Source organism: Vombatus ursinus, unplaced genomic scaffold (assembly GCF_900497805.2).
Source record: "Vombatus ursinus unplaced genomic scaffold, bare-nosed wombat genome assembly UNPS02014791.1, whole genome shotgun sequence".
Lineage (NCBI taxonomy): Eukaryota > Metazoa > Chordata > Mammalia > Diprotodontia > Vombatidae > Vombatus > Vombatus ursinus.
This window is the reverse complement of record NW_020954569.1, coordinates 1-68,313: the sequence shown is the minus strand read 5'-3', so window position 1 is coordinate 68,313 and position 68,313 is coordinate 1. Positions and strand designations below refer to the sequence as shown.

The following is a 68,313-nucleotide window of genomic DNA, read 5'->3' as shown; positions in this document are numbered from 1 at the left end:
AAAGAAAGAAAGAAAGAAAGAAAGAAAGAAAGAAAGAAAGAAAGAAAAAGAAATATATATTATTTATATATTAATATTATTAATAATATTAAAAATAAATATAATATATTAATAATATTAATAAATATAATAAATATATTCCTACCCTCAAGTTTTCTACAGAGAACTGGTAGAAAGGGCCCTCGCCTCCCATAGACTGTGACAGGGGCATCCATCCTCTTTATTTATAGAGACCTCAAGCTGAGAACTGTAATTTATAGGCAGCTCTTTGGTATTCTATAAGGTAGATCCTCCTGTGTTTGCCATATTCCTTAGCTGGAACTGGATCATATCAGAAGAGGCAAGAGCTTGCTCAGGCTATTTAGCAGTTCAACAGGGTATATCTTCAGGGTCCTTAGAGGCTCCCAAGGGATATAAAATAATTTATGTGGTTTTGAAAGAGTCCTAATTTTTATTTTCATGGGTGTCATCTGCCCTTGTTGCATCTGACTCAACCTTTATCCTATATTATACAGTAAGGTCCCAAACCATAACTTCAGAGAGCGTATTTTCAGATTTTATTTCATTGTTTTATATTTTTGGCAAAATATATTAAGGAAAGATATCTCTGAAAAAATTGTTAAGCATGAACTTTTCTGTTCAACTGAAGAAAAGTCATGGAATAGATTAAAAAGAACTTCTTTTCTTTCTTTCTTTTTCTTTCTTTCTTTCTTTCCTTCCTTTTTCTTTCTTTCTTTTCTTTCTTCTTCCTTCTTTTTTATTTTTAAAGGCACAAGCTAGAAACAATACCCACTCCTCCTTCAAGACTCTCAGCGCTGCTATCAACCAACCTTCAGATGATTATCTTCTTGAAAGTGCCAATAAGCTGTTCGGAGAGAAGTCCTCAAGATTCAAAGAAGTAAGTGAAATCTATCCAACAGAGATTCCTGGTACCCTGGGAGTAGGAAAGGGAAGGAAAAAAAGGAGCCATGCGAGACATGTTTTAGGGAATATTGATAATTGTGGCCTCCAAAAATGTTCTAGTCATGAATTTGCCTAAGAAACTTTCAACCTATTTGACTCGGTATTTTCTATAGAGTCTTTTCATTCAACTGTAGGGTTAGACTAATGCAAATATATCAGATAATTTTCCAACTTTTTATACTTGAGTATTTCTAGATTATCCTAGACGGTGTAATATAATGGGTAAAGAAGCCCAGAAGCCTTGAAGCCCAGCAGACCTGGGTTCAATTTCTGCTTCTGATACATATGGGCTGTGGAATCTTGGACAAGTCACTTAACTTTAAAATACTACTTTCTAAGTCTATGACTCGTGGGGAAGGCCCTAACTTGCCTTGATAGAGGGGATTTCCTCACCCGGGAGTTGCCTATAAGAATGAAATCATGGGTTCAGTCCCCATCCTTTTCATATAATAATGGGTAAATTCAGCAGAGTTTCCTTTTATATTTAGCATATCATATTGATATTTTCATTATTTCTGTATTTTGGTATAGAAAACATCAAAATCATCAAATTACAAAAAAAAAAAACTAAAAGACCTTTTGGATTAATAAATTCATTTCGTACAACTAATAGTTTTTGTAACCATGCTGTCTAGAGACTAATGTCCTGACAGACATACTTAGATATAATTTATTTGGAATGACTTTATTTTGCCTTTGTTTTTGTAAGCCACGTAGAGCCTTTTACTGATATCAGTTATAGGAAATAAACTCTGACATTCTCGTGTATTTAATTGTAATAAATATGAGTAGAGAAAGCATAGCTTTTTCAGCCTGTATAGTAGGCGACTAGAGCTCCACAAGATTCTGTAAGGATGTCTTCTCCCCGTGCCCCCACAGTCCCCCTGCCAATGGCAGCTGGTAATTGGATACCTGTGCCCACGTTGCTGCTTCTTCTAATTGTAGTCATTACACATGACAAATAGTAAGGGATCCAGAAGGGCATTGTTCTCACCTTGCTCTAGCTATCCTTTCTCCCACCATACACACAAAGTCTCCCTTCCCCTCTAGAACACTAAGTGTCCAAGGCAATCAATCAAGAGAAGCAGCTAGTACAGTGGAGAGACCACTGGGCCTGGAGTTAGGAAGAACTGAGTTCAAATACAGCTTTGGATACCTACTAGCTATGTGACCATGGACAAGTCACTTACCCCCTTCTTTGCCTCAGTTTCCTCAATTATAAAAGGTAGATAATAACAGCAACTACCTTCTAAGTTTGTTGTGACAATCAAATTAGATAATATATGTAAAAGTGCTTAGCACAGTACCTGGAATATAGTAGAAATTATGTGGATGCTGTTGTTGATGAGGATGATGAGAATGGTGATGATGAGGATGATGTTAGAGCCAAAAACAATGAATGGCGAGTAGATGAGAAGGGGGCAAAAGGAAGAAGATATTTAGATTTCTAGGGAAAAGATCTCTGTAGCCAGCTTCCCAGCATACTACCTGGTTTAATGCAGTCTTTGCCATCCTCACTTCCGACCAAGCTCAGCAAACATTTGTTATACAATCCTCATAGCTCCTAACCTTGAAGACAGGTCTAAGATTTGCAGTTATATCTTTGGCCTGACCAGGTAAAAATTGTATGAACCTTGAGATGTTCTTGCTTTTAAGGAATACCTAAGGCAATGTAAAGAATATTACTCTGCAGAACCACAACCTGTTAACTTTAGAGAAGATGCGAATGAAGCTAGAAAAGAGATCAACTCCTGGGTTGAAACTCAGACAAAAGGTAAGAAAATTCTCATAGTGATGTCTTTCCAATTAAAAAGCTATGACTCATCAACATTTTTATACATCCCTGAAGTTGGCTCTCACAGATTTCCCCAAGTAAAATGTAAACTTCTTTAGAGCAAGGGGAGTTTGTTTTTTGCATCTATTCAAGCATGGTGTCCTGTTCTTAACAGGGGCTTAACAGAAAGGAAGGAAGCAAAGAAGGAAACAAGCATTTATTAAGCACTTACTGTTGTGTCAGGCACTGTGCTAAGTGCTACTATACCACTTTGACAATTGAAAAAAGTGCATTTATAATTTAGATGTTGTTGAATTTAGAAAGTAAACTTCTTGCAAGCAAGGATTGTTTTGTTATTTATATTTGTTTTTCTGGCCCCTAGCATAGTATCTGGCATATATTAGGAGTTTAATGAATGCTCAGTTGATTGGTTGAATTGAAAAACAAAAAGACCAACTCAGTATTTATTTCTTTTGGTGAATATAACAGTATAAATTTTTTACTCAAAGTAATAGTCCTCAAACATTTTCGTTTCAAGATCCCTTTATACTTTCATGTATTTTTGAGAACCCCAAAGAGCTTTTGTTTATGTGACTTATAGCTATCAATACTTACTGTATTAGAAATTAAAACTGATACATTTAAAGTATTCATTTATTTGTTCATTTAAAATAATAACAAACCTATTGTGTGTTAACATAAATAACATGTTTATTTTTTAAAATTCCAAAACAAAAAAAGTGAGAAAAGTGAAGTTTTGCATATTTTTGAAAATCTAACGTTTGGCTTAAAAAACACTTATATTTGTTTAGTTATATCCAACTCTTTGTGACTCCATTTGGGGTTTTCTTGGCAAAGATGCTGGAGTGGTTTCCCATGTCCTTCTCCAGTTTATTTTACAGATGAGGAGACTGAGATGAACAGGGTTAAGTGACTTGCCTAGGGTCACACAGCTAGTAAATGTCTAAGCACACACTTGAATTCAGGTCTTCCTGACTCCAAACCCAGCACTCTATCCACTGCACCACTTAGCTGCCCAAAAAGAAATACAGTTGCGTTTTAAAATTTACTTCTGCATTTAAACTGCTATAACATGTTGTTTTGGTTAAAGTATAAGAGAAAATGTGGCCCACACAGATGGGTAGATAGAAAAGGGAGGAGTATCTTAATATAAAAACAACATCTTAATATTATTATGAAAATAGTGTTGATCCTGTGGAACAAATTTTAAAATGAGTACTTCTGTGCTTTTGGAATTCATAAAGGACTGAGATTATTTAGCTTGGAAAAGGGAATGTTAAAAGGTGACTTGAAGGTTTTCAAACATGTCATGATGATGATGATTTTCCATTTCCACTGAGGCTAGAACAAGGGGGCAAAAGGCTTAAATCACACCTTGAGTGACTTAGGAAGGGAAATTACAAAAATAAGTTTAGCGACATTTTTTTAAAATTTCCTCCCTTACTAGGTGTTTAGCTTCCTGATTAGATGATTGCTAATTAGTCATCTAATCATTTATACTGGTGAGCTGTATCTTATTCATCCCATTATAATCCCACTTCTACTGCCCTAATCCAGAATTTTATCAGTTTATGGCTAATATTCTATCTCTGACATTGCTGACAAAAGATGAGTTTTGGGAGGTAAAGGCTGTGCTCTTGAATGAATTCTCGCTCCCTCCTTTCTAGGTACCCTGTTCCAACCACAAAAATCTGGGGACATAACCTTCATTGTAGTTAAAGTTGAGTTTCCAAATTGGATGGAGAAATAAAACCTTAAAATATCTTTTTCTCATTTTATCTGGGATTTAACAAACTTAAAAACAAAACAAAGCAAAGCCTAGAGAGCGTGTTTGGTTTCCGGAGTTGGGAGAAAAGTAATATCAAAAGCTTTGCCAAATTTAAACAGTCTCTTTGAATTTGATGGGAATACTCAAGCGAGCACAGCTACTTTATCTTCCATCCGCAGGCTGCAAAAATTTAGCATCTTCCAGTTACCTAGAAAGACAAGGTGAGGTGGCTAGAATTACACACCAGAAGCTCACTATCCTTTACAAACTAACTGACAACAAATCCCTGCACTACAAACACAAGCCCTTAGATTTCTTTGGGAGTTCAACAAATAAATTATACCCGAACAAGGGCATCATTACATACAAAGATATTGCCCATAATTGTTCAGGGCTAATGCCGATCCATAAATTTATTTATTTTTTTTTTGGTGAGGTAATTGGCGTTAAGTGACTTGCCCAGAGTCACACAGCTAGTGAGTGTTATGTCTGAGGTCGGATTTGAATTCAGGTCCTCCTGACTTCAGGGTCAGTGCTCCATCCACTGAGCCACCTAGCTGTCCCCTCCATAAAAATTTAAGAACAGTTTGCCAGAATTTCCAAAGTGCATGGAGTAAAACTTTTTCAAACCATAAAGATCTAGCAAGAGAAAACAAAACCATGTGGAAAGAGGATGCAGCACATGTCGCCCTCCTAATCCTGCCAATGGAATTGTCCTTTGTTTTCAGTGAGTCTAAATAAGATGAAGGTGTGTTCCAATACTCTTATTTTATTACAAAAGACAGTCATTTTAATAACTTTCATGATAGTTCCCAAAGTACTAAATGCAAAATAATAATGGCAAAAGAGTGATTTGTCCTAGAACCATTTCTATCTGAACTCTAGAAAAAAATAAGAATGAGATGATGATGATTATAATAATTTATTAAATGTATATCCTTCTCTACAGGTAAAATTCCAGATCTGTTACCTGAAGGATCGGTGAATGATGAGACCAGGTTGGTCCTGGTAAATGCTGTTTACTTCAAAGGAAAATGGAAAACTCCATTCCAAAATAAAGCAAAGAGACCACAGCCTTTCCGAGTGACCTTGGTATGGAAAAATATGATAAGATTTCACATCACATTATTATAACCTACAGATTGGAAAGTGGACCAAGGCAAATTGGCTTCTCTGTTGATTTTCCTTGACTTTACTCATGCCTCCCCACACCCCTATCCCTGAAATGGATCCTCATCTCCTCACCTCTGACTGTTGAAATCCCCCAATCCCCTTCCTTCAAGGACCAGTTAGGTGCCATATTTTCCTTGAAGCTATTCATGATCCTTCCAACTTGAAGCAATCTCTGACTTGGAGATTTTGCTTGATCTCTCTTTTGCACTCTTCACAGGAGTTGGAAATAGAAGTAGCCTCTGATATCATTCTACAAATTTGACACCTTCTGATATGTGTTGTAGCTATTTGTATATATTTCACTGTTCCTATTAGAAAGACTATAACTGCCTTGAAGGCAAGGTGGTATCCATTAAAAACAAAAGAAAACAAAACAAAATGTTGTACTTCTAGTACTTGTTATATAGTACTTTTAATATAGGCAATTAATTATGCATATTAAATTGATTTTAATTTCAATCTTTCAAGTATTGTGCAGTAAGGGTCTACCAACATACTAAGTAATGGTAATAAATAAGACATTCTGTTTATTCTATGAAAAGCAGAAATTTGTCCCTTCTTAAATCTGAGTCTTGATAAAACTTCCCAATTTACCATCTCTAACTGACTACCTCTAGTTAGACCATAGTTTTCTTGACTTCTGTAATAACATGCTTCATTTACATGTTAGTCCAATTTCACATTCCTTTTTATCAGTTTTTTAAATGGATACATTTTGGTTTGACACAACAGATACTGCTCAACAAACACCCAGAAAAATTCCCCCACAAAGAACTCATTTCATCATTATGACTAATAGTACATTTCACTTTTCAATTTTCTAGTTCTCTATTAACAGAAAGGACCTTTGATCTCAATCATTTGGTATCCACATTGTCACTTGTGTTTGACTGGAGTTTTGTGGTATCAATATGTTATCTTTGTTTACATAGTTGTAGTATTTGTTCATATATTCTTTTAACTCTGTTTTGTTCACTTTTTTGGGGGGGGGTTAGGCAATGGGGTTAAGTGACTTGTCCACACAGCTAGTAAGTGTTATATGTCTGAGGCCGCATTTGAACTCAGGTCCTCCTGAATCCAGGGCTGGTGCTCTGTTCACTACACCACCTAGCTGCCCCATTTTGTTCACATTTTACAATTCTTCCCATCTTCTTCAGAGCTTCTAGCAAAATAATATTTTATTATAAGTTAAAATTTGTTTAATCATTCCACAATTTTTTTCTCAGCTTTTTGTCATTGCCAATAATGATGCTGTGAATATTTTGATATTCCCATGGGTCTTTTCTTAGTGCCATTAGCTTTTCTCAAGATACAAACCCAGTTTTGAGATTGTTAGGTCAGATTAAATGAACAATTAAATAACTTTTGTTGCATAATTCCAATTTTTTTCCCAGAATGGTTAGATTCACAGCTTCACCAATAATGAATTAGAAAAAGTGTCTTCTTATAGCCCCTCCAATATTGAATTTTTCTGTGTTTGCCAACTTGATGGGTACAAAGTGATGCTTCAAAATTGCATTAATTTGCATTTCTTCATATGACCATTGATAATTAGTATTTTTTCTTTCAAAACCTATTCAATAGTTGGCATGTATATAGCACTTTAAGGTTTACAGATCATTTTACAAATATCTCATTTTATCTTCACAGTAACCCGGAGAGGTAGAGACTATTATTATTCTCATGTTGACGGTAGCCATCTTTAGGGTGGTGGGGGGGAAGAAAATTTTTTTTTAATTACATGAGATCTTTATCACATATTTAAAAGAAACAGCAAGTTGTATATAATAGATTTGCAGTTACATGTACAATCATCTTTTTTATGGAAATGCTTATTTTATTCCATAAATTAAAAATAAAATAAATAAAACATTTTTTTAAAAGATACTGAGGTAGACAGAAGTTAAATGACTTACATAGAGTCACACAACCAGCAAGTATGTGGCCTGAGGCCAGATTTGAACTTTGACTGTCCTGACTCCAGGTCCAGCACTCTATCCACTATGACACCTGGCCACATTTCTTAACTCTATAAGCTTGTATCAGGTCCCTACAGATTCTGGACATCAATCAGACTTTCATCAGAGGTGTATAATGAAAAGATGTTTAATGTTAGAAAGTGTTTAATTTATGTGCCAGTTCTCAAACATCCTATTTCTCTTTGCTGTACATTAGACTGAACGTAAACCTGTACAGATGATGTACCTACAAGATAAGTTGCACATTGGCTACATAAACGAACTGAAGGCTCAGATTCTAGAACTCCCGTATGCTGGTGATGTCAGCATGTTTGTCCTGCTTCCTGATGAAATTAATGACTCTTCCACTGGGTTGGAATTGGTAAGGAAATGAAGACTTTAATCATTAGTGGCTGATGCTAAAAGTACTTTTCATGATATTGGTCACATCTATTTTTAGAAAATGTGTGCATGGAGATGTGTAAACGGTGCTACATGAAAAAAAATTTTACCTGAAATTCTTATCCAAAACATTAAATAAAATGCCTTGAAAAATGCTGTAAATTCCATTTTACTGCAAATGTTTTTACAAGGCTATTAAATCTCATTTTCATTCTCATGATGACTAGGCTAAAATCATTTCAAGTAGAAGAGAAACACATTTTTTAACACTGGAACTAAATGACTTTAAAAAAAAAAACATTGATATGCCTTGTGTTTATTTTTATTCCTGCAGCTAGAAAGAGAAATAACCTACAAAAAACTTAATGAGTGGATCAAAAAAGCCACAATGGAGAGTAATGATGTTCATGTTTTCCTGCCCAAGTTCAAGTTGGAAAAGAATTATGAACTCAAGTCCATTCTGCAGAGCATGGGAATGAAAGATGCCTTTAGCATAAGCGAAGCCAATTTTTCAGGAATGTCAGAGAGAAATGATCTCTTTCTGTCCCAAGTGTTCCACCAAGCTGCCGTAGATGTCAATGAAGAGGGCACGGAGGCAGCTGCTGGCACCGGGGGTGTCATGACAGGGCGATCTGGCCGTGTGGGACTGCAGTTTGTGGCTGATCATCCTTTCCTTTTCTTTATCAGGCATAACAAAACCAATACTATCCTTTTCTTTGGCAGATTCTGCTGCCCCTAAAATGGAAACATTCTGTCTTTGCACAGGAACTCATAACACGAGCAGCAAACCTCAAAACTGTTATCTTGCAGTGCAAAAGCCCAGAGGCTTTTCATCATGTTCCTGTTTCTCTGGGCAAGTATTATAGATTAGAAATGATTACCTGCTCTAGTTGCTTTAATAGAAATGGAAAGAATGATTTGCACACTTGAAGTGATTGAGCATTGGCTTGACTGTTCACTCTTATTTTAATTGTAGAATATAGTTTTTATTGCATTATTTATTATTTTATAATATGGTATTTTATAAATGTTAACTGCCATTTATATGAGTATAAAACTAATGAAGCCACAGTGTGCCAACAGGAAAACTGGCTGCTAATAATGCATTCAGTCATTGTTTCCTGCAATTAATGATTGGAAAATATCCTTCCTCACCAGCTCAATTAGTGTAACTAAAATGTACAAAGGAAAAACTTCTGACGGAAAATTAAACTATATGTTAATATATGTCATATAGATTTCTAATATCAGCACAGAGATGTAACTGAAATGGCAAAGCAAATATAAATAAACAATGTCAATAAAGCTATTTGCTTGTTATATTTCCATTAGACCCATGGGCATTAAGAATGTAACTTTTTTTTTCAAGTAAATAAGGCAACAAGCATTTATTAAATCCTTACTATATACCAGGTATAAGCAGCTGTTGGCTCAGTGGATAGAACACTGGGCCTGGAGCCAGGAAGACCTAAGTTCAAATTCAACCTCAGACACTTCCTAGCTGTGTGACCCTGGGCAAGTCACTTAACCTCAGATTGTCTGAAAAAATGGATCCAAGGGCTTCATTGGAGAAAAAAATGACAAACTATTCTAGGGTCTCTGCCTAGAAATCCCCAGATGGGGTCACGAAGGGTCAGACATGACTGAGACTGAACAACAACAACAAAATATGCTGATCACTGTGCTAAGTAGTAAGTTTATATAAACAAGCAAAAAAGAAAGGAAGTCCCCGCCCTCAGGGAGCAAACATTCTAATAGGGGAAGGGAATAAACATTTATGTTAGCACTTATTATGTGCCAGGCACTCTGCTAAGTGTTTTTACAAATATTGTCATATTTGATTCTCACCATAACCTTTAAGAAAGGTGATATTTTTATCTCTATTTTAAAGTTAAGGAAAATGAGACAAACAGATTAAGTGACTTGCCCAGGGTCACACAGCTACTAAGTATCTGAGTCTATATTTGAACTCAGGTCTTCCTGACTCCAGGCCTAATGCTCTGTCCACTGCTCCGCTGTTTGCCTAAGGGAGACAACATGCAAAAGACTATTTGCATACAAGACGTGCACAGCACAAATGGCAAATGATCTCAGAGGTAAGGCATGAGAATTTGGGAAAGACCAGGAAAGTACTCTTACAGAAGGTGGGGATTTCATCTGAGTCTTGAAGCAAGTCAAACAAACTAGAAGGCTGAAGTGAGGAGGGTGATCATTAAGACATAGAGTTGGGAGATAGGGTGTCATGTGTGAGGGACAGCACTTGGTGGCAGTGCCCTTGACAAGGATGGGGAAGGCAGGAAGGTAATAGGGCTTGGGAAGAAAGATAAGAGTCCTGTTTTGGACAAGTTGAGTTTGTGATACCTAGCTGCAAATGTCCAACAGGCTGCTGATAATAGAATAAGATATTGGAGAATCATCTGAATAGTGATAATAATTGAATCTATGTGAGTTCATGAGATCACCAAATAAGATAGTAGAGAGGGAGAAGAGAAGGGGGCTCAGGACAAAGCCTTGGGTGGTGGGTGCCCACAGTTAGGAGGCATTCCTGGGAGAAAAATCAAGCAAAGGAGACTGAAAAGGAGTAGTTAGCCAGGTTGGAATAGTATTAGCAGAAAAGCAATGTCACGAAAACCTAGTGAGGAGAAGGTATTCAGGAGAAGAGGATGATTGACATTGTCAAAGGTTTTGGAGAGGTCCAGGCAAAGTACTAGGAGGAATCTGAAAAGAAAAAGATCACATTCACCTAAGGGGAGGCATGGAGGTCAGAAAAGGCTACCATATTTTTTCCACTTTAATTGTCTTATGGCTATGAGATCTGGAACTGGACAGTCTCTGAAGAATTGAAAATTGCTTCATATCACAAAGAAGCTTATGATGATTGTGACCTAACTGCAAATTGATCGATCAATCAATCAATATTTATTAAGTACCTACTAAGTGTCAGGCACTGTGCCAAGCCCTGGGGATACAAGAAGAGACATAAGACACATTACAATGTAAGGAGATAATTACACAATAGTTGTGGTGGTGGAGCAACCTCAGAAATGACTTGATGGAAGGAATGACAAATGAGAAGGGGAGGGGAGAAGAGAAGAGGATGTGAGATACAATCCTGGCTCCTTCTGTCCTATTATGTGGGTTATTTGCCTGATCTCCAATAACCAGTGGGAAAAGGAGAGGCACCTTTCACTTATGATTAATAAACTCCCACCTAATCATACTCTCCTATATCAGTGATTTTGAACCCTCGTAGTTCATCATACAAACCTCATTCCCCATCCCACACTACCCAATTCCTCATTCCTATTCCTCCACTCACCCACTCCAAAGTCCCAACCAAATGCTACCCACCCCTTCCACTGTGCCCTCTGGAATCCCTGCTCCATGGGCAAAGAATTTGCTTTTGTCTTAAATCTTTTCCTTTCACATTCATTCCATCTTCTATCACAAAGACCAGCCTCCTCCTTGATGGCACAACCTCCTTAGTCACCCTTTCCAGAGTTGTTTGTACTTTAATTCATTCCCCTTGATTCACTGGTCAAGGTGGGAGAATTGGAATACTCCTCACTTCCCGCTGTTACTTCTCAGGCTCTCTCCCCCATATCAGTTGGTAACCTCTCATCCTTTGAGGTCCATATAATCCATGTCTATCTCACCAATCAAAATCTTGGTAGTTAATGTCTATAGTGAATAGGACACTCTCCTTCCTTCCTTAATGAGTTCAATATCTGGCTTAAATTTCTCTCTCCTCCCCAACTTCTGCCCTCATACTAAGAGACTTCAACACATATTGATACTCCCTCCAACATCATAAACTCTCGGTTTCTAACCACTCATTTCCCGTGACCTATTCAGGCACACACAAAGATGGTCATACTCTTGATATTGCCATCTCTCACAAATGCATCATTTCCATGTTCGTGAACTCTGAAATTCCCTTATTTGATCATAGTCTTTCAGCTTTTTATCTTTCCCTTTGCCTTCCCATACCATCCCTTGCTATTTGCTACCACTATGACCTCCAATCCCTCAGCCCTTCACTTTTCTCCCCGGGCATCACTCTTGTACTAGCCACACTCTTCTATTTCAATTATACACTGTCTTCTTCTTGAGTTCCTTGCCCCCTTATCATTTCAGCAATTGTGCCTTGCCAAGCCTCAGCCTTGGATCTCTCCCATCATCCATTGCTTTCACTGCTATACATGCACTGCTGAATGAAGTGGAGAAAATCATGTAACCATTACAACTGGGTCCACCACAAATTTCTTTTACCTCAACTGGGCCCTCAGTACTGCTAGCCAATCTACACCTTCATAATCAACTCACTATCCCCTTTTCCATAGCAACTCTTCCAAACTTATTCATCCCACCTCAGACCTCCTGTGCTCTTTTCCCCTCATCCTTTCAGCTTAGAACCTTTTCTCATAGTTTACTGAAAATAATTGAGGCCATTTGCTGGGACTCCCCTTCTTTTCTCCTGGATGGAATGATCTCATTCCATCCCATCTTCTCCAGCAGATTGCCCCTTTGATCAGCACCATTCTTTCATTTATCTTCAATCTCTCCCTGTCTGCTGGATGTTTCCTTAATGCCAACAAACATGGCTGGGTCTACCTTATCCTGAAAAAGCCCTCCCTTGATCCATCCTAATGAATATTAATGCAAAAATTTTAACTGAAATACTAGCAAGGATATTGCAAACATAAATCACAAAGATCATACACTATCACCAGGCTAGATTATACCAGGAAAGTAGGGCTGGTTCAATATTAGGAAAGCAATGAGCATAATTTGACTATATCATTTATAAAAACAAAGAAATCAGCAGAAAAAAATTGACAAAATACAATACCTATTGCTATTAAAACACTAGAAAGCATAGGAACAGAGTGCATTTTTCTTAAAATGATAAGTAGCATTTATCTAAAACCTAAAGCAAGCATTATCTGTAATGGGGATAAACTAGAAGCCTTTTCAATAAGATCAGGGATAAAGTAAGGCTGTCCATGATCAACATTATTATACATTATTATACAAGAAAGTCTACTTATAGCCATAAGACAAGAAAAAGCAATTAAAAGAATAAGTTTAGGCAATGAGGAAATAAAATCATCACTTTTTACAGATAATATGATGGTATACTTACAGAACCCTAGACAGTCAACTAAAAAGCTAGTTGAAACAATAAACAACTTAGCAAATTTACAGGATATAAAATAAACCCACACAAATCATCAGCATTTCTATTTATTACCAACAAAACCCAGCAGGAAGAGATAGAAAGAAATTCCATTTAAACTGCTGTATAAAATGCTTGAGAGTCTACTTGCCAGGATACACACAGGAACTATATGAACATAATTAAAAAAACATTCTCCACATAAATAAAAACTGATCCAAACTATTAGAGAAATATTCATAGCTTGGGGAGGCTGAGCCAATACAATAAAAATGACAAAACTATCTAAATTAATTTATTAATTCAGTACCATAGCCATCAAACTACCAAAATGTTACTCTGTTGTACTAGTACAACAACTCCACATGAAGAAAAAAAGGCAAGACTATCAAGGGAATCAATGGGGGGAAAAAGTACAGGAAGGGGGCCTAGCAGTACCTGATCTCAAACTACATTGCAAAGTAGTAATCAAAATATTTGGGTACTGGAAAAGAAATAAAATGGCTGATCAATGGAACTAATTAGGTTCACACTTTGTTGTTGTTGTTCAGTAGTGTCTGACTCTTCATGATCCCTTTTGGGATTTTCTTGGCAAAGATACTAGACTGGTTTGCCATGTCCATCTTCAGTTCATTTTATAGATGAGGAACTGAGGCAAACAGTGTTAAGTGACTTGCCCAGGGTCACACAGCTAGTAAGTGCCTAAGACTGGATTTGAAGTCAGGAAGATGAGTCTTCCTGACTGCAGGCCTGGCACTCTATCCACTGTGCCACCTAGTTGCTCATCTCATATAAAACATAGAATATTATGAAAAGTTTTGACCTCCAAATATACCATCATATCATCTACAAAGAGTGATAGTTTTATTTCCTCACTGCTTATTCTAATCCCTTCAATTTCTTTTTTTTTCTCTTGCTGCTACTGCTAGCATTTCTAGTACATTATTGAATAATAATGATGATATTAAGCGTTCTTGTTTCACCTTTGATCTCATTGGGAAGGCTTTTAGTTTATCCCCATTATAGATAATGTCTGCTGATGGTTTTAGACAGATACTAGTTATCATTTCAGGAAAGTTCCATCTATTCTTAACCTCTCTAGTATTTTTAATAGGAATGGGTGCTGTATTTTGTCAGAAGATTCATCTGTATCTACTGAGATAATCATGTAATTTCTGTTGTTTTTTTTTTATTGACAATTTTCCTAATATTGAACCAGCCCTGCATTCCTGTTATAAATCCCACCTGGTGATAGTATATTATCCTGGTGATATTGCTGTAATCTCCCTGCTAGTATTTTATTTAAAATTTTTGCATCAATATTCATTAGGGAAATTGGTCTATAATTTTCTTTCTCTGTTTTGGCCCTTCCTGGTTGAGCTATCAGCACTATATTTCTGTCATAAAGGGAATTTGGTAGGACTCCTCCACCTATTTTCCTATGTAGTCTATATAGTATTATAATTATTCTTTTGGTAGAATTTTGGTAGAACATTTAGTAGAATTCACTTGTAAATCCATTTGGCCCTGGGGATTTTTTCTTAGACAGTTCATTGATGGCTTGTTCAATTTTTTTTTTTCTAAAATGGGGTTAAGTATTTTATTTCCTCTTCTGTTAATCTGGGCAGTTTATATTTTTGTAAATATTCATCTATTTCACTTAGATTGTTAGATTTATTGGCATACAATTAAGCAAAATAACTCCTATTTATTGCTTTATTTCCTCTTCACTGGTAGTGAATTCACTCTTTTCATTTTTAATACTGGTAATTTGGTTTTCTTTTTTCTTTTTTCTTTTTTCTTAATCAAATTAACCAAAGATTTATCTATTTTATTGCTTTTTTTTCATAAAAGCAGCTCTTTGTTTTATTTATTAGTTCAATAATTTTCTTACTTTCAATTTTATTAATCTCTCCTTTGATTTTCAGGATTTCCAATTTGTTATTTAATTAAGGATTTTTAATTTTTTGTTTTTCTAGCTTCTTTAGTTGCATGCCCAATTCATTGATCTGCTCTTTCTCTATTTTATTGATGTAAACATTTAGAGATATAAATTTCCCCCTAAGTACCCCTTTGGCTACATCTCATAAATTTTAGTATGTTGTCTCATTATTGTCATTTTCTTTGATGCAATTATTGATTGTTTCTATGATTTGTTCTTTGACCCACTCATTCTTTAGGATTAGATTATTTAGCTACCAAATAATTTTTAATATATGCTTCCACAGCCCTTTTTTGGATATGATTTTTATTATATTATTGTCTGAAAAAGATGCATTTAAAATTTCTATTCCTCTGCATTTGGTTGTGAGTTTTTTTAATGCCCTAATACATAGTCAATTTTTGTGTAGGTGCCATGTACCATTGAGAAGAAGGTTGGGGGCAGCTAGGTGGTGCAGTAGATAGAGCACCGGCCCTGGATTCAGGAGGACATAAGTTCAAATCTGGCCTCAGACATATAACACTTACTAGCTGTGTGACCTTGGGCAAGTCATTTAACGCCATTGCCTAGCCAAAAAAAAAAAGTATATTCCTTCCCATTCCCATTCAAATTTCTCCAGAAGTCTGCCATATTTAACTTTACTAAAATTCTATTCATCTCCTTAACTCCTTTCTTGTTTATTTATTTTTATTAGATTTGTCTAGTTCTGAGAGGGGAAAGTTGAATTCCTCCACCACTATAGCTTTACTATTTCCTCTGGTAACTCATTTAACTTCTCCTTTCAAAATTCAGATACTATGCCATTTGGTGCATATATGTTTGGTATTGATATTACTTCATTATCTATGGTACCTTTAGGAAGATGTAGTTTCCTTCCCTGTCTCTTAATTAGATCTATTTTTGCTTTTGTTTTGTCTGAGATCACAATTGCTACTCCTGCTTTTTTACTTCAGCTGAAGCATAATATATTCTGCTCCAGCCTTTTACCTTTATTACATGCGTGTCTCAGTGTTTCAGATGTGTTTCTTGTAAACAACTTATTCTAGAATTCTGGTTTTTAATCCACTTTGCTATATGCTTCTGTTTTATGGAAGAGCTCATCTGATTAACATTCACAGTTATGATTACTAACTATATATTTCCCTCCATCTTATTTTCCCCTTGTTTATACTTTTTTTTCCTCTCTCTCTCTGTTCCCCCTCACCAGTGTTTTGCATCTGACCACCACCTCCCCAATCTGCCCTTCTATCAGCCCCTCCCCTTTTGTTTTCCCCTTCCACTCCTACTTCCCTATAGGATAAGATAGTTTTCTATACACAACTGAATGCATGTGTTATTCCCTTTTTGAGCCAAATCCAATGAGAGTAAGGTTCAAACAATGTTCAACCCTTCCCTTCTTTCTCTCTACTGTAATAGGTCTTTTGCACCTCTTCATGTGTTATAATTTACCCCATTTTGCCTCCCCCTTTCCTCTCCTACCAATACAATCCTATTTTTTACCCTTTAACTTTTTTATATTGTCACATCAAAGTCAACTTATATCTATACCCTCTGTCTATGTATACTCCTTCTAATTGTCCTAATAGAGATACAGTTCTTAAGAGTTACAAGTATCATCTTCCTATGTAGGGATGTAAACAGTTTAACCTTCTTGGATAACTCATTTTTTTTTCTTTCCTGTTCATGTTTTTATGCTTCTCTTGAGTCTTGTATTTGAAAATCAAATTTTCCATTCAGCTCTGGTCTTTTCATCAGAAAAGTTTGAAAATCTCCTGTTTCATTGAATGTACATTATTTCTCCTGAAAGATTACACTCAATTTTGCTGGTTAGTTGATTCTTGGTTGTAATCCAAGCTTCTTTGCCCTCCAGAATATCATATTCCAAGTCCTCCAATCCTTTAATGTAGAAACTGCTAAGCTCTGTGCAATACTGACTGTGGCTCCTTGATATTTGAATCTGCTTGCAGTATTTTCTCCCTGACCTGATAATTCTGGAATTTGGCTACCACAGGCCTGCACAACCTTTGTCCCACAAAAAGATTTTGGGTGGCTAGCAAATAATGTAGAGGATGTAAAACGAGCCTGCACAACATATCGCCTGTGGGGCACTTTGGCAGGCCACAAGCAGCCTTTAGGTCATACGTTGGGTAGGCCTGGGCTACAATATTCTTTGGAGTTTTCATTTTGGGATATCTTTCAGGAGGTGATTGTTAGATTCTTTTCATTACTATTTTCACCTCTGATCCTAGGATATCAGGGCAATTTTCCTTGATAAATTCTTGAAAGATGTTGTCCAGGCTTTTTTTTTTTTTAAATCATAGCTTTCAGGTAGTCCAATAATTCTTAATTTATCTTTCCTGGATCTATTTCCAGGTAAGTTGTTTTTCCAGAGAATATTTTACATTTTCTTCTATTTTTTCATTCTTTTAATTTTGTTTAATTGATTCTTGATGTCTCATAGAGTCATTAGCTTCCACATGCCCAATTCTAGTTTTTAAGGAAGTATTTTCTTCAGTTAGCTTTTGTACCTCCTTTTCCATTTGGCCATTTCTATTTTTTAAGGAGTTGTTTTCTTTTTCTAAGCTGTTGACTCTTTTTCCATGATTCTCTTGCATCACTTTCATTTCTTTTCCCAATTTTTCTTCTACCTTTCTTATTTGATTTTTAAAAATCTTTTTTGAGCTCTTCCAAGAGGACTTTTGAGCTTGAGACCAATTCAAATTCCTCTTTGAGATTTCACATGTAGGTATTTTGATGTCGCTGTCCTCTTCTGAGTTTGTGTTTTGATCTTCCCTGTTGCCATGGTAGCTTCTGTAGTCAGGGCTGTCATTGTTGTTGCTTTCCAGCCTATTTCATCACTTTTAAATTAGAGCTCTGCTCCTGGGGTACAGTGGGCACTGTCCCATGCTTCTTAGGCAGAGGGCTGGAGGCCTGGTTACTGGTTTCTGTGCCAGAGCCTCTGGGGCTGGAGGCTTGCTCGTGGCACTAGGGTGGCCCAGCCTACCCCAGTCTTTTGTGCGAGAGGTTCTAGGGCTGGCACATTGCCTGATGTGCTGGGCCTAGAGGCCTCATAGATGACCTACTGTGCCAATGGCCTGCTGGGCCAGGACTGTAGGGTCACAGTTGCTGACCTGTACTGTGGCTAAGAGCCTCCTGATGGCTTGCCCAAACACTACCAGCACTGCACTGTGCTCACCTTTTACCCAAGTGAGACAGACCTTTCCTGCAGTCCTTCTAAGTTAACTTGGGCTGGAAAATTGTTTAACCCAATCTTTTTGTGGGTTCTATTGCCCCAGGATTCATTTAGAGGCTTGATTTGAGGGGAACTGTTTAAAGTTGTTTGAAGGGGCAGCTCAGGCAACTTTCAGTCTTTTCTCTGCCATCCTGGCTCTCCCTCATTATTTTTTTTTTCTTAAACATAGCTAATGTGAAAGTATGTTTTGTATGACTTCATATGTATAACAGCTATCATATTTCCTATCTTATCAATGGGTGGGGAAAGATCTGAAGGGATGGAGGGAATTTGGAACTAAAAATAAAAATAAAATAGAAAAACCCAAATCATACAATATAGACAGAATGGAGTAAAAATGAATCTCAGATGGATTAATTATTTTTAAAATTATATAAATGCTAGCTGTTACTGTTACCATCATCATCATCATTATTGTTAGGGACCCAGGGCAAACCATTTAATTTTTTGATGCCCCAGGCACCTGACTAAAACCATAGGTTACTGATAAATTACTGATCTTTCCAAAGTAAAGAGAGTTTATATACCATGAAACTCTCTGTGCTGATAAAACCACCAATTTAGGGGAAAAATCTACTTTTTCCTACTTCTTCTTTGGGGAGTCATTAAAAATATTTGGAACTGAAAAATGAAAAACATAGATAAACCTATCGATTTATCTGTATAGTAGAAAAGAGAAATATCTACTCACATAATTCTGTTAGCATGTATTTTTTTAGTAGTCAGCTCAATAATTTATAACCTGTAAAAAGTAGAAGTTATTTTTATCTAAGACAGAGCTGTGACCAGGGCATGGTTACAGGGACTTTGCTAAAGGTTGCTAAATTTAGTTGGCCATCAATTTTAGAAGGTGTGACCAAAAGCACTTGTAATCTTTCAGCGGTGTAGAAACATAACTTATCATTTAGTTAAGACAGTTAATTTGTTAAAATAGAAAGTCACCACACCATGGTTTTCTGTGAACTATTCCTCCTTTCCCCTTTCCCACTATCCTTGGGTGAATAGCAGCCTTAAACTGATGTCCCAGGGCCTGTCTTCCCCTCATTTTCCACCAACTTATCCTAGACATCATTTGTGGCATTTGCCTTAGGTTCAAAAAAGCCTAGTTTAAGTTTTGATCCATGAACTCTAAACAAAGAAAGCCTGAGAGTTGTATCCTAGGATTCCGCCCAAAAGGTCTAGGGACAGAAAAGAGCAGGAGTTTACAAAATGGAGGGGAAGACAGCAAAGAACATGTGAATATGAATATGAGACAAAAAGAAAAATATGGAAGTGTAGGCAATTGCTTATATAATTCAGCAACCCTTCCTCCCCCTGCCCCCCACCAAGTCTATAAATGACAACTAACTCATTTTATCAGATAACTGCCTCAACTATCCACTATACTTTCTGATTTTAGAAACAGAGAGCCCACATGAGTTACCTTCTTATGTACTACTCTTAGTGGGAATGAATTATCTTTCTCTCTACTGCCTCTATATAATTCTTATGGATGATAATAGATTCAGAAGAAGCTATGGGTTAAAAATATTTGCTAACAGAAATCAGAAGCCACCTTCCGGAGTGATTTCCCAGAAGGAATAACAGGTATCTGTCAAGAGGAAAATCAGAGATGATGAATGAGTGAATGAATGAATGAATGAATGAAGCATTTATTAAGCTCTCACTATGTGAAAAACACTGTGCTGAAAAATAAGACAGTCCCTGTTTTCAAGAAGCTTATATTCTAGAATTTTGGGGAAATCTATAGAAGATTTTTATACCTGAGCAGATTGCTTTCTCCTTGTACCCCTATTTTCTTTTCATTTTCTTTCTTATCTTTTTATATAGAACAAAAAGTTTAAGATTTCTTATCTTGGATGGAACAGACTAGGAAGGTTGCATTTAGCAATAGCTGTGTCTATGAATTCTGTTGTAAATCCTCTAGTCCAATTTTATGAATGAGGGCATGGAGAAGAATTGGCTCTCTGCTTCCTGTGGTCTGGACTTCTGTTGTCAGAATGTGTTTTGTTCACAGCATCCATTTGTATGAAATACAAATGAGATAACACAAAGTACTTTGAACACCTGAGAACACAATCTAAGTATCAGCTATTAGTTCTCAGTATCCTACAGCAGCCATCCAGGTTTGAGGCGAGTGAAAACACAGATTTGTGGCTGCAATTTGAAACAGACCTGACCGATTTTATTTTTGCATGCCTGAAAGCTGTGAAAAAAAAAAAGGCCATCGCTATGCAGTCTTGGCTTACAGGGATCAGTTTCCACTGCCACTCCCGTGTGTTGCAATCAGAGATGCCTAAATCGAGCAACAACTTGAAGACCCATAATAGTACTTCTACAAGTCTGTTCAGAAATAAAGGATGACAAATACTCTCCCCTGGCAAATGAGGAACCCGATTAAGCCAGAAAACCAGGGGCTACAATCAGCCAGAGCTCAGGTCTGCACAAGCACTGCGAAATGGAAAATCTTGATCATTTCCAAGTCAAGCAAAACCCTCAGGTCTCCACCTCGCTGTTATCTTTTCATCTCCCCTTCTCACCAGGATGACTCTGAAAAGAGGAGTGGAAGTGTGCAGGAATGAATGAAGGGGGCGTAGCCATGGAGGAAGAGGAGGTCCAAGCTGGTGCTTTTTGGCAGTTGTAGGTTACCTAACACTGCAGCCACAGGCTCTTACTAAAGCACGGAATTGCCAATTCTGCTCCTTCAAAGAAAAATAAGGTAATGTTACTATTTCTTAAATGTTTTAAAGTTTAAATTTTTCTTTGTTATTAGACCATCCAATTCTAGAAAATTAGCAATGGAAAGACTTCTTGCTGGAAGTGGTTTCTTTGAAGCCAGGATCTTTAAACATCATAGAAATAACAACCTTAGTTAATGTAACTTTTTTGAATTCTCCTCAGGTTAAATGGATTAGAAGGCAGAAAGAAAGAATGGTTGCTTTGGAGAAGGGCTAAGAGAGAGAGTTTTTCCTTTCTGATGACTTACTATCGGGACAGGAGGAAAGTCCTGTTGGGGTATGGGCGTTGGGTCTGCTTCTGTTTTTGCTTCCCCTGGCTCAATAAGCACAGGCAGAGTAAAAGAGAGAGCTGGGACAATTGTCAGGATTATTATTGTTCGTTTTTGACTGAAATGGAGTGGATCGGGTCTGTAATTGTATTGGAATAGTGAACTGCTGGTAAGGAAAGAAAAAAATAATCATAGCCAGCATTTTTACTGCACTTTTAGGTTTACAACATGCTTTAAATATATTCTTATGTGATCCTCACAATCCTAGAAATAGATGCTATTATTATCCCCGTTTTACATATGAGGAAATTGAGGCAGGTAGAGGTTAAGTGATTTGTCAGGGGTTGCACATTAAGTATCTGAAGCTGGTTTAAAACACAGGCTTTCCTCTAACAATGTATACCAGCACCTTCCTTGTACATTATGGTCCTGACTTGTCCAGGGTCATTCAGTGACCCTGTGGGGTCAGTTAACTCAGGTCTTTCTATCTTAAGGCCAATCTTCTACCCACCATTCCAAAATGCTACCTCTCAGGCTAATTCATGCAAAAAGAAAATCTCTCCAAACTCATCAGTGAAGCAAAGGTTATATGTGCAGTTTGAATTCTTTGGTTAATTGATAAGAATGTGGCCTTAATAAGTCATGGTTGATCCCCATGTGGGGCCTGAGGCTTCATTCTGTTAACCCCAGTCATTCGATGTGAAGTCATATGTTATGAATCACAGAACAGGCAGGAGAGTGTGGGAGTATCAGCCTTAATCCATTATCACTCTTTCTGCTACCCCAGGAATATAGTTATTGAATTAACACCTCCCCTCCCAGCAATCCCAGGAGCTTTAATGGGGTTCCAGGAATATCAATTCCAATCCATGTCCATGAATCAACAGAATGAAAAAGTAGGTCCAGTTTCTGCTGTTGTTCTTTCAATCTATATCTGCAAAAGAAACCACTTGAACTGTTTTAATTGGACTCCAGCTTAATCAAACAATTAGCTATTTCATTAATTAAGCATCTAAGGTTGTGTTAGTAAAGAACTGGTTTCCATTTATAGACTGAACCTTAGGTGTCCTATGATGGTTTCCACTACATCTAATTTCCTTTTCTCCAAAGACCTAATTTAGTTCCATAGCCAAATAATATTTTATTCCTTTTTTTAAATCTTACTTTTGATTTGGACTTAGTACACAACAGGAACTTTGGTGGAATTATCCTAAGCAATGAAAAGTCCTAAGAAGATATTTTTTCTTTTCTCCATTTCTATGTGATCTCTTATGGAATAAGGAGCATACAATAACATCACTCAACCTACTGGTTTCCAACATTCTTCTACGGCATTTAAATGAGAGGTTTGATACTAAAATCATAATCTCTCTTCTAGTATATTTTTGTAATAGGTACAAAAGAAAATGGAGCTGAAAAAATGCTCTTTTGTATCATTTGTCCTGGAATCAGAGAAGAGGATACTCATCTCTCCTCCTCCCCCCACCCCATCCCCATTTGTATTTTTTCTTCACTGACCCGCATATCATTGACAGTAAAGCTTCCTGCTCTGACTTGGACTTATTTATCAGCTTCTATGTTTAGCCAGCCTGCAGTTTCTACAAGTTGTTATTATATTTTAGCACATACAGGCATTACAATGGGCCTTGAAAAAAAAAAAAACCAAACCAAGCCAGGCCTTGCGTCCAGAGATCCTTGTCTGAAAAGGTCTAGAATGCTTTGCTGAAGAACCTTTGCACATTAAAGTTCCCTTCCCTCTGGAGAGTCCTTTTGCTCAAATGGTTTAATTATGTTAGACTGTTATCCTATCAATTTAAAATTTGGGAATGCAAACTCCTAGAAATCAGGAACTGTGTCTTTTGCATGTCTGTTTTGTGTAGTATTAGGTACTAAATTAAAAAAAATGACTTTTTAAAAATTGAGTGGGTATTGAGAAGTTTTCCACATCTTGCAGGGAGGTCCTAGTGGCAGTTAGACAGTTGGTGGCACAGTGGATAAAACGCTGAGCCTGAAGTCAGAAGACATGAGTTCAGATTCAGACACTTACTGTGTGTCCTTAGGACAGTCACTTAACTTCTGTCTGCCCTCATTTTCCTCAAATGTAAAAAAATGGGGACAATAATTGCATTTATCCTTCCTCTCACTGCCCTGGGTTGTTGTGAAGATCAAATGAGATAATATTTGTAAAACACTGAGCACAGCGCCTGATATGTCAGTAGGTGCTAAATAAATGCTTACTCCCCTCCCCCCCATCAATCTCCCTAGGAACGTCCTTTCACTGATTTATATTGGCAAATCACCTAATTTATAGTGTTGAAGAGTTGCTTGGGACACGGAGAGGGGATGTGAATTGCAAATGATTATACAGCTGCTATGTGTTAGAGGCTCCAAGGTCTGAAACCCAATCTACTTGCACATTGCCAATAATTAGTGATTAAGATTATATTTATGGTAACAAAGATGAAGATAAGCTCATACTGATTTTCATTAAAAAATCAACTGTTGCACTGCAGACAATACTTTCTTTGAATAATTTAAGAACAAATCTAGAACTCTACAGCAACCAAGAAGATAGAATTCTAGTAGATCCAGATACTGAGATACTGCTAAGGCCGCTTCTGTGCTCTTTGTAAGTGGTGTGGCCACAAAATCAGCATCAATTTCAAACAAGCTTATAGTCTAATGCAAGAGACTAGAATTTATGCCTCATAGGCAAGTTAACTTGTTAAATAAACCATAAAAGCTGGTAGTGAAAAACCACAAAAAGTATAAATTATAATAAATAGAAATTAATAGCAATGTTGATAAGTATAAATAAATAATTAAAAATAAACCATAAAAGCTGGTAGTAAAAACCATAAAAGAATAAATAATGATAAATATAAATAAACTACAACAAATATAAATTAATAACAATGGTGACAAATGTGAATAAATAGTTAAAAAATAAATAATAAAAGCTAGTAGTAAGAAACCATAAAAGCTGACCAGAGGTGATCTCCAAGCAAGGCAAAGAAGAGTATGTTACTTTTGTGATGATAAAGAAGCCAACCCCATATAGAGACTGAATTTTTTTTTTTTTACAAAGGCTGTGTGGCAGTTTTGTCAAGAGGGAGAAGCTGATTAGGTTAAAAAAATTAGCCAGGAAATTCATAAATTTCTTGAACAGGATAAAACCACAATCAGGATGTAATTTGCCCACTGAGGGCTATGTTACTAATTCTGAATTCTGCAGCAAGAGAAGTTTAGCTTTGTTGCACTTGTTCACTTCTAAAAGAAATTTAATTGTGTAAGTAAAATCATGTCAGCAAAGGGCTAAGGGTTTAATCATTTAATTATAAAGGACTCAAATTCAGTCAAATGATAGGTAACATGAATGTATACTGTGAGTCCTAATATAAAGTTTGCAAAGAAGTTTCTCTCCAGTCCATCATCCAAGGACATATCCTCACTAGGTACCCTGGGGTTGGGAGGAGGTGGGAGAAGAGGGATTATTGACTAACATAAAGTAACTTATTTAATGGGCACCCAAGCCCTCCACTATAGGGCAGAAGTCTCAAACACATGGCTTGCAGGCTACACATACCCACAAAACTCCAAGGCCAGAACAGATAAGATATTATTAGGAAATGTTTAACAGAATAAATAAAAATAAAATAAAACACAGATAGTGTTAAATGTGTGGTTTTCTAAGTCAATGTGCCTGTTTCTATTTGAATTTGATACCACTGCTATAATGGATGTTTTCATAGTCATCACATCTGTGAATTTGCTTTTTTTCCATGGAATTAATCTCATGTGGACACAAACCAAGTTTCTTTGTATACAAAGCAGCTAGTCTCTTATGAGAGATACATTTACTAATTGATTTATTTATTGGATAGCTAATTTTTTTGGGGGGGTAGGCAATGGGGTTAAGTGACTTGCCCAGGGTCACACAGCTAGTAAGTGTTATGTGTCTGAGGCCGCATTTGAACTCAGGTCCTCCTGACTCCAGAGCCAGTGCTCCTATCCACTGTGCCACCTAGCTGCCCCTATGGATATCTGATTTTTATAAATGCCAAGGTTACAAGGTATAGTTCAATGAAAGTTCAATATGGTGAACAAACTATTGGAAAGACAAATGAAAATCCAAAATCTATAGTCATGCAAAAGAGAAATCTTTTTTTTTCTTTCTAAAGAGTGAGAATAGTAGAGTTGAAAAGAGATAAACCTCTTTTTTTCCCTTTCTAAAGAGAGAGAATGGAGTAGCTCTGTGACCTTAAGTCAGTCAGTCGTCCTCTCAGATCCTCACTTTGCACGTCTGAAAAAAGCTAGTCCTACTTGTTCCACCTTCTTCATAGTATTTGTAAACTGTGGTCCTGGGCCTGGAGTCAGTAAGACTCATCTTCCTGAGTTCAAATCTAACCTCAGACACTTACTAGCTGTGTGACCCTGCGCAAGTCACTTAACCCTATTTGCCTCAGTTCCTCATCTATAAAATGAGCTGGAGAAAGAAATTACAAACCACTCCAGGTTTACCAAGAAAACCCCAAATAGGGTCACAAAGAGTTGGACACAACTGAATAACAACAACAAAGTGTTGTGTAAATACAAGCTATTCTTCCCCTAAACTTGAGTGATGGCAATGTCAAGATTGTAAGCTCCTTGAGGGCAGAGATTGCCTTTACCTCTATATCCTCAGAGCTTAGCCCAGTACCTGCCATATAGTAGGTGCTTAATAAATGTTTATAGATTCATTGATAATTTGCCTTCCTATTTTTTTCTGTATGAGAAACTTTTATACTAGTATGTACTATAATTCAAATTGAAATCAAGAAAGAGGCAAGATCTAAATCTCCAAGTGATAAACACAAATATATTGAGTACTTTGTCCCTGAGAGGAGATACGCTAGATACAGAGGTAAGCAATGGTTCCTGTCCCCTGGGATCTTCCAGGCCAATTAGAGAGATAAGACATACTCACAGAAAAACAACATATGGTGTGTTAGAACAATAACACTGACACATTAGAGGGTGATAAGAACTCAACAGTGGGAAAACCACGTTCAACTAGATTAGTCATAGAAAGCATCAAAAAAGAGATGGGATTTGAATTGGACCTTAAAGGAAGTGTAGGATGCAAATAGAAAGAAGGAAAGGTCATCTTAGGCAGAGGTGAAGTCATAAGCAAAGGCCAAGGGGCAGGAAAGAATATTGCACAGATCAGAACTCTGAATACTGGTGGCTCCTAACAAAGGAAAGATTTAAGGTTCAGAGATCACATCATCTATTTTTCATATATGGTAGCAGGCTAATGAAATATAGTTGGAATAGGAAAGAACTGAAAGTTGAGATCTTGGTTCTAGATTTGACTCTACAGTTAACTAATTAACTGCAATTAACTAGTTAACAATTAAGTCATGTGACTTAATATGTCTGAGCTATGGTTTTTTAATCTCTAAATGATTCCACTGGCCTGGATGGTTTCTATATAGGCCAGTTTAATTCTAGGAGCATATGTATTTTTGAGTCTTACTAGCAAATATTTTAATCTTTGTATGTAGGATGAAGTTTTTTTTAAAGTATATCTAGCAGTTATAAGATAAAAAAAAAATTCTTTAACTAGGGTAAGGTAACTGGCAATTTGTCCCAGGTATCAACATCCTGGAGGCATGTATTCTCCACTGGTGATCCTCTACCCTGTCATTTCCTCACCTCGTGATCCTTCACTGTCTTCACACTGACACCTCCAAGGGTCTTCTTGTCCCTGTCCTGGGCCCTGTCTTCCTCCAATTCCATGTCGTCCACTTGCCATTTTACTCTAACTTTTCCACCTCCTAAGGGTTCAGAGGTGAGATATGATGATTACCAAGTTACAGGGACTGGGGCCAGATTTTCCAGGCAACAAACCATCCCCTCTCCTGGCACAACTATGGCTTTGCCCCAGGAATCAGAGTTATGGTTCTGACACGGAATAAATGAAAAGTCTTTTTATAAAAGGAAAATTGGCTAAAGATATGGAAAGGAATATTTACAGACTATTTCTTTCATGTGTTATTTTTCTTAGGTTTTTCCAATGGATTCTCTAACAACATCAAACAATCAGTTTGCTCTTGAGTTTAGCAAAATGGTAGCTGAGTCAGCTGGAGATAAAAACATCTTCTTTTCCCCCTGGAGTATTTCTACTGCTTTGGTCATGGTCTATTTGGGTGCCAGAGGTAATACTGCAACCCAAATGGAACAAGTAAGTTGCAACATTCACTGATGGCTTTAAAAAAAATCAAAGATGTAATTTGCTTTGGATATGCAATTAACTTCTCATAAAATATAAGCTTCTTGAGGGCATGAACTGTTTTGCTTTTGTCTTTTTATCCCTAGTTCCATGCACAGTTCTGTGCACATAGTAAGTGCCTATAACATTGACTTCTAGAAAAAATGATTGACAAAACATTTCAATAATACCCCATAAAGAAAAGATAAACTATTGCTAATTAATTAATTACTAAGGTTAGGGAGTAAGTGACTTGCCCAAAGTCACACCACCCACATGAAACAAAGGGTAGATTTATAAAAACTTCTTTAGTTGCCCCTGTATCAGCAGTGGTGGATTGGAGAAGAGCTTTGGGACTTGGAAAGGCAGTGCCTGTGGCCAAGAAAGTGGACAACCCTACTGGGAATCTAGACCAACTTTATTACATTGGATTTACATCCTGGTAATTTATTCACAGGGACATCACTCAAGTTTACCTTCTATGACATTTAAATTTTATCTACATACTGAATTTGACTATCATTAACCCACTATCAGTAAGTGAGAACATTAAGGAAAGATGGTTAGCCACTGCTTAATGAAGTCAAAATGACCTATGTAATAGGCATAGGTTTAGCTGGGATTGTGATTCTGGCCCACTTGACATAAGGAATCAGCAGAAAGTTGCACTGATGTTCTATTAAAAGTTTTAGTTGGACATCCTAATGGGCTCAGTTTGCAAACTGTTTTCCCACCTAGAATATAACATCTGATGTAAACCTCCTCTTCATCTTTTTGGTCTTTCTGTTTCGGGAATGCACATCAGTGTATCTTCATTACATTGGCCTTGGCTCAGGGATAGGGGGATTAAATTAACTTTGGTCTCAGGATGGACATTGGTTCCTTTCGTATCATTTCCTTTTAACTCACTTGCATGAGGTCTGGGGACCCTCATCTCATCCACATCCTTCCTGCTGACTTGCAAAGGAAATACCAAGATAGGGACAGAAGACACTAAGGCAACATCAACTAGGCCACATGGAGATGGCAAACTGAGACAATCATGAGAACAAAAAAGAAAAAAATAGCACTTTATCATAAAAATGTACAAGACAGAGATGTTGCTTTGTATATGTAGACAGAACTTACAGCCAAGTCTTATGTTCACTTTAAAAATAACCATAAATGAAAGTGAATGATGAAGAATAAAATAACTTCATCTATAGGACTACTTAACTCTGTCAATCAATAAACAAGGTAGCTGACTGGAAAGGTAATTGAAAATGCAGTCAGCATCTCCTCCTGCCTGAAATGAAGCACTAGAAATGATCAAAATCAGAAAAACAACACATCCAATTAAAAACTGATTTGATATAACTAAATATGCCTTTTGCATTTTTATGACCATCATAAGGAATTCTTGACTGAGAGCTCATACTGTCTACCCAATACACCATTTGGATAATACATCAATCATTGTGGCTAATTAGTGGCAGGTAATTGTAGAAATGACTATAGAGTATCAGATTGCATGAATTAGATGTATTGTGTAATTCTTTTAAAATACTTTTTAAAATAGTTATGTTTTTTAAAACTTCCACTCATTTTATATCTGCAACTATAATTACAGGTTCTTCAACTTAACAAAGTCACAGGAGCCGAAACAACCAGTCCATGCTTTGAGAAGAAAAGAAAGATGGTATTTCTTATTCTCTTCACTAGAATAGTCACTATTATTACATAGATTTAGTAAGTTCCCTAAGCAGGCATGCAAAATAGGCCAAAAAAATTACAAACTTGCAGAAGTATTTGTTTCAGGATCCTCAAGTTTGGTTTCCTCAGTCTTGTTTCTTTGCCTGTTATCTTTTTCTCCCTTCCCCTCCATCAACTTCTCCTGCCCTTAAGCTTGTTATCACCTTGCCTTTGGGAGTCTATGCTTAAGGACATTTGTAAATAACCAGCAACGACTTCTAAAACTCTGCACTAAGCTAGCTAGAGGTCAGAAGGAAATTCTTGTTCTTCCAGTTCAAATATTTTCAGCATCTTCTCTTCTGATAACACTATCCAATCTGTGAACAGCATACCAGAAAACATCATTTATCTTAAGTCTTGCAGATGTATATAAAAATGCAATGTTCTAATTGTTTTCTTTAAGAGTTTTAACACACTCCTTGTCTTTTGAAGGAACTTAGCCCAAGCAAGGCAGAAGGCTTACATTCTGACTTCCAGGCACTCATTACAGAAATCAACAAGCCCAGCAATTCCTACCTGCTAAAGGCTGCCAGTAGGTTATATGGGGAAAAAACCTACCCCTTTCGTGGTGTAAGTATATCAGTGTATTGGGCCTGTGATTTCAGGTCCATGAAGACTCAAAACCCACAGAGAACTCATAGTCATAGAGATCTGCCTGAGAATCAGATGGGAGAGGTTATGTCCTGGTCTCATATTTAATAAATGTCAGAAGCAACACAGGTCTTCCTGACTTTAAATCCAGTGTCCTACATGTTACCCATACACTAAGTACAATGATCTTATTGAACTAAAGTGAAACAAATCAATAATAGGAATCAGCAACAAGTTGTTGGCATTAAGGTCAGTCTCCCAGTGATGCCTGCCTCTGAAATGAATTCCAGATGGAGGTGAGGTCACTAAAGTGAGGCCCAATGTTTTGCCTGCAGTGAATTTCTCCTTTCTTCTACTATGTCATATTGATGAGAGTTCCTGGATGGTGATAACTCCTAATAGCAGCTAGGATGGGCAAAGAATAGAGTGCTTGGCCTGGAGTTAAGAAGACCTGAGTTCATATTTGACTTAAAACATAAGCTAGCTGTGTGGCACTAGACAAGTCACTTAACCTCTGTCTGCCCCAATTTCCTCTATTGCAAAATGGGAATAATAGTGCCTATATTTCAGGGTCCTCTTGAGGGTCAAATGAGATAATATTTGTAAAGAGCTTATTACAGTGCCTGGCAGATAGGATCTTAACAAAAACATGTGCCCTTCCAACTGTTAATACTCTAGAAGTGCTTTCTCTACCCAAGGAACACATGAGAGAACCTTATATTTCAAACTATACTAAAAGACCCAAATACCAAGAAGCCCCTGGGTGCTTGCTGATGCTTCTATTACAAAGGAAATTCCAGAGAACCACAGAACTCACCTTGGTTTCTATGGTAGCTATAGGAACCCAAGTAAAATTTCCTATTTTGTTCTCTTGTATGGGGGTCACTCCAAAAAAGTGCTACAGTTTCCCCTTTCAAATCTATACATAGTCATTGTCTGAAATAAAAGAGAAAATGACAGTGGAATGGAGGACAGAAACATGGGTGGGTAGATTGCCTTCCTTCTACACTAATGATGGTGCTTAGCTGGTTAAGTGACTTTCTAAGCCTGAAGGGGAATATAAATTCTTGAGGTCAAGAGGCAGAATGTTCATTTATCTAATTTTTGATAGCTTGAATGTAATGCATAGCCTGACATAAGTAGTTTCTTAATAATAAGTATTGTATGAATGAATAGATGACTTTAGATGCTGAAAGCTAGCTTCACCTGTATTTTCCAGGAATACCTGGAAAACATGAAAAAATACTTTGGTGCAGAGCCACAATCTGTTAATTTTTTGGAAACTGCAGACCAAATCAGGACAAAAATCAATTCCTGGGTTGAAAACGAGACTGAAGGTAAGTTGAAAGACATGATTCCCTCACCTTTCACTGAAAATTATTAGTTGGACTTTCATTTATCTATAATTTGAAATAAAATGAAAAATTTGGTGTAATATTTGTGTTATTTGGTCTTTTACCCAAGGCCCAAGTTAGCTAAGTTCAGAGAGGGTCATAACCAGAAAGTTGGGCACCAAGTGATACATATTTGGGCCAAGGTAAGTCAGGAACATAGTCTCCTAAGGTGTGGAGATGCTGTGCTATGTTATATATAGGAAACATGTATTCAGAAAAAGTCAAAGTTCATTGAAGATGAAGTATATCTCATTTGTAGGTTCCTGTGTTTCCTTGATTAATACCATGATAGCTTACTTAATTAGTACCCTAGTGACATGATAGAAGTTCATAAACTTTCTCACTCTGCCTGTGTGTAGATTGTAAAAATCAGAAGTCTTTATTAATTTGTAGCTTTAATCCATTAAAAATTGTAATTTAAATTAACTGCCATTCCACAGAAAAGTATTTGAACTAGTTTTCTTTTATTAAAATCAGATCCTAAATATATAACCCACCTATAACTTATGAATGAATAAGCATCGATTAAATACTTACCATGTACCCTAAGAGTTCTCTGAGGCTCCAAGCAGTTAAGTGACTTGCTCCTGGTGACCCCTGGTGGCAACTGCCAGCAATAGTATTTGAACCAAGCTTACTTGCTTCAGGGCAGTTAGATGATGGCACAGTGGACAGAATGCTAGGCTTGGAGTCAGCAATACTTACCCTTCTCAGTTCAAATATGGCCTCAGATACTTACTAGTTGTGTGACCCTGGTCAAGTCACTTAACCTTATTTGCCCCAGTTTCCTTATCTGTAAAATGAGCTAGAGAAAGAAATGGTAAACCATTCCAGTATCTTTGCCAAGAAAACCCCAAATGGGGTCATGAAGAGTCAGACACTACTGAAAACGACTGAAAAACAAAGAACAATATTCCACTCTCCAGTGATAACAGGTTAACTAACAACTTCACTATTCTGTCTTTCATAGCAGCTACATTAAACCCAGTTTGTTTTAGAGAAATACCAAAGAAAGGGGGAAAGACAAAAAGAAACTGGGGGTGGTGATAAGAAATAGTTTCCTATTTGCAGGCAAGGACCTTTTATATCTGTATTTTAACCTGCAAGTTTCCACTTAAGGGTATAAAGAAATATAGCAAGTATAACTGTTAATGGCCACTTAAGTTGTGGTCTTCCTTTCACATCTTAGTAAGTTCACTGGTTAATGTGCTAGGTTTTGAATGCTTTTCTTGAAAGAGCCAGTATCCTTCACCAGCTGCATACAGAGATCCCTTGTTACTAAGCTAGATAATTGAAGCCTCATTTTTGAATAAGAATGATACCAATGATGGATCTGCTGAGTTAGAAGAACTGAGTGGGTGTAAGAACCAGATCTCAGGGCAATGTGGCTTTCATCTGGGAGCCTCTGGTGATCACTTGGACTCTTCTCACTTACTGAGGAGGCTTGAGAAGAACTGTCACCCTTGAAAACTACCTGAGTTGGGGGGCAGAGCCAAGATGGTGGAGGGAAAGCAGTGACTGTCTTGAGGTCTCTCCCAAAGCCCTCCAAATACCTAAAAAAAGGGCTCTAAGCAATTTCTAAAGCAGCAGAACCCACAAAAAGACAGAGTGAAGCAAATTTCCAGCCAAAGACAGCTTGGATGGTTGATCAGAAAGGTATATCGCGCCAGGCTGGGAGAGGAGCTCAGTGCGGTATGGGGCATGCAGGCCCCAGTGAACCTGCAACAGGCCTCAGAGGACTGAATTGAGGGCAGCTGTGGCAGTTTCCAGACTTTTCAACCCCTGAATGCCAAAGACAACTTAGAAGGTCAGTGGAAAAAGTCTGTGGCTGCGGTGCGAGAGGAGCTAGGTCTCAGCTGCAAGTCTCGAGTATGGCCCAGGGCTGCGGCTTTTTCCTGAGCTTCTGACCCACAGACTGAGGGGGAATCAAGTGGCTGATCAGAGGGGGATTGCAGGGATCTCTTTGCCAGTGCTGAGGCAGGAATCTCTTGCTTTACTGGTGCTTGGATCTGGGTCACAGTTCTGAGGGGCGGTCCTGGGGCGAGGAGGAGTGCTGGCATGGTGGAGCTTGTTGTGGTGGTGGAGAGGAAACACCTCACCCCTTATCATACCACCTTGGAAGAACTGAAAATTTTCAGGTTCCTAGAAGGATCTCTGAAAATAGCTGCACAAACCCCCGAAGCTTGGGACAGTACACTCTTCACAATGGAAGCAGACTTTTACCTTAACAAAGAGTTTATAACTCAAGTAATTGGCCAGGATCATGAGTAAGCAGTGAAAAAAGAGTCAGACTATATTATCTTACTTTGGTGACAAAGAAGATCAAAACATACAACCAGAAGAAGACAACAAAGTCAAAGCTCCTACATCCAAAGCCTCCAAGAAAAATATGAATCAGTCCCAGGCCTTGGAAGAGCTCAAAGGGGATTTTGAGAAGCAAGTAAGAGAAGTAGAGGAAAAACTGAGAGTGATACAAGAAAATCATGAAAAACAAGTCAACAGCTTGCTAAAGGAGACCCAAAAAAATACTGAAGAAAATAACACCTTAAAAAATAGCTTAACCCAAATGGCAAAAGAGGTCCAAAAAGCCAATGAGGAGAAGAATGCCCTAAAAAGCAAAATTGGACAAATGGAAAAGGAAATCAAAAAGATTACTGAAGAAAATACTTCCTTAAACATTAGAATAGAGCAATTGGAAGCTAGTGACTTTATCAGAAATCAAGACACTGTAAAACAAATCCAAAGAATGAAAAATTAGAAAACAATGTGAAATATCTCCTTGGAAAAACAACTGACCTGGAAAATAGATCCAGGAGAGAGAATTTAAAAATTATTGGACTATCTGAAAGCCATGATCAAAAAAAGAGCCTAAACATCATCTTTCAAGAAATGATCAAGGAAAACTGTCTTGATATTCTAGAACCAGAGGGCAAAATAGAAATTGAAAGAATCTACCGATCTCCTCCTGAGAGAGATCCCCAAAAGAAAACTCCTAGAAATATTGTAGCCAAATTCCAGAGTTCCCAGGTCAAGGAGAAAATATTACAAGCAGCCAGAAAGAAACAATTCAAGTTTTGTGGAAATACAATCAGGATAACACAAGATTTAGCTGCTTCTACATTAAGGGACCACAGGGCATGGAATATAATATTCCAGAGAGCAAAGGAGACAGGATTACAACCAAGAATCACCTGCCCAGCAAAACTGAGTATGATCCTGCAGGGGAAAAAATGGTATTCAGTGAAATAGAGGACTTTCAAGCATTCTTGATGGAAAGACCAGAGTTGAATAGAAAAATCTGATTTTCCAATACAAGACTCGAGTGGAACATGAAAAGGTAAACAGGAAAGAGAAAATCATAAGAGACTTATTAAGGTTGAACTGTTTACATTCCTGCATAGAAAGATGATATTTGTAACTCATGAGACCTTTGTCAGTATTAGGGTAGTTGGAGGGGAAAAAATTGTGTGTAGATATAGATAGATAGATAGAGGGCACAGGGTGAGTTGAAAATGAAAGGGTCATATCTGGAGAATAAAATTAAGGGGTGAGAGAGGAATATACTAGGAGAAGGAGAAAGGGAGAGTTAGAATGGGGTAAATTATCCCACAAAAAAAAAAAAACCCAGAAAAGTAAAGGCTCTTACAGTGGAGGGGAAATGGGGGAAATGGGAGAGGGAATGAGTGAATCTTATTCTCATAGGATTTGACTTAAGGAGGGAATAACATACACACTCAATTGGGTGTGGAAATCTGTCTTGCCCTACAGGAAAATGGGGGGGAAGGGGACAAGAGAGTAGGGGAATGATAGAAAGGAGGGCAGATTGGGACAGGGAGTAATCAGAAGCAAATACTTCTGAGGAGGGACAGGGTCAAAAGAAAGAATAGAATAAATGGGTGGGTGGGAGAGAGAGGTAGTTTTTCACAGAGTGTCTGCTATGGAAGTGTTTTGCATAACTGCACATATATAACCTATACTTAGTTGCTTGCCTTATCAATGAGGGTGGGTGGGGAGGGAGGAAGGGAGAAAATTTGGAACCCAAAGTTTTAAAAACACATGCTTAAAAAAAATGTTTTCATAAGCAACTGGGAAATAAAAATACAGGAAATGGGGTACAGAAATCCAGCCTGCCCTACAGGAAAACTGAAGGGGAAGGGGATAAGAGAAGGGGGGGAGAGATAGAAGGGAAGGCAGACTAGGGGAAGGGGTATTTAGAATGAATGCCATCTTGGGGTGGGGGGAGGGGTGAGATTGGGTGAAAATTTGGAACTCAAAATCTTGTGGAAGTAAATGTTGAAAACAAAAAAAAAAATAAAAATTGCCATTAAAAAAAAAAATAAAAGAAAACTACCTGAGTTACTTGAAACTCTGGGGATTTTCCAGGTTTACTCTGTTAGCAAGGGGCCTCTGGGGACTAAGAAAAAGCTAACTTTGTGCTCATCTCCAACCTACCAAGAATTCTCATGGCAGAAATGCTCACCAGAGGATGGCCATACATGTCACTATTAGTACTGTGGTTATTTCATATGTGCTTACCCCCAGCTGCTGCTGTTCTATTTGAAATGTGCAACAGAAGGAGAGCACTCCTGTGTTCAGCAGATGTTGGCAGGGTGGGCTGAGCAACTTGTTGAAGTTAGTGTGAAGGGAAAAGGTGAGCTCCAGGCAGTCACATAGATCATGTAAGAGGGGTCATTTGGCAGCATCACAAGGCACCCTCGTTGAAGGAGAAATTCTCTAGTGAGGCAATAGTAAGCCATCTCTGCCTCTTTTCCTACAAGTTTATCACAAACCATACCAGCTGAAGTGAGGAGTCTTCCTATATCCCAGAAATTTGAATCACCCACAGCCTCAGGGAAATGTTGTTTTATACTCTTTCTTCCACACACCTCCTGGGATTAGTCGAGAACATGGATTATACCTCTTTAATTTTTAACCACATTTCTATAATAGAGCATGACAAAAGCCTAGGGCACAAGTACATATACCTTACTCAATTTTAATTCACCTGTAAATATATACATTTTTTAATTGCCAACTATGTGCATAGTGCTAGGTACTGTGTTGCCGTCATTCAGTTGTTTCATTTAAGTTATGTCTGACTCTTTGTGATACCATTTGGGGTTTTCTTGGCAAAGATACTCGAATGGTTTGCCATTTCCTTTTCCAGATGAGTGGAGGAAACTGAGGCAAACAGGGTTAGGTGACTTGTTGACTTGCCCAGGCTCACACAGTTAGTAAGTGTCTGAGTCTGGATTTGAACAAAGATACTAGAGAGGTTTACCATTTCCTTCTCCAATGTGCCCCCATTTTAAAGATGAGGAACTGAGGTGACAGGGATTAAGTAACTTGCCCAGGGTCACACAGATAGCAAGTGTCAGAGGCCAGATTTGAACTCAGGTCTTCCTGACACCAGGCCCGTTGCTCTATCCACTGTGGTACTGCAGAGACAAATAAAACCCCACCTCATTTCTTTACAATTTAGCAGAAGACAGGTGGCATGTTCATAAATATTATAATACCACTTAAAATATGATTAATATTAATAAACTTAGTTGATCATATTTATTAAGCACCGACTGCATAGAACAGTGGATAAAGTACCAGGCCTTGAGTCAGGACAACCTGAGTTCAAATCAGGCCTCAGACACTTGCTAGCTTTGTAACCCCGGGCAAGACTTAACCCCTGTCACCTCAGTTCCTCATCTTTAAAATGGGGACACAATAGAGAAGGAAATGGTAAACCACTGCAGTATCTTTGCCAAGAAAACTCCAGGGACAAAAGTCCATGGGGTCAAGTAGAGTTGGACATGATTGAACAACAACATTCCAGGCATTGCATTAAGTGTCGAGGATACAAAGAAAGGTAAAAGACACTCCTCAGCTTTGAGGAGCTGAGTCTAATGTTCAAGACAACGTGTAAACAACAGTGCACAAACAAGCTATAAACAAAATAAATAGGAAATAATGAACAGAAGGAAGGAACTATGATTAAGAGGGACTGGGAAAGGCTTCCCATAAAAGGTGGGATTTTATTCATGACTTGAAAGAATTCAGGGAAGCCCAGGAGGCTGAGGGAGGGAGGGAGAGTATCTTGTTCCAGCTCTAACAAAGAGATAAGCGTCACTGGGATAAAAGGGTACAAGGCAGAGGGAGGGGAATGTCAGGTATAAGAAAGTTAGAAATGTCAGGAGAGGGCTAGGTTATTAAGACCTTTGAATCATGAAAATAGGATTTTATATTGGATCCTGGAGGTGATAGGGAACCGCCAGAGTTTATTGAGTAGGGAGGTGAAATGATGAAACTTAGACTTAAGGAAGATCACTTTGATAGCTGAGTAAAGGAAAAGCTGCAGTGGGAAGACACATGTGACTTCTCTCCTCATGTTGGACTGTTGCAAAACACAAAGAACTCTCTCATTTTCTGCTGCCTTGGAGAATCCTTCCGTGATTTCATGTGCATTTAGGCTCTGTGGCCTAGCATCACTTTCCCCAAGTCAAGGTCATCCATGGAAATTCACTGCCTGAGAGGAGCTTCTGGGGGATGGGAGGTCATTGGTTGGCAAGCTTCTTCTTTGGGAAGTTGAGTCATCCATTCATGATAGCTATATTAGAATCCCCAGAACACACGGGAACTTCCCAGATTGCTCACGGTATGATCACCTGTTATCTGGCTCAGGGGGCCATGAGGAAGCCCCATATCAGCAACCCCTACAAAATCAGCCCTGGGCCCTCTGCATGAGCTATGATACCCTCCCAACTGCTCCCCAAATACTCCAGGAGTCAGAGTCCATTCTCCTCCCTCTTTCACCTTCTACCTTCTACCTACCCCTTTAGATAAGGCAGACTGCTTAAGTGTAAAACGAATGTAGTATTTTTTAAAAGGAAAACAACAAAAATGAAGACAAGAAACCACACTTAAAAAAAAAACTAATCAAGTCACCTCTGTTTTCCACCATCCTGTTCACTTTGTATTCCACAGAAAACAAAACATTTTACTATTTACAATGAGAGCCAAGATCTGCATCTATGACTTTTTTCAAGAATTTTTCTCTGGAATTTCTTTAAGGACTGTAAGGCAAAAAAGCAGGATAATCCTAGCCAAAAAGAAAAAAAAAGCCTTGATTACTGTAAATGCAGATAGGTCTGTGAATGTATTGCAGTAAAAAAATCAACTTTCTGCTCTTTCAGGCAAAATTGTGAAGCTTCTACCAGATGATTCTATTGATTCCATGACCAGATTGGTTCTAGTGAATGCCATCTATTTTAAAGGAAAATGGAAAGAGCAATTCAAGCCTAAAGATACAATAGAAAAACCTTTCAGAGTAAACCAGGTGGGTACCTCAATTTGAGTGTTAATGATCAATAGCAATCCCTATAGGGCATGGTGAATGTGATTCTAGATTGGAACCCTTTCCACACTTCCTACCTATGTTCCTCACCGAGCAGAGGCATGGGATTAGACATTTTCCACACCAGCATCCAATGATCCTGTGAAGTATAGAACTTCCTTATGCCACAACCCTGACCACACCCTCCTCCAGACCAACACCAGCCTTGGCAGTCCAAGGACAGAGACAGACTGATCTCCAGAACTATGCCTCCATCAAGTACACTAGGAACACCTGGCCCATCCCAGCATGGTATGGTACCTAGGGATAGGAGATTGAAAACAGGGTATTTCCAAATGAATGAGATCACAGATTCCTTTAAGAGAAGACAAGAGCTAGCCTGGTACAGAGGGCAGGGTGGGGAGAAGCACTCAGTGAGAATGTGTATATTGTGTATATGTGTGTGTGTGTGTGTGTGTGTGTACATAGAAATATACATATATAGAAATATATATGTGTATATATATATATATAGAAATATATGTGTACATATACATATATAGAAAATACATATATACATCTACATCTATAAATACATAGAAATATATATATAAACGGGCAGCTAGGAGTCACAGTGGACAAAGCACCGGCCCTGGAGTCAGGAGGACCTGAGATCAAATCCAGCCTCAGACACATGATACTCACTAGCTGTGTGAGCCTGGGCAAGTCACTTAACCCCAATTGCCCTGCCAAAAAAACAAACAAACAAAAATACATTAACATATATACACATATATACATAAAAATACACACACATGTGTATATATACACATTATACGTATCTTATAAAAGAAATGAGAAATATTCACATAACTATATAAAGTCCATGTTATATAATAAATGTATTATACATATTTTTAATAAAGTATTTACCTAAACAAATGTATATTTCCTCACTTCCTTTAGAATCAGGAATTAGGGAAGAACTAGAGCTATATCTATTCTAATCCCTTCATTTTGCAGATGAAGAAATAGGCTCAGGGATATGAATAGTGTGGTTTCATAGTATTTAGAGCAGGTAGGTAGGAAGGAAGGAAGAAAGGAAGGAGGGAAAAAGAAGATAAGAAACAAGCATTTACTAAGTACCTATTATGTGCCAGGCACAGTGCTAAATACTTGACAAATACCTCATTTGATCCTCAGGAGAACTCAGGCAGGTAGGTCCTATTATTATTGCCTCTATAAAGTTGATGAAACTGAGGCAGACAATGGTTAAATGACTTGCCCAGGATCACATAGCTAATAAGTGTCTGAGGCTAGATTTTTGAATTCAGGTCTTACTGATTCCAGGTCCACCTTTCTACCTACTGAGCTTCCTACCTGTTAACCAATCAATCAATCCATCAATAAACATTTGTTAAGCACCTCCTATGTGCCAGGTACTACGCTAAGTATTGCGGATACAAAAAGAGGCAAAACAGAATCCCTGCCGTCAATGAGCTTGCAATCTAATGGGGCTGGCTCTTAAGGGATCATCCAGTCCAACTTCTTCATTTTATAGAAGTTACTCACAATGAAGTGGAGTGACTTATCAGAGGTCCCTCTGACTCCAAATCCAACGCTCAATCGGCTATGTCATGAGGTCTTGCCAAGGTCACATAGATCAAACTCTGACATGACTAGAGAACAGATTATCTGAAAAAGATTTTGGTAGACTTCAAGCTTACTATAAGTTAACAGTGTGGTAGCATAGTGAAAAATCTAATATAGTCTTAGGTTGCATTGAGAGGAATAGTATCCAGGACTAAGAAGGCAAGAACCCTACCATACTCTGTGGTCAGACCACATCTGTAGAATTATGTCTTGTTCATGGTAATACATTTTAAGAGGGTCATTGTTAAGTTGAGGACTATATAGAAAAAGTCAACAAGAAAGTGAAGGATCTGAAGATTAGGTCATATGAGGAGCGAATAAAAGTACCAGGGACATTTAGCCTGTAGCTGTCTTCTAGTATTTGGAGAGTTATACTGAGGACTGGTTAGACTTGTTCTGCTTGGTTCAAAAGGGCAAAAATTGGAGAAATATATAGAATTTGTAGAAAGAAGAAAATATACTATATTTTGCCATACTATTTTAATTTATTTACATATTATATTTAACATGCAACATTTCAACCAAATTTGTAATTTCCTTCAAAAGCAATTGTGGCACAAATAAACAGTTAAGTGTGAAATGCCAAACACTCTTGCTGAAATGGAGACTTCACTTGATTTGTTTAATAAAAGAATTCTGACTTTGAAATTGATACCATGAGCATGCAATGAAAATTTTAAAACATTATTCAAAATGTGTTTGAAATTTAAAAAAAAACCTTTAGTTCTTTTCTCAGTTTATGCCAAGTTTCATAATAATAACTAGCATTGAAATAGCACTTTGTTTGCAAAGTGCTTTACATGTATTATCTTATTTCATGCTCACAATAATTTTGTGAGGTTGGTGCTTTATTATCCTCATTTTACAGAAGAGGAAACTAAGGTAGAGAGGTTGTGACTAGATAATAGGTGTCTGAGGAGAAGTTGAACTCAGATCTTCCTAAATCTATCCAAGTCCAGTCCTATGCTTTTTCCCCATAGGCATGACTCTCTGCAACACTTCCTTTTACTGAAGCTTTGGAGTTCCTTTCTTTCCATCAGGCAAAGGGTGCTGGAAATCCCCTATGTTTGTGAAGCTTTCTCTGGTTAATTACAAATAAGTAGCTGCCTCCCACTTATTTTAACTTGCAATATTCATGAATATTAAAACTGTTTGCACTAATAAGGATAAGGAATGAACCAATAATTTCACAGATATAGAGGACTCCTGGATAAGAAAATTCCCTCGAACTTTGCAGGTTGGAATCTGCTCTGTCACTTACAATCTTAGAACATGTCCTACTGAGAGGTATCAGTATCTCTCAAGGAATGTACTTGCTTCTCTACAAGATAGAAATTACTTCATTCTGTTCATTGTAGGGGCAACTAGGTGGCACCGTGGATAGAGCCCCAGGCTTGGAGTCAGAAATTCTCATCTTTCTGAGTTCAAATTCAGCCTCCGATACTTACTAGCCGAGTGACTCTGGGCAAGTCACTTAACCCTATTTGCCTCAGTTTCCTCATCTGTAAAATGAGCTGGAGAAGGAAATGGCAAATCATTCCACTCTCTTTGCCAAGAAAACTCCAAATGGGGTCATGAGGAGTCAGACATGATTGATTGACTGAACAACAAAAATTTATAGTTTGTTTTCAGGACTAAGTGCTCTTGATCTTGTAAATGTTTTCAGGAATCTAGATCATAGTGCCTTGTTGAGGCTGTCATAGAGAGACTGGCATTTCCACATTTCTTTTCTATGCTTATCCCCTTTCAGAGCATCAGCTCCAAGAAAAAGTTATGTCTAATTCACTTCTGTGCAGCAGGCAGCACAGTGCCATGTGCTTCCAATTAGGAAGCAAAAGTGATAAAGGGTTTAAGAATTTGGGAAAAACCATTTCAATGATCTTAGCATCTCTTTTCAATAAAAGTAAAAATTTTGTCTGTGTCTTTTTAATAGACAACAACAAAGCCAGTGAAAATGATGTCGATGAAAAGCAATCTTCACATATTTCACATAGAAAAACCAGAAGCCAAAGGCATTCAGCTTTATTATGGCAACGGTGAAGTGAGCATGTTTGTACTGCTACCAGATGATGTCGACGGCCTGAAAGAGGTAAAGTCCTGTATTATTCACAATGACACAATAAAGAAAATTCAATATTTCATCTGAGCAGAAGTAGTATGAAAACTATGACATCTCTGGTTATTCATTCAACCAGTCAGAGATTCCAACTTCATTATTGAGTAGTGTCTCTGGAACGGCATGATAAACATTGAGGCTGGATCCATGCGCATAATGACAGCAGACTCCAAGTTGCCTTGTGACTCGGGAAGGAGTTAGCATAAGCAGTAGAGATTTGGTCCTTAATGCCATTCATAGAGACCCCACTCAACTTTGTCAGTTCAAAGTTCAATTCTTCAATGTCTCATGTAGATCCAAACTGAGGAAGAGCTAAGCAGTTCATATCTATGTCTATCCATCTATCCATCCGTCTGTTGATTTCTATATCTACATATGTATATATGCATTAAATTAGCCTCAAAAATTGATTTTCAAAAAAAACTCCAGCTGATCATGAAAACTTTTAACAGCTTTTCCACAAATTGCTTATGTTTCATAAAGAAGTAGAATGCAACTAGTACTGTCTTCAGTGTCATACTGTTTCCTTACCAAAAAAATGAAAATGGACAAAATAACATTTGAGTTCCCAGCCATCTCTAACACTTGATGTTATCTAGGACCTAACTTCTTTGACACTCTGGAAATAGGCTCAGGATCATTTACATCAGACCTGCATAACATTGAGCCAGCCAAAGGATTTCAGGCGGCCTGGAGAAAATGTAGGGCTATGCATTGAACACTCTCCTGTTTATCATGTGACTTGCGGCGACCAACCGTCATCAGTCTGTCTCTAGTCCAACCTATCTGCGTAGAAGAAGTTAACGAATTGTGCAAGTCTGATTTACATGGTCAAATTAAATATCCAGGATACCGAGCAAAATTTAATAGTTTGTATTCACATAAGAAATCTCCAAAATTTTAGTGAAATTTTAAGCTATTAGAGCTTAAATACCTCCAGCCCTAATAGTTTAAAACTGCAGCAAAGTTAAACTTTATGGTTTACAAAGTGCTTTACAACATTTTCTCATTCAATACTCACAACATTTCTATGAGGTAGGTGCTATTATTATCTCCACTTTACACATGAGGAAACTGAGGCACCAAATAGTCTACCAAAATGATCACTGTTCCTTTGAGTTGCTGTCTAATTTCTTTTTCACATGAACTGTGAACTAAAATTATGTATTTGCTTTTTTAAGGTATATATAAATTTAAACCAACAGAGCCAAAACTACATTCTTGTCTGTTTTTTCTGAACTTTCTTCTGTTTTTTCTTTATATTTTAAATATTTCATTGATACATTTTTCTTTTCATTACTATCACCATCCACCTAACCCTTTTTTATTTTTATATTATATTTTTTCCCAATTACATGTAAAAACAGTTTTTAACATTTGTTTTTTTAGTTTTGAGTTCTGAATTCTTTCCCTTCCTCCTTTCACCCTGCCTTGAGAAGGCAAGCAATTTGACATAGATTATATATGTACAGTCATGCAAAACCTATTTCTATATTAGCGATTTGTGAAAGAAAACAAAGACAAAAAGAAACCCAAGAAAAATAAAGAAAAAAATTAAAGTATGCTTTGACCTACATTCAGATTCCATCACTTCTTTCTCTAGAGGTGGATAGCATTTTTCATCATAAGTCCTTCAGAATTTAGGTAGAACTGTCATTGTATGTGTGTGTGTGTGTGTGTGTGTGTGTATCTTTTCAGCTTACCAGCTTGGTCTACCATTGGGCAATTAATATTTTCCCAATTATTTAGATTTGGCTTTATTTGTATGTGAAAAGTGTTTTGTAATTGTGCTCATATAGTTCTTGGGTTTGTCTTGGCAGGTATAAACCCAAGTATTTTATATTTTCTAGTTATTTTTAAATTGAATTTCTATTTTTAATCTCTTCCTGCTGGACTTTGTTGGTAATATATAGAAATGCTGAGGTTTATGTAGGTTTATTTTATATTCTGCAAATCTGCTGAAGTTATTTTAACTAGTTTTTAGTTGATTCTTATTGTTCTTTAAGTATACCATCATATTATTTGCAAAGTGATAGTTTTGTTTCCTCATTGCCTACTTTTATTCTTCCAATTTCTTTTTCTTGTTTTGTTACTATAGCTAGTATTTCCAGCACAACATTGAATAATAGTGGTGATAATGGGCATCCTTGCTTCACCCCTGATCTTATTGGGAAGATTTCTAGCTTATCCCCATTATAGATAATGCTTACTGATGTATTTAGATAGATACTACTTATCTTTTTAAGAAAAGCTCCATTTATTCCTATGCTTTCCAATTTTTTTAAAAATAGGAATGAGTGTTGTAGTTTGTCAAAAGCTTCTGCATTTATATTAATTATATTAATATTTATATCATTTTTGTTGTTTTTATTATTGACATGGTCAATTATGCTGATACTTTTCCTAATATTGAATCAGCCTCGCATTCCTGGTGTAAATCAATCCCCCATGATCATAGTTTATGATCTTTGTGATATATTGCTGTAATCTTTTTGCTAGTGTTTTATTTAAAAATTTTAGGATCAATATTCACTAGGGAAATTGGTCTGTAGTCTTATTTCTCTGTTTTTGTTCTTTCTGATTTAGGTATCAGCACCATATTTGTGTCATACAAGGAATTTAGCAGGATTGGAAATAATTGTTCTTTAAATGTTTGGTAGAATTTACTTGTGAATTTATCTGGTCCTGGTGATTTTTTTCTTAGTTTATTTATGGCTTGTTCGATTTATTTTTCTAAGATATGGTTATTTAAGTATTGTACTTCCTCTTCTTTTAATCTGGCCAATTTATATGTTTGTAAATGTTTATTTATTTCACTTAGATTGTCAATTTATCAGCATATAATTGGGCAAAATAGCTCCCAATAATAACTTTAATTTCATCTTGATTGGTGGTTCATTCATCCTTTTCATTTTTGATACTGGCAATTTGGTTTTCCTCTTCCTCTTTGTTTCGTCAAATTATCCAATAATTTATCTATTTTATTGCTTTTTTCATAAACAATCTCCTAGTTTTTTTTATTAGTTCAATTAGTTTTATTAGTTATCTTATTTTCATTTTTATTAATCTCTGATTTGATTTTCAGGATTTCCAGTGATATTTTATTAAGGATTTTTAATTCATTCTTTTTCTAGTTTTTTTTTTAGTTGCCTGTCCAACTCATTGATCTGCACTTTCTCTGTTTTATTGATGTAAATGTTTAGAGATATAAATTTCCCCTAAGTACTGCTTTGGTTGCATCCCACAAATTTTGGTATATTGTCTCATTGTCGTCATTCTCTTTAATGAAATTATCGATTGTTTCTAGGATTTGTTCTTTGACACACTCATTCTTTAGGATTAGATTGTTTAGTTTCCAATTAATTTTTAATCTATATTCCCATGGCCTTTTATTGAATGTAATTTTTATGGCCTTATGATTTGAAAAGGATGCATTTAATATTTCTGCTTTTCTCCATTTGGTTGTGAGGTTTTCATGCCCTAATAGATGGTCAATATTTGTGAAGGTGCCATGTACAGTAGAGAAAAAGGTATACTCTTTTCTATTCCCAATTTTCTCCTGAGGTAAATCATATCTAACTTTTCTAAAATTCTATTTATCTCTTTAACTTCTTGGTGTATTTTTTTGTTAGATTTATCAAGTTCTGAGGGAAAGTTGAGGTCCCCCACTAGTATAGTTTCACTGTGTATTTCCTCCTGAAACTCATTTAATCTTTCCTTTAAAAATTTGGATGCTATACCATTTGGTGCATATGTCTTTAGTACTGATATTACTTCATTGTCTATGGTGCCTTTTAGAAAGATATAGTTTTCTTCATTGTCCTGTTTAATGAGATATACTTTTGCTTTTCCTTTGTCTGAGATCGTGATTGCTACCCCTGCTTTTTTTTTACATCAAATGAAGCATAATGGATTCTGCTCTAGTCCTTTATTTTTACTCTGTGTGTGTCTTTGTTTCAAGTGTGTTTCTTGTAAACAATATATTGTTAGATTCTGGTTTTTAATCCACTCTTTTATATGTTTCTGTTCTATGTGTGAGTTCATCCTATGCACACTCAGTTATGATTATTAACTATATATTGCCCTCCATTTCCCTTACCCCCTCACCCATGTGTTCTCTCTCTCCCTCTCTCCTCTTACCCTATTCTTCTGCAAAAGTCTGTTAGGCTTCTGACTACTGCTTCCCTCAATCCACTTCTATCAGCCCCTCTCCCCCTTCTCTTGTTGCCCTTTCCTCTTACTTTCCTATAGGGTAAGACAGATTTCTATACCCAACTGAGTGTGTTTGTTAAACCTTCTTTGAACCAATTAGAATGAAAGTAAGGTTCAAACATTGCTCCCTCCACATCTTCCCCTCCACAGTAAAAATATCTCCTCTATGTGAGATAATTTAACCCATTCTTCCTTCTCCTATCTCAGTTCATCCTTCTTTTTCACCTCTTAATTTTATTTTTTTTATCATTCCACTACAGTCAACTCACACTTGTGCCCTCTGTTTATGTATACTCCTTCTTACTATCCTAATAAGAATAAAGTTCTTAGGAGTTACGTGTATCATCTTACCATATAGGAATGGAAATAGTTTAACCTGATTGAATCACTTATGATTTCTTGTTCATGTTTACCTTTTTGAGGCTTCTCTTGAGTCTTGAATTTGAAAGTTAAATTTTCTATTCAGCTCTGGGCTTTTTATCACGAATGCTTGAAAATCCTCTATTTCATTGAATATCCGTTTTTTCTCCTGAAGGATTATGCTCAGTTTTGCTGGTTAGGTTATTCTTGGTTATAATTCTAAGTCCTATGCCCTCTGAAATATCACATTCCAAACCCCCAATCCTTTAATGTAGAAGCTTCTAAATATTGTATTATTCTAGCTGTAGTTCCATGATATTTGAGTTTTGTTTTTTTTTTTTTCTGGCTGCTTGCAATATTTTCTCCTTGACCTGAGAGCTTTGGAATTTGGCTATAATATTCCCAGGAGTTTTAATTTGGGATCTCTCTTAGGAGGTAATCAGTGGATGCTTTAATTTTGATTTTACCATCTCACTCTAGGACATCAGGGCAGTTTTCTTTGATAATTTCTTAAAATATGATGTCTAGGATCTTTCATTAATCATCACTTTTCGTCAGTTCAATAATTCTTAAATTATCTCTCCTTGATCTGTTTTCCAGGTTAGTTGTTTTTCCAAGAAGACTATTCACATTTTCTTCCATATTTTTCATTTATTTTTACTTTGTTTTTATTGTTTCTTGATGTCTACGGAGTCATTAGCTTCCCCTTGCCCAATTCTAATTTTAAATTCAGTAAGTACCTCTTTTTCCATTTGGCCAATCCTACTTTTTAAGGAATATTTTCTTCAATGAATTTTTGTGCCTTGCTAATTCTGCTTTTTAAGGAGTTCTTCTCTTCAGTACATTTTTGTGTCTCTTTTACCATTTAGCATTTAGCATTTACCATGGCCAATTCTGGTTTTTAAGGTGTTATTTTCTTCTATCTTTGTGCCTCTTTTACCAAGCTGTCGACTCTCTTTTCATGATTTTCTTGCATCATTCTCATTTCTTTTCCCAATTTTTCTTCTACTTCTCTTTTTTTTTAATTATAAAATCCTTCTTGAGCTCTTCCAGGAATTCTTTTTAGGCCTATGAGTAATTCACATTTTTCTTTGATACTTTGCATATAACTGTTTTGACTTTGTTGTCTTCTGAGTTTATGACTTAATCTTCCCTGTTACCATAGTAACTTTCTATGGTCAGATTCTTTTTTTGTGGTTTGTTCATTTTCCTAACCTATTTCTTGACACATATTAAAGTTTCTATTATATTATATATATTAAAGGTTCTATTAACATGGTGAAGGAAGAATTATTCCAAGACCTTGGGGCTTTTCTTTAGGCCTTTATTTGCTTCTGTTCTCAGAGCTAGCTCTGGGGGTCTGTAGGTTTTCAGTTCTTCCAAGGGGGTATGATCTAAGAAGAGGTGTGGTCACTGATCATCTAGTCTATACTCTGGTTTGTGAGTGATTACAAAAACTCATCTCTGCCTTGGAACAGTGAACAGGGACCATATCCCTACAGCTAGTGAGTTAGTGTTCCTCTTAGCTCTGCAACTGTGACTCAAAACTGTTTATGGGCAATGTGGCAGAGTCCTGCACCCAGTGTCAACAAAGTGTCCTTTGCAATCTCCTTCTGACCAGTTGTCCGACCCTCTTACCACCTGTGGGTTGAGAGTTCTTGAAGCTGCTGCTGCCACTAATGAACCACCTCCAAGGCCTGATGCTGGCACTCTGGCACTGTTGTGCTGTGGGTATGTACTTGGCTCTAGGTCTGACCACCATCCCATTGAGACTGACCTTTTCTGCTCACCTCCTAGGTTGTCTTGGGTTAGAAAATTGTTTCGCTCTGAACTTTTGTTGGTTCTGCTGCTACAGAATTCAATTTGAGGTGTTATTTCAAAGTTGCTTAGAGGAGGATTTGGGAAAGCTCAAGTGAGTCTCTGCCTTTACTCTGTCATCTTGGCTTCACCCCTCTACCTTCCCCTTCTAAATTAAAAACTGTCTTGTAAAAGTAAACAAAATAGAGAAAAGCAAATTCACACATTGTCCCAATCTGAAAATATATGTAGAATGAGAAATACATTTTCATACTAGGACAATGTATGAATTTACCAAGAAGTAGGTATGTAGAATGCTTATTTCTGCTTATTGTCCACATAGGTTAGTACACACATACTATACACATTAGTAGATCCTATTTGTATGTAACAGAGGTATTAAAGGTTTTAAATCTCTACTGTGAGGCTGAAAAAGGATTGTGTCTATAGGAAGCTAGCACTGATCTTAAGACTGAATAGAAATTCATCTAACTACAGAGGAGTGGGAGTTCCTGCCCTACCTTAAAACCTATACCTTCATTATCCTTGCCTAGTGGGATGGGAAAAGGGTATTCCTAGAGACGCAGGCATCTGATTCTGAATTTTTGTTTTTATCTAATCACAATTTGCTTTCTTCTGGAAACTGCATTCTACATGGCAGAAGTTAATCACAGAACATCAGAGCTAGAAGGGACCACAGAGGCTGACGCACGCCTGACAAAGAAGGCTCTTCACATGCAGTTGGTGAAGACTTCTCATGAGAGAGAAACCATTACCTTATAGGGCAACTCATTCCACTTTGAAGTAGATCTAATTGTTAAGTGCTTTTTCTTTGCATCAATTTTATACTGGTCACTGCTACATCTGTCCTATATTCCTAGTTCTGCCCTCTGGAACCAAATAGAACAAATCCAGTCCCAACCTTCCATATGACAACCATTCAGATATCCTGTCCTTTTTAAGTTTTCTCTTCTCTAGTCTAGAATTCCCATTTCCCTCAATGGATTCTCATTTGCTATTATTTTGAGGCCTTTCACCATATCATAGATATCTTTCTATTGAAATACTCTATAAATGCTCATCTTTCTATAGATACTCTCCATTTTATCAATGTGGCAACCAGAATTCAATGTGATCTCTACATGTGCTCTGACTAGGGTGGATCTCAGTCCTGGACATTATCAGTTTTAAAATGAAACTTAAGATAAAAATGCTATTCCACAGGGTGGAACTGGTTCTCATAAAAAGGAACTAATGGCCATTCCTTATGCATTCCTTCATTGCTTGTCTCCCTGTTTTAATATGAATTGTCCATCACTGATTGTTTTCAAATAGAACAATTTTGGAAATTGTTACCTGCCATCCACTTAGCTACTGGGGAACGGTGCCAAGTATTACATATACACATCAATTCTTATAATATCTTGAATAGGAATAGCTACTATTATTGCATAGACATTGCTTAAGCATATATTTACACAAACTCATAGAATATTAATGTTGGAAGGGACCTGTCCCACTCATTTTACAAGGGAAGAAATAGACCAAGGGAGTTTGCCAAGTTCATGCAGCTGAGTGGTGTGTGTAGGTATGTAAATTATGTCTAAACATCACTACAGAAGATGAAGAGCCACGAAACACTTTGCCCACCTGTCTTTCACAATTCATCATCAGGCAAATTCTGAGGCTAAATATTCAATGTCATTCATAATACAAGACTAATTCCAAAGGCAGGTAGAATCAGAGGATCTAAAAGTGTATTTTAGACTCGACTTTATGATCCAGTATTATCGTATTGTTGTCCAAACAAGCAAAGAAAAAATTTATCTTGGTATTCAAAAAGAAAAACGAATATTAAAAAAAAAAATAGAGCCATGTTCTGTTCATGCCTACCGCATAGTAATTTTTTTTTACAACACAGTAATTTCTGAGGAAAGAATTCCTCCCCAGCCCCTCGATTGAATTCTTCTTTATAACAGAGATATACAGTTAAGCTCAAACACTCCTTCTAAGGACTAAAACAGACATTCTATGTGCACTATTATGTCCTAATACTCTGTATGTACCTGGGCTTCTCTGCCATGAGGAAGGTATTTAGTATCAGTGGGAGGAAGCTATGTTTCATTATATGTTCCCTGGATCTTCACTGGTTTTTCAATTACTCTTAGTTGAGCTCCATTTGAATGTTTTTTTTTTAAATTTATACAGATGGAGTCTTGCATATTGTTCTTTTGGTTTTGCGTATTTCAATCTGCCTCTGTTTGATTTGTTTCTCTGTGTTTCTCTGAATTCTTCATTTTGTCTTTGCAAAAATGTTACTTTATGTTCACAGACCAAAGTTTTTCAGACATTCCCCTATTGATGCAAATCGATTTTGTTTCCCCTTTTTTGCTATCACAAAGACTGCTACTATGGCTATTTTGATCCATTTGGGGAGTTTGTTTCTCTTTTTTACCTTGTTGAGGTATATACACAGTAAAAGAGTCACTGGGTCAAAAAGAAAGAACAATAGAGTCATTTTTCTTGCACAATTCCAAATCCATCTCCAGAACTGTTGAACCAGTGTTGAGTTCTAGCAACATTGAATCAGGATATGGGTCTTCCCACAGTCTCAGGATATGTGTCTTCCCACAGTCTTTCCATTAGCTGTTCTCATTTCTTATCTTTGTCAATTTCCATGGTGGGAGGTGAAACCTCAGAACTGTTGTAATTTGAATTCTCTGTCAGTGATTGTTTTCAAATAATCACTCTATTTTCAATTGGAAATTGTTCATACTCAGCTATTGGGGAATGGTGTTAAGTATTATATATTTATGTCAATTCTCACAATATCTTGAATATTACATTTTTACCAATGATATTTATGCAAATGTTTTGCTCACTTAAATTCCCTATTTATTCTGTTTTCACCAATTTTGGAATTTCTAAATAATTATATACTGCTATCTCTGTGCTACTAAGATTATGATAGTTCACAAATTGAATATGTTCATTTCTTTTCCTAAAATTGACAAATATTTACTATTTTTCTCTCCCTCCTTCTTCTATTTCTAATTCCTCTCCCCAAAAAAAAGAAAAACAAAAACTTTGTAACAAATATGCATAATCACGAAAAAATACAATTCTAGGGGCAGCTAGGTGGTGCGATGAATAGAGCACCAGCCTTAGAGTCAAGAGGACCTGAGTTTAAATCTTGCTTCAGCCACTTGACACTTACTAGCTGTGTGACACTGGGCAAGTCACTTAACCTCATTGTCTGACCTCCAAAAAATACAATTCTGTATTGGCCACATTTAAAAGTGTATCTCATTTTATGTATTAAGACCACGACTTCTCTGTTAGGGGGTAAATATCATCCTTTATCGTCAGTCCTCTGGAATCATAGTAAAGCAATGTGTCTATCAGAGCTCTAAAGTCTTTCCAAGTTGTTAATTTTTACAGTATTATTGTTATAGTATAAATTGCTCTTCTGGTTTTGCTCCTTTCTCTTTGCATCAGTCCATACAAGTCTTCTCTGGAACTGTCCTCTTAGTCATTTCTCTTTTTAATATCACTGAACAAATATTTTTTTCTTTTCCTTTTGTCCCATAACTCTAGCTGGAAAATACAATCACTTACGGGAAGTTGAGTGATTGGACTCATGAAGACATGATGGAGATGTATGATGTGCAGCTGTACCTCCCCAGATTCAAGCTAGAGGAGAGCTATGACCTCAAATCGACCTTGAGCAGCATGGGGATGAGTGATGCTTTCAGCACAAACCATGCTGACTTTTCAGGCATGACTGAGAGAAAAAATCTATTCTTGTCAGAAGTTTTCCATAAATCTTTTGTAGAAGTCAATGAGGAAGGTACTGAGGCAGCAGCGAGCACTGCAGATGAGTTTTCATGGCGTATGAAATTCCCTTCTATGACATTCAATGTGGATCACCCATTCCTATTTTTCATTAAGCACAATAAAACTAATAGTATTCTCTTCTATGGAAGAGTCTGCTCCCCCTAGATGCTGCCTCTCACTCATGTAGCAAGAGCAACTTCCTGTTCTAGAAATGCACCAAAAGATAATATTCATTCAACCTGGAAAACCCCTTGACCACTTGGCTCTCCTTTATGTATCTTAGTTAATAAGGAAGTCATGATATAAATAATTTTGAAATGTGGCATGTTATAAAAGTTGCCACCTTTGAGCACAGTTAATACCTGGAACTATAATTTAGATTTTTATAACTCTGGCATTTCTTGCTATATTGTTATGGCAAATTGCATTGTCTGCATTCTCTTCTTTTAGCATTTTGTGTTATGCCATTTGAGGGACTCAGACCTTCTTGATCTACCTACCTGACATGGTGGCAACTATTTACTGGATCATTTATCTCTGCTTTGCCTGTTTAAAACTTATCCATCCATCGTTTGGCCAAATAATTAAGAAAAAGAACCACCAAAGTCTTTGTCTTGTGACACAGGTTCAGATATATCAATTTATTAAGTAATTCCCCAGAGCTGATGCTCCCTGATAAAGAAAAATGTTTAAGAACGTCAGTTGATTTTTCATTATATGCTATAGACAAATTCCTTCCTTTTTTAGGCATGTGAGCTTTTTAAGAAAGTGGTAAACAAAATGTATGTTATGACATGTGATTAACATCAACCAGTTAAGTAAGCATTTGTTGAATGCCTATTATATGCCAGACACTGGCCCCAGATGATGAATCTTTTGACCAGAGGACTTCCTGAAGCACATCACCTAAAGTGTGGAGGTGGTGTAAGCTCTGCAATTGTTGCCATTAGCGAGACAGACAAAATCACTGACCTTTTGAAATATTGATGTATGAGTATCATGTTCTTGAGTAGTACTATTCAAATTCTTCTTGACTATTAACTGGTTTTGTGAAAAGTCCCTAATTCAAAAATGTTTATTAGTGGTTTTACCAGGTAATATTCTATTTCTGGAGACCTACTAGAGTCTGCTAAGTTACCCTTTTCCTATTAATTTTAGAAGCATCAAAACAATTAAATCTTTCTTGTTTATAAAATGTAAATATTAGACAAATGTCTACTCTTCCATTTAAATATGTGGGCAGCTGTAACAGGAAAATGCCTCCTGAAGAAGACATGGTGCTGTATTTTTAAAGGAAATTTTATTGTTAGAGTATCACAGTTACAATTTTATGGACTTTTAAACATGCTTTATTTGTATACTCAGTGTCTTATATTAATGGCAGTCAAATAAGATGAGTAATGATTCTATCTTTTATGGTGATGTTTTGATCAATTTAGTCACTTAGGGATTTTATATCATTTTGGTGTGGGAGCAGAGACAGGTAATGCATAGACTACAAGAAAAGACAACCAGGCAAGAGTAAAGAGAACACCCAGAGAAAAGTGGTTTAAATGGGCTCAATTTCAGAAACATCAAAGTCTTTCACAGTTGATCATCTTTACAATATTGCTGTTACTATTTATGTTTTCCCGGTTCTGCTCACTTCACTTTGCATCACTTCATATAAGTCTTCCCAACTTTTGTCTTTTGCAACATGGCTAATATGGAAATATGTTTTACATGACTTCACATGTATAATTGATATCATAGAACTTGCCTTCCTAAGGGGTGGGTGGGAGAGAATTTGCAACTCAAATTTTTTTAAGATGAATTTTAAAAAATTATTTCCATTTAATTGGGAAATGTTTAACAAAATAAATAAAAATATATATTTTAAAAATAAAGTAGAAGTAATTATACCCTACATGATTTTATAGAAGACAGGCTTCATTTAGCTAACAGGTTTTATTGCAATTAGAGTGACAGGTCTGCTAGAGAGAAAAGCCAATGAAATCTATTGACTTTACCACTATTTTTGGATTCTATCCATATAACATGTTCTTTCATTAATAAACTAGAAAGATGCAATACAGGAACCTATTATGTTAATTTTGGGAGTTCTTGAATGCCAGTTTCTCTCTCCCCAATGCAATTAATAGCTGAAATAGTTTTAATCAGGGACAGAGAAAGCACAAATCATCCACTTCTAGTCTGCCCATGTTGTGCAATACTAGAATAACTCCATGATCTCCTCAAGGAATCACCTTCCAATGGTACAGATTGCAACACATCTGTACCTTCACAGCCTATATGATTCTTGTCTATTCCTCTCATCGGGTGTCCTTAGTGAATCTACTCAATAAACTTCAGGGCTCCCACCAGGCCTCACCATTCCACACTGACCATTGCAGCTCTCAAAGACTGTCAGAGCACCTCAATAATTCATCTACTTGAGTTCTCCTCCTTTTTCAGTTTTATTGAAATCTTTTAAGTTACATTCCTGCAAATCTTTTAAGTTACATTTTTTTAGAATCCCTAGAGAGGCTTTGAATACTGAGATTTGATGAAAGATCGTTTAAAAACAAGAGACTAAATCATACTACTATTAAGGGTACAAATGATGGAAACTCAGGACTGGTTTTATGATTTTGATGGTAGGGAGAGTTCCTGGAAGAGAAAATTCTCTCTACCAATGCAATAGGTACCCACTCTGCAAACTTATAGTCTTAGTCACTTGAAGGCACAAAGTTGTTAAGTGACTTGCCCAGGGTCATCAGCCAGCAATGTGTAAAAGGGAAAACTCAAGCCCAGGTCTTTCTGTGACTCTAGGACCAGCTCTCTATCCACTATGGCAAGTTGTCTCTTACAGCATTAAGAATGGTTTAATGTATAGTGTGCTTTCACATTCATTGTTTCATTTGAGCCTCACAACAGCCTAATGAAGTAATGCAAGGATCATGCTTGCATTTTTAAAGATATGGATAGAAAACCTCCCAAGAGTTTTTACTTACTCACTGAATACATAATGCATACTGCTTCCTGATACAAACAAAAACATGTTAACACTTGCAAAATTTCATTCATTTTGAGGGTGGTCTATGGAAGCATGTGTTAAAATTGTACCTTGTTCTGGTTCCCTTTTATTTAGTATAGTAAGCTTATAAGTAGCCAGTATAAAATAACAATCACAGGAAATAAGATTACAAAGGGGAAACTAGAAGTCACTTACAAGTTGTTGAATAGATCAAAAGCCTATAACTTGCCAGAATATATCATATATTAACTAAAAACACATCCTGGGATTATATGCTAAATAAGGGGAAGTCATCTAAGCCTTGCTGTCAGAACTTTTTGGTCCTATGATATCAAAATCTCAGATATGCTCCAGGCATCTGCAGTAAGACCAATAGAGTACAAAATGATGCTGATAACTTTGAAATGATATGGACATGTTCATGAACTAACCTCAAGGTGGTATAGATAGGAGTCTACTCCTCAGGCGCTATAAAAATGAAACCCAAATTCCTTTTTTTTTTTTGGCGAGGCAATTGGAGTTAAGTGACTTGCCCTTGGTCACACAGCCAGTAAGTGTTATGTGTCTGAGGCTGGATTTGAACTCGGGTCCTCCTGACTCCAGAGCCAGTGCTCTATCTACTACGCCACCTAGCTGCCCTGAGATCCTAATTCCTGTCTCTTCTCCCACCAAGGACTTTTCCATCTCCATCCAGATCCACGGTCCTGAGTGCTCCCAACTCCAATCCATGGTTAAATGAGTAACTGTCTTTGCCTCTCCCAGTCCTTATTCTATTCTCCATGCTGCCTGCCTTACTCCACCACCCTATTCCCAGTCCTCACACCATCTGCCTCTACTATTGCTCCGCTCCTGTGCCATTTGTTCTGTACTTTCTGTGTTGTTTGCCATTACGCTCTCTGTGCCTCCATTGTAATAGTTGAAAAACTCGATGAACATCCCTTTAAATCCAAACTAGTAACCCCAGATATGAAACACAAGTGGTCTGAAGGGATGAAGCATTGCCAAGTATTCAAGCAAAATACAGTCCCCTCTTGTTTACCATTGTTATCCCTGTAAATCTCAACCTTTATCTATACTTGGAAGGATTTGCTGAGATCAATGATGTGTCCATAACTTTCTAGGAAAAGAGATGCCGACAGTGAGGGAAAGAAGAATGGAGTGCATAGAGATGATTACCGGTCCCATGGGAATTGATGAGGTCACTGAGTATATACAGAGAATAAATGTAAAATCTTATGCTCGGCTTTGAAAAAAATTAACTTTATAAATACAAGATATAGAGATACAACAACCAGCAGTTCTTGCAAAAAATAACCTGAGGATTTTAGTGGATTTGAGCAATGTCAGTATCATATTGTAACCAGAATAGTTAACGGGCTTCATGAAGTGTGCAATGGAATAAGGGGGTTGTTGTCTCACTGTGCTCTTCCTAGTCAGGTTACACCTGGAGTACTCTTTTCATATTAAGGCTCCATATGTTAGGGAGAATATTAATAAGCTGGAGAGCCTCCAGCGCAGGGGAACCGGGAGGACAAAGGGCCTTGAGTTCATTCTCCATGAGGATCAGTTGAAGGAATTGGGGATACTTGGAGAAGAGAAGTCTCATGATAACTATCTTCAGGTTTCTGAAAGATTGCCATGTGGGAAAGAAATGAGATTTGTTCTCTTCAGACCTAGACACAAGCACCAATAACAATAGATGTAAGATGCAGAGGCCAACTTAAGTTTGACATTAGAAACAACTTCCTCATGATTTGACTTATCCAAAATCAGACTGCTTTGCTTTGGTTGGTAGTAGGCTCCTCTCATTGGAGGTTCTGCAGTAAGATCAAATGAACTTTTGTTGGAAATTCTTTGGGGGATGGGCGATGGGTGGGAGTAGGCTTCACACTAGGCTTCCTTCTAAATCTGCAATCCTGTGATTCTGTGATACATAGGAGCCACCCACTGGCATGTTCTGGATAACATTGTTTCACAAGAGTGTCAGAAGCCTGGGGTGGTTATGATTTGTCTCAGATCACACAGCTCATAAGAAGCAAAGCTAGGACTTCTACTCTTAAGTTTTCTGATTCCAGGTCAGTGTTCTTTCCATTCCTCTGTGGGACCTGCTCCTTCACTTAGACAAAGAATGTCACAAGGACTTCACCTTTATGTGAGTCCCATGATGGCACTTAGTTTAAACAAAGGGAAGTTTTGAAATATGAGCACAGCATCATTCTCCAGTCAGTTATTTATTCATGAATGGATCCAAGTGCCATGACTAAATCTTTTCAGTCAATGAAGACTTTCAGTTTTGGTGGGGCTTTTTTTTTCCCCCAGCCTTCCTTTTCTAGTTTAACAACACCAGAGAGAAGATTACATTTATAGGCTGTAGTTTCCTCTCACAAATAATCTTACATTTCATCATTTACACAAATGATATCATACTGGAAAAACTCAGTATCTAAAGCTTGAAGTTGTACTATTATTAGAAGAGTGTGCCTGCATTACCCATCAGGTTTGTTAAGACAGGAAGTTATTTGGGAAGAAATCCTAGTGGTACAACAGCAGTCCTTTCCCAGCTAGTAACTGCTGATAAAGTCAGCTATTATTGATGAATTTGATTTATTTTTAGTTTCATTACAGGAATAGGCTCCCTTCTTTAGGAAAAGCTGGCCCTAATGCTAAGCCAGACTAACACAAGTCTCTTAAATCTAGGTTACCTGCAGATTTACTGAATAGAATGAGAAGACTTTATCATTTACTAGCAGATAATTTAAAAGAATAAAATAATCATAAGATTATAAGGTTTTTCAAAAGGTTAAATGTCCATTTCTAGCAGAAAGGGAGGTTGACCAAAGTCTAAATCCCCCTATATAGCAGAAAACGAAGTTCACCAGAGGCTAAGTTCCCTTTCCTGGCAGCTGGAGAAAGGTTAGCCAGAGGTTAAGCCCCTTTTTCTCTTGAGTTAGAGTCTAAGGTTGAGTAATAGACCATTCTAAGGAAGACAGGGGATGCCTGCTAACCACTGACCTCAAGTTTCTCTTTCCCAGTGTACATTCTGGTTACAAAAGGTAACACCTGAAGGAAAGGAAGTCTGGCATAGGATTAAGAAAGTCTGGGAGAATCTAACTAGTCAGGTGACCTGCCTTGTCCAATAGAATTACATTCAAAACAAGTTTCTGTAATTTTTCCAATTCCTTTTTTTTTTTTTTGGTTTTAAAAACCACCTCTGTAAATCACTCCTTATCTCTGACTTCTGAGGAGACAGGTGACCTGATTTAATATGCAAATGCTAGATTTACAAATTAAATCATATACGACTGGGTACTGTCCACAGTTTATTTCAGGTAATCAATTTTAATATTATCTAGATTTTTAAACAGTGTTTAGCTGGCAGAATTGCACTGGATAAACATTTAGTTTTGCTTGAGAAAGGGAGAAAATGATTTGAAGAGGAATAACAAACACGTAAACTTTTAGGGAAATTTCTAACTCAGCATAAACATAAAAATTCATCATTCTAACCAAAGTGATATGTAAATTGTTTCCTGGTTACAACTTGTAGGGAGTGCCCTAGAGATCTATCCTTAATCCTATGCTACTTTAATTTTTAAATCAATGACAAGGAGAAAGGCATAGATGTATACTTAAAATTTGCAGACAACACCCATCTAGGAGGGTTAATTAACATATCGGATGACAGAGGCAACAAGCATTTAGTTGGTGTTTACTAAGTTTCACAGCTTGGATTTATAGGTGATAATGGCTGAGCAATAGATTTCTCCCTAAAAATAGCATTAAACAAAGACTATGTGTAGGGGACCTATGAAGGACACAAAACCAAAAATGAAGTAATTCCTTCTCTCATGAAGTCTATATTCCCTTGGAGGATACAACATGTGTCCAAGTAAATGCAGAGTATGTAAAAAGTAAACCCAATTGATTTTAAGGAGAGAGTGTTAATAACTACAGAGATCTGAAGAGGCCTTATGTAGGAGGTGGCCCCCACACCGTTCTTGAAAGGATCCTAGGGGCAGGGAGCCAAGGTGACAATAAAAGCAGTGACTTGTTTGAACTCTCCCCCAAACCCCTCCAAATACTGGTAAAAAATGCCTCTAAACAAACTCTAGAGCAGCAGAACCCACAAAAAGACAGAGTGAAACAAATTTCCAGCTCAAGACAACGTGGATGGTTGATTGGAAAGGTCTGTTTCACCAGGCTGGGAGAGGAGCACAGTTCAGCATGGGCCATGCAGTTAAAGACCAGGCTTCAGTGAACCTGGAGCAGTCCTCAGAAGATTGAATCAAGGGGAGCTGTGGCAGTTTCCAGATTCATCAACCCACAGATGCCAAAGACAACTTAGAAGGTCAGTAGGAAAGGTCTGTCAGACCTGGGTGAGAGAGGAGCTCTGTCTGGCCTTAGTCCTGATGCAGCCCTGATGCAGCTGCTGCTTCCTGAGCTCTTGGCTCAGAGATGGGGGAATTGAGCAGCTGATCAGATGGGGATTGCAGGGGTCTCTTTGCAGGCACTGAGGCAGGAGTCTCTCGGTTTGCTCATGTTTGGATCTGTGTCACAGTTCTGGGTGGCGGTCCGAGGAGAAGTGCTGGCGTGGCAGAGTTTGTGGTGGTGGTAGAGAGGGAATCCTCCTCACCAGTTCCAAAGCAGAAAACAGTACTTGTGGTCACTCATTGTCCAGAGCCCAGGTCAAGAAAGCAGTAAACACCTCTCCCTTGATCATATCACCTTGGAAAAACTGAAAGTTTACAATTCCCTAGAAGTATCTCAGAAAACAGCTGCACAAAATCCCTGAAGCTTGGGACAGTACATTCTCCACACTGGAAGTGGACCCCTACCTTGACAAACAGTTTAAAACTCAAGTAATTGGCTGGGATCATGAGCAAACAATGCAGAAAAAGTCAGACCACAGAATCTTTCTTTGGTGGCAAAGATGATCAAAACACAACCAGAAGAAGACAACACAGTCAAAGCTCCTACATCCAAAGCATCCAAGAAAAATATGAATCAGTCCCAGACCATGGAAGACCTCAAAAAGGATTTTGAGAAGCAAGTAAGAGAAGTAGAGGAAAAACTGGGAAGAGAAATGAGAGTGATGCAAGAAAATTATGAAAAAAATAAATTTAAAAAAAATCATGAAAAACAAGTCAACAGCTTGCTAAAGGAAACCCAAAAAAATGCTGAAGAAAATAACACTTTAAAAAATAGACTAACCCAAATGCCAAAGAGGTCCAAAAAGTAAATGAGAAGAATGATTTCAAGAGCAGAATTGGCCAAATGGAAAAGGAAGTCCAAAAACTCACTGAAGAAAATACTTCCTTAAAAATTAGAATGGAGCAAATGGAAGCTAATGACTTTATGAGAAATCAAGAAATTGTAAAAACAAAACCAAAAGAATGAAAAAATAGAAGACAATGTGAAATATCTCATTGGAAAAACAACTGACCTGAAAAATAGATCCAGGAGAGATAATTTAAAAATTATTGGAATACCTGAAAGCCATGATCAGAAAAAGAACCTAGACATAATTTTCAAGAAATTATCCAGGAAAGGACCCTAGCAATTCCCCAAGATGGACATGAGGAGGGGAGGCATTTCAGATGAAGTGACCACTTGGACATAGCCCAGGAGCAAGGAGTAGAATGCTATGAGAGGTGAAGAGCAAGGAAATCTGTTTGACTGCAACACAGGGAAATGGTATGACTGTAAGGGGAGGAGACAGCCAGCTTATGGAAGGTTTTAGGTGCCAGAGTGAAGATTTGTATTTTATCCTAGAAGCAAATATGGAACTATTGATGATTTTTTAGTGTGGGTGCATATATCTGACATTGGTTAGGACCCTATGTTAGCAGTACTTATTTGGCAGCTGGGCGGAAGACAGAGACTGAAAGCAGAGAAACCAATTAGGAAGCTATTTCAGTCATCTAGGTAAAAAGTGTTGAGGCTTCAAACATGGAGAGGCAACATGAAAGGAGAGAAATTAATAAATACTTATTGAATTGAATTGGTAAATAACAGACATAAAGTACAGCATTGTTGAATGCTAAAGACAACCTAGAGGTGGAGAAGACATGAGCTGGCCACTGACTGTTTATAAAGAGGAAAAGAAACAAGTCAAGTCTAAATTCTTGGGAAACATAGGAAGTGAGGAGGATGATGGTGTTGCCAGCAAGAATTGGAGGAGTTGGGTAAGTGTTTATAGGAGAGATGAATTCCATTTTGGACATGTTGATTTTGAGAAAATTTTAATTTAACTACCAGTATGCTAAATGTGAAATCCTTACCCAATAATAAATAAACACATTTCTAGAAGAGTTCGATCATATCAATCTTGACATTATTGCTATGAATGAACCAAAGGGAAGAAGAAAATAGCTGCTAAATGAAAGGGTGGCTCACAGATATTCCTTGTGGAGTCAAAGAAAAGGGTTGCCAGAGTGGGTTTTATCATATACCCAAAGGCAGCGAGAGGATTATTTCATGGGATATTGGGTCATCATATTTTACAGCACTATTACTGTTAGGTGACATTTATACAGCACTCTAATGCTTGCAAAAGGCTTTATATGTATTATCTCATTGGATTATCATTAATGATAAGTATTTGCCCCCAAACTGGAACATTATGAAAATAATTGCAGTTCATTCATCAACATGGCTTCCTGAGGATGAAGTGGTAGATAACTTTTATGAAACAATTCATAAGTATCTTATGATTATTTCAAAATACACTCTGATATCTGGTGACTGCAAAGTGAAAAAGGTGAGGATGGAAAAAATATATGGAAAAGCATAATTCAGAAATGATGAAGGTACAAGGCCAAAGACTTATAGATTATGCAGAAACCTCATACCTTTATATCAAAAACTCTTTTTTTGAAGAAAAAAAATCTTTAAGCGTTGGAGATGGTGACCACAAAGAATGAAACAGATTATACTCTATCAGACAGGAAAAGACTTGTTATTGATGTGGAGTTATTCCTGTTTTGGCTGTACGTACTCATTCATCAGGGCTCAGAGCAGAATGAGTAAAAAAAAATAGGAATGAGAAAGAAAATAAAATAAAATTGATATAATTCTGAATTCTTTAATAAATAATTAGAAATCAAATATGGGAAAGAAACAACAGCTATGACATTAACATGATGATAGTAATTTTATCCAAAAGTTTAACCCATGTAAATTAATTACTTAAAAAAAAGATCAGTAGACCTCAGGAAGCACCTTAATCATCAAAAATCTGATTTACTTGTCAATCAGTGAAAGACAATCCCCAAAGGCAACAATATTAGAATATAAACTTTGAAATATGGAATAAATAGAACATCAACTCTAAAAAAGGATGAAAGCCAATGACTAAACAAAGTCATCCCAAAGACATTTAAGGACAGAAAGTGGGAAAAATGGAAAAAGATTTAGCAAAAACATTTTAACAAACTTTTTTCAATCAAGGACAGCAGATCTTGGATCTGAAAGTTATAGCCCTGGATATGCTTATAGGAGGGGACTAACCACTAACCAATGCAAACACAGGACCAAGATTGGACCAAGTATATACAGAAAAGATCCACATGGGATCTTATTAATACTAAGAAGCTGGCCAAAAGCACATCTCTAACTCATAGCTTCTATGCCTACTTTCCTAAATATGCAATTTTTTTCTGAGAACCATCTATACATCAATAGAGGTCATCATTGATAAGAGTATTAGTAAGGAATATGCAGATTTTCACAAGCAATATTCAAAAATGAACTAGATTTTTTTTAACATTTTTCAATTAAATGAAGAATGTGAACAGTGTTAGACCTAATTTTACTTATTGTTTATAGACTACAAAAAATAATTTTATTTGGTAGAACTAAATACCACCTTGCAAGCTGTGTTACAACAGTGTCTCAGATACATCAAAATCATTCAAGATTCCATGGGAAGTTATAACAACAGAAATTACCTTATTTAATGATACTCTGATAATGTCAAACCAGGAATGGCAGAAGATGTATCCTTAACAAAGATGTTTACCAGTGTGATGGAAGTGATATTCTGTAGAGCACAGGTCATTTACTGCGATAGTTAGATCAGCTCAGGTCATTTACCTGTGGATGGTGAAATCGTTCAGATGCTTTTTTGCCAAGGATTGCTTAATGCATCAAGACTTATCACATTGCAAACCTCCTGGAAAATATTTGTAATGACACATAGTTTGGCTTGAACATCCACACAAGAAAGAACAGGTGAATAAAGAGTGTCTATTGCTCAGATTTCAACGTGCACTATTACTTGCTCAACAAGGGAATGTTAACCTGGGATAGTTTCCAAGTTGACTGGAGAAGGCCGATACAAAAAGTATTTTCCAAATATGAACTATTTGTGAACAATGTGAATAGAAAGCTGTGGTAAAATGGAAAACTCTCCACAGTATTTTGTAGTCCTTCTATAAGCCAGTTTTGTAACTGTCTTAGTTGCAGGTTGGACTTCAAATGGGTTTCATTCTTCATACATATTCCTGTAGCTTCTTCTATTGGTTTGGGGAAGGGGATTACTTTCCTTGTGCAAAGTGGTTATGAACTCAGTGATCAAAACTTCAAGTTGAACATTTTCCTTTAACACTAAACTAATAAAAAGGCCTTACTCTTCAGGGACAAATGGAAGAAAGGTCTAGGCATATTTGGACACAAATTCCATTAATGTCTTTACTTTTAACAATACTAAGGAGGTGTTAGTCCCACTGAAATAGGTGATAATTTGGAAATTTGCTGGTAAAAGATCATACCTGAATCACAGTTAGTCTTTCTTCAGTTTCCAATGCCGTAAATGTCTACAGAGGGAAAGAGGAAATCTCTCTCTCTCTCTGTCCCTCCCTCCTTCCTTCCCTCCATCCCTTTTTCTCCATTGACTAGAATTAGAATTTGAAGATGACTATATCAGCTTTGAAAGCTTTAAACTTGCTCTCTTTTCACTTTTTTTCCTGTGGGTCGATTAGACTACAGGGGGAAAAAAGGTATTCTGTCATCTGAACAAGCCAGAGAAATACAAACGACTACAAACATAATCTTGCTCTGTGTTATAAAGATGACTCCAGATTCATTTCTGAAGACTGGTGTCTTTTTTATTAAAGAGGATGAAGTGCATCATTTCAATTCTTGGAGAATGGGGTGCACCGTTGGAAGGAGAGAAAATGCGTGTGGTAAAAGAAGCTAGGGCAAGCTTTATAGTTAGTAATTGCCTAACTCCTCCCTTCTGGATCAGGATTGGTCTTAATCCTTCTGGGTTACAATCTTCCTTATATGCCCCACCCCTAACATACATTATGTGCCTAGAATTGTTATCACTCCCCCCCTCCCAGAAGTTAGCCTGTCTCTGCTGATTTCTTATCTACTTATGTCGAAACTTAACTCTTTCATTTCTGACAATTCCTACTTTTTTTTTAAGTAAAGATTTGGTTTCCACACCTTCCCAATTTCCTTATCCTCTAATATCCTTAACATGATTTCACATTCTTCATCACTGGGGGAAAGTCTCATTGATACATAAGGTATAATTATCCTTATATTGCCATAGCCTGCCCTCTGAAATCCCACTGTGGGTCCTACTGGGATAATCTTTAGTGAGGGATGTCTCTATCAATTGTTGTACAAGTCCCCTAGTGCATGGAAGTATACAACATCCTGCAGAAGTTAATACTCCTGAATAGATACAGTCATTCCTTTCCATTTGCCAAACCAGGATTCTAACTATCCCTTTAATCAGTTATCTATCAAAGAGTTCTCTGCCAACTCCTCAGCTAACGTGGTTAAACCTTGCAATGCCTTAATGATGGTTCTATCTAGGGCTGTACTGCTGGGCAACATTTCATCAAGGGATTTTGGGAACTTAAAGCAGTATGGGAGAAGGAAGGGAGGAATTGACCAACACATTGACAAATTAAAAAGGGAGCAGTCCTTTTATTAAGTACAGATACAGAGACCCAAAAGTAACGATAAATTGTCCATTTAAAGTTTCAGAAGTCTCTTCTCATACAGCTCTGACACTCTGGCCGTCATCTGGTGAAGTTCTCTGGTCCAAGTGCCGTTCAAACAGTGTCCAGCAGACTCTCTTCCTGCAGAGATCCTCCTTCTTGTATTCTCTCTCCTACAAGATTGATCTTAACACAATTTTAAATTATCTTGCCAATAACCAGGATAAATAATGAAAGTTAACTGAACTCCCATGTCTCCACTATTACAAGGTCAAAATTGGAACCTTGGCCAATTGTCATATTTTAAGAAACTCAAATTAGAAAAATTAGAACCTAGCCTTACACTCCGTATTACTTCTAGTTTTATACCTTGCATTAGTTCATTATTCATTCCTTTTCATAGTCACCCATCAAAAAGATGAGACTCCACTAAGGAATTAATAACACACTCCAATACATAGTAGTTAATTTAAAACCAGTACATATCAAATAACAAAACAATCCCAACTTCTAGTCATGTACAAATAAATAATAACAGAATAATATCCTAGTTCTGATGGGGTATGGGTCCAAGCCGAGACCCTTGCCCCTTGCCCCAGAAGGAATCTGGCTCCCATCCTCCCATGGGCCCCAACTCCTCATCTTCCTTTGAAAGCCCTAGCCCCACTTTTTGATCTTATTCAGATGCCTTTCAAACTTCTTCCTTCCAGTTCATTTCATTATCTATTCCCATTGTCTATTCAATCTCTCAGACATTCCAGTCAGAATTCTCTCCTAGACCCTTTTCCCAGCTCCTCCTCTGGTCACTCAAAGTTACTTTAGTGCATGGTAAGATCCACCCTCACCCCCATTTAAACGGTGAGACTTTCTCCTGCCTGCTTGTCCTTATAGGCACCACCTGGCCTATAAGGTTTATCTCCAACAAACTTCCCCCTGGCTGAAAGACCTGGGCTGACCTTCTTCAGGAGGAACCCTTGTGCTGTGACCCTGGAGTCCCAGCACCTCCAAACCTCATCATAACCATTATGAGAAATTAAAGGATCCTGACTTATACAGGAACATACTAGTAACAGATGTCAAGACTGAATACTTAATTCTGAAATTCTAGGCCAAATAACTCAATCTTATACTTGCATCTTACTATAATAACCTCAGATGTTCCCGCATCAATGTATTATTTAATAGATTTGATATTTATGCTTATAGGAATTTGCCATGAAAGAACAGAGACATAACTAAAGTAAGGGAACAATGCTTCCTTAGATTAATGTCAATTCCAGGCAGAAGTTATATAATGACCAACTGCATTGAGCCAGGCTTAAAGTCTGCCAGGTGTCATAGTGGGGAAATTGAGTCAGGAGAATCTTACCTCAGCCATGCAGAAAAGCCTTTCTCCCTCCCTTCCCAGGAGAACACCCTCTTGCAGCTCATTGGTGCAGCTCACAAACCTCTTTGCAGATTGCTGACGTCATGGGCCAGTAGCTCAATCAGTTCCTTGTTAACCATACCTGGAGTTAGACTCAGAATAGTTCATTAACAATCCCCAAGATCTTGGATAGCAAATTCCCCTCATCAGGGTTTCAGGTGTGACTATAGTTTCACATTAATTAGGGAACATCTCCAAAGTGAGCTCTAAGTAGTTTGCATAACTTCCTACACATGTTCTGATTCCTAATAATATCCTGAGTAAAACAAAGTGTCCATTAAAATCATAAGTTGCTAGTCTAAATAAATTTGCCTCCCTGTTTCTCAAGCTTATTTATCCCTCTCTAACCATTCTTAATCTGAAAGAATGATACATTTTCAAGACTTTAATCCTATTCATATGATTAAGTTCAAACAGTAATTTTAACTCTTGCTAGGTCATGGAATGAATTCAAATCAAAACAGTAGGATCTTTCCTTCTTACAACTTATTACAGAAATTTAGATGCTTTAATATTAATCACTAGCCTTAGATCTCTGAGGCTGCTTCCATTGAGACTATTTCTCTAAGACTACCCTGTTAAGTTCAATCCAAGGACACAACAAACCCAGGAATGAAACTCTTAAAAGTTCATAGTAGTTTGGACATAATTTTCTTACAAATAGAAATTTAATATGCCCTCTAAAAGAATATCAAAGATTTTATCAAAACATTTTTTTATAAAAGTATCTCCTTTTCTCAAAAACAGCTTACAATTTCCTAATTATCATAAAATTCCTAATTACCTAAATTCTCTAGTCAAAAGGTGCCTATAAGAATTATGAGATTTTACAAAATCTCTTTGTTGCATAATTACCAGGTTTCTTCACAAAATATTTTTACCAGTGCTTGACTTAACAATAACTCCAAATAGCTTAGTTCACAATTTTAAACTTTATAAGTGAAAGCCAGATAATCCCAGCTAAAACTTCTCTTTAAACATAGACAAAACTTAGAAGTTCTCATTTCATAAATTACAATACTTAAAAGGAAATGTTACAAAACAGCACCATATAGAATGCCAACAGCCCGATTCATTCCTTTTTCTCTTTTCTCTGAAGGCACAATTAATTTAACAACATTCTAGACTATAAAAAAAATTGCCCTTCCAACAACATAACTAATACAATTGCTTACCAGATTACATCATATAAGAAAATTCAGAA

The 68,313-nt window shown here is 37.1% G+C and overlaps 2 protein-coding genes across 2 annotated transcripts in view; both read left to right on the top strand.

Annotated features, from left to right (window-relative positions):
- Window positions 1–9,368, top strand: part of SERPINB2 (serpin family B member 2) — a 24,116-nt gene extending 14,748 nt beyond the window's left edge. Inside the window, exons 4-8 of the mRNA XM_027868763.1 lie at window positions 770–898; window positions 2,620–2,737; window positions 5,476–5,618; window positions 7,875–8,039; window positions 8,394–9,368. Of these exons, the coding sequence (XP_027724564.1) occupies window positions 770–898; window positions 2,620–2,737; window positions 5,476–5,618; window positions 7,875–8,039; window positions 8,394–8,798 (960 nt within the window). The 3' untranslated portion in view covers window positions 8,799–9,368. The remainder of the gene's footprint in view (window positions 1–769; window positions 899–2,619; window positions 2,738–5,475; window positions 5,619–7,874; window positions 8,040–8,393) is intronic.
- An 11,636-nt stretch (window positions 9,369–21,004) lies between these two features.
- Window positions 21,005–54,127, top strand: LOC114048221 (serpin B10-like). Its single transcript, XM_027869147.1, has 8 exons — window positions 21,005–21,152; window positions 27,490–27,666; window positions 29,303–29,371; window positions 29,857–29,994; window positions 31,235–31,352; window positions 38,597–38,739; window positions 42,323–42,478; window positions 52,472–54,127. Exons 2-8 carry the CDS (start codon window positions 27,499–27,501, stop codon window positions 52,874–52,876), a joined length of 1,197 nt encoding a protein of 398 aa, XP_027724948.1. The 5' UTR covers window positions 21,005–21,152; window positions 27,490–27,498; the 3' UTR covers window positions 52,877–54,127.
- Window positions 54,128–68,313: the final 14,186 nt, after the last annotated feature.

Coding starts and splice junctions, on each gene's coding strand:
- LOC114048221 (XM_027869147.1), top strand. CDS start 27,499: ATGGATTCTCTAACAACATCAAACAATCAGTTTGCTCTTGAGTTTAGC. Junction 31,353..38,596: donor GGTTGAAAACGAGACTGAAG/GTAAGTTGAAAG, acceptor CTGCTCTTTCAG/GCAAAATTGTGAAGCTTCTA. Junction 42,479..52,471: donor ATGTCGACGGCCTGAAAGAG/GTAAAGTCCTGT, acceptor CCATAACTCTAG/CTGGAAAATACAATCACTTA.